Raw genomic sequence first — 72,089 nt, 5'->3', positions numbered from 1 at the left:
CATCTTGCTGACTCATGGTTGCTCTTCCTGTTATCACGGAGTCGGTGGAGACAGCATGTATGGTACCCTTATGTAAGTTATAGCAGTGTTATAACTCCCCAAATTCCATGCCAGACAGCCGGACATCCAGACAGCTGGACAACCGGTTTTCAACAATAAAAACTGTGACTGCCATTTCCAACTCGGGCAAGCTCCATTCACTGTTTGTAGTCATCGCAATAAACTACATAGCACTAACAAGCAATGCACCGAGTTTAGGTAAACTGAAAGAACATGTGTTATGATTGGTTATCGTAGCATGACCGGGTGTACAATCGTATGTAGTTTAACATAATTTTCATAATACCTTAAACACCTGAAACTGACCACACGAGAACCTGTCTGATATTATGAAATATTTACTCTTAGGGGTAAAATATCTACCAGACCGCCGGACAGGCTACTTTTGAGGGTGACCGTCCGAGTTGAAATACCGTTCCGGACGGTCGGGCGGGTGGGAATTTTAAACGCTGGTTATAGAGCCGAAGATTGAATCGTGATGTTGAATCTGGCACCAAATACAAGATATATCAAAGGCATTTTGCATTTTAAGCAATACTTAACGGAAAATTACAACCACCCGAGATGTGTGAATAATACTTATCTTGTCGGTCTTTTCCGATTGTTTTCGACATTCTATATGGAGTGGGAAGTTCCAGATTTGCACGTGCAAAACAAAAAAGAGAAAGAAGGCAGCCTTAAAGACGTCTGATTCTGCTTACACCCGTATTTCAACATTTTATCACTTGATGAACCGATAATGCCATCAGAAAAAGAACATGATCCTGAAATACCGCGTTTATTTATCATATTCATACGTTTACTTAAAAAGTTTATTTTTCTTAATTGAAAGTTTTTTACAGCAAATTGGCTGATGCTATCGTATCCTATCCCCTAGTTGCGAAGATCGATGCTCATGCTGTTGATCACTGGTTTGACTGGTCCAGACTCGATTATTACAGACCACCGTCATATATTTGGAATATTGCTGAGTATGGCGTTAAACTGGAAACAAATAAAACCGGCGTGTCTCTATTTTAAAACATTACAGTGGTTTCACTGGATTGTCTGGTTCAAACTCAATATTATTGTCCTTAGTATAGTATGGGTATATTTTATCTCACCAATCGCATCTACGTTGGTAATGATCGGCATCGTAGAAGGAGGGTGATCGACGTTCATTTTCCGACACTTCAAACCAGGAAACGTCTTGTGTTGTAGCCACCTTGAATCATGTCAAAGTTCTTGCAGGTGTACCCTGCTGTGGTGACACACCTGTGAACACTCTGATTCCGGTGGACGGTTTTATCGATTCAATGTTGTTTGATGAATGAACTTTTTTTTGAACGATATACAGTGAAGTCTGATCCAAAGAAACTCGAACATTCTGGAATAAAAGGAAATATCTTTATTAAAAGAGGCCTTTATTTACCCACAGAAAGGGGTTTCCGATTGTACGAATCATGCCATATATGGCAATACTTGTCCCTTGACACTTTGCATTTGACTTAGGTTGACCATCTACATGTAAACCGATGTTAACCTTGCACCCATCGTGTGACTTTCTTAACAGAATAGGTGCTTAGAATACACTTGCATTTACATCTGCATCGTAAACCAATATTAATGTTATCCTTTGCACCCATCGTGTGACATTCTTAACAGAATAGGTCCAAAGAATACGCTTGCATGTGCATCTGCATATAATTTCGTACTTTGAAGTTTACACAGATTCCCGAACGCTGGTTGGTTGAGAGAGCGGTCATGTGATCTAAATTTCAAAGTTCATTTCCTTGAACCCTTCAAATCGTTCATACGTGTGTAAACATCGTTCATACGTGTGTGAACGTTTTCGAGCCGATCTGGGTCATGTGAACTTTTGCCGGAACTACTTTCCGGGTTTTCCCCAGGATACTCGCTGTCCAGCTTGACGTAAACAAAATAAATCATTTGCATTCACACTCCTTTTAATTTATACATATCACTTACTTGTTTTTGTATGTAACAAAAAGCACCAACTGAGCACAGTTTTGCAAAAATCTGACCGACAACGCGTCCGACAACAAGTCCCAGCCAGTGCGACCTAATTTTCAAATTTCTGCTACGGTTTCAAGGAACCCCAATGATCTTGCTGCATTTGGTGATGACAATTTAGCGAGCGATCCTGTTTCCAGTTACCCCAATTTTGGCAATGTCGCTTCTTCACGACCAAACGGATTTCTAATTGCCGAGCATTGTTCCTTATCACAAGAGTTTAATCTCTCGCGGTTTTCGGGTTCTGCCCCGTGATCTGTTTAAAAACTGCTCATTAAATTTCACAATAAACAATCACAAATAAATAGAATACACCAACGAGATCTGCTTCCTATTCGCCACGCCGCACAACTTCGAAGTCGGTCAGTGTATTATTACGCGGTCAAACGAATCCGTCATAGTTTAATAGGTACAATGACAGTTTGTTAAAATGATATTGTTATTGATATTTGTTTCTGTTTGATAATTTTATTGATGTTATGCTTATTAAAGCAGTTTCATACCTATTGACGAATTTTTTGTAATATTTTAAGGAATACTTTGAGAACTATTTCTTCAAGGGTTGGGATACATGTGTAAAAAATTGCCAAGTATACAAACATCGCTACAATACAGTCTTGAACAGAATGACATTACAACATTTTACAGGTATTAAAACACACATCACTGTAAACAATGATCATGTAGAAGTGGGTAAAAACGTATGTGTAAACATCAAAGTGCGAAATTATAAGTAATGAATGTCACTTATAAGAAATGAATGTCACGTTGTTCAAACTCTCGTGTGAACTCGCTCGTTCACACGAGTTTGAACAACGCTTTGACATCGTTCATTTTTCAGTGCAAACACACAAGGTGACATTCAATTCTTAAGTAAACCAATATTAATGTTATCCTAGCACCCATCGTGTGACTTTCTTAACAGAATAGGTGCAAAGAATACACTTGCATTTACATCTGCATGTAAACCAATGTTACCTTGGACACATTGTGTGACATTCTTAACAGAATAGGTGCAAATAATACACTTGTATTCGCCCTAAGTTGACCATCTATATGTAAACCAATGTTACCCTTGAAGCCATTGCGTGGCTCTCTGAAGACCACAGGTAAAAAAATCCCACGCATGTCAAAAGAGCCGACTGATAAGGAGCGGATGAGTTCTTATAGTGACCTGGTGGCGCTGTACCGACCGTGTTGATCGCGGCTTATATTGTTGACTGCCGTGTTAAGCACCATACTGTTACCACATTACTGCTATGAGACAAACTTCACTGTTGACAAGTGTCTATTAACGTCACCAAGATACCAGCATATGCAACATCAATGTTAAAATTAAACATAACGGTTATATATTATTTTTGCCAGCTGGCACTGTTTTTGTCAGAACATAACACAATGACTGAAACTCACACCCACCTATATTTCAAGGTCAACTATATGTTAGCAAAATGCAAAATCCCAAACATGGTATGTCCATACCTTGTAAGCTCCTGCACACTTTTCTGACGAGGTCAAGGTCGTATCCGATGTTACAGGTACATAGGCCACCAGAGCAGGTCGTATGGGGTACAGGCTACAGTCACTGTCACTGTCACAAGTTGCAGTCACTGGAAAACACCACATGGACAATGAGGACGTCGTGAACTTACACCATTAAAAATAAAAACATATGTTGTTTTGATTGTGCACAGAAGTGCTCTCAAGAACATATTCTGTAAAGATGCCGCCGGTAAATCCTTCCCCATAATCCACAAAATAATGTCATAACAAAATTATATATGGAAATAAGCTTTGATAAGGGGGATGTTTTAACGTAAACTTACCGTTCTGGGATACGCGATTGGATACGCTTGATACACTTAAGGCTTAAGTTTACTATATTTTGCCAGGTGTTAAAGTTCAGGTATTTCATTTCAAGACTACATACATGTTGGAGCTGTTGTTACTATGGTAACTGTTGCCTGATCTGGAGGTAGACGCTAGATCCTCCGTGGTAGCTGTGGCTTGATCTGAGGTAGCCGGTAGATTCTCCGTGGTAGCTGTGGCCTGATCTGAGGTAGCCATGGCCTGATCTGAAGTAGCGTTAGTTCCTCCGTGGTAGCTGAGACTTTACCTGGGGTAGCCGTTAGATCCTCTGTGGTAGCTGTGGCCAAACCTGGGTAGCCGTTAGATCCTCTGTAGTAGCTGTGGCCAAACCTGGAGTAGCCGTTAGATCCTCTGTGGTAGCTGTGGCTTGACCTGGGGTATCGTTAGATCCTCTGTGGCAGCTGTGGCTTGACCTGAGTTAGCCGTTAGATCCTCTGCGGTAACTGTGGCCAAACCTGAAGTAGCCGTTAGATCCTCTGTGGTAGCTGTGGCTTGACCTGGGGTAGCCGTTAGATCCTCTGTGGCATTGTAGACCTGTGTTAGCCGTTAGATCTCTGTGGTAGCTGTGGCTTGACCTGAGAGGTAGCCGTTAGATCCTCTGTGGTAGCTGTGGCTTTTACCTGGGGTAGCCGTTAGATCCTCTGTGGTAGCTGTGGCTTGACCTGAGGTAGCCGTTAGATACTCTTTTGTAGCTGTGAGTAGCTGTTCTGGAGTAACTGTGGTAACTCCTGAAGACTGAGTTGGTCTTTCTGATGTGGATGGTGGATAGATGTAGTGGCTGAGGCTGACACATATGTGTGATGTGGACTTGATGACAGGGACACACATGTGTTCAGTAGTACAAGGGTGGTCGTTACATGGGCTCGTCTACAATGGAACAACAACACTGAGATCACCAGCTAACCCCCAGACATACCTCGCATCAACCTGTGAAGACTTTCATTACCAGTTAAAACATAGTTTGCAAAGTAAAAATCTATCTTGAAACATATCAGAAATTAATTTCAGAAATGGTTAAATATATCATAGATCAATGCCACACAGTAACATAATATAGTGTTGACACCATATGTTCGCCAAAATGTAAACGTACCATGTTCTACCATTTGTACCCTGCATACAAATGTATACGTAAGTGGTCTGTAGCACATGGAAAATACTAATCATATAGTGGTGACCTCGTGATATCATTTCTCGAACATCTGGTATCAACACTATTTGTTTGTGATTCGTAAACAGAAGCTCATGGTATTGACAGAATTTTATAATCGACTTCACTTCAAGCAGGGAGTTTCTTAATCTTTATCTATTTCTTTTTCTGTAGAAGGGATGTGTAGTTACAGACCACTATGCACTCTTTGCAAAGGTAATGCCACACATTCTCCGGATATATGCAAATTGGGATTAAGCAAGTGATGAACAGCATGAGGATACAGAAGCATACATACAAGGCAGGCTTGACGTGTTAACGCCTCTATCTACTTGCTATGTGTTATTATTACTGGCTTCCTAATCCCCTATTGTACAGAACAAACATCTCCTCTAACGTGCTTATATACTTCTGTATCCTCATGCTGTTCATCACTTGCTTGATAACAGTGTTAGAACCTACACCGAAACGTGGCTCTCACTGTAATAAAGTCGTTCATCCATATATTGTTATCCTTCCTTACTGCTCCAACTTATAAATGCCTCTGAAAGAAGTTAAACAAGAATTTGTTCCGTTGTTGCTGTATGTCATACTGGTCGAAAGTTGTGTTTTCGGACATTTATGTTCAGTGTTTCTAAGGCTGTTCTCAGCCTAGTAAGGTTCGAAGATTGTAGTCGAGTTTCGTGTGTACTTTCCTTTGCCTGGTAGTTTATCTAAACGGGAAATGTGGTTCCATGGATACACAACAAATAAAAATCATAAACCAGACAAAATCTACATTATTCGGACCATTTTTATAGACCTATGTGTACTTAGCTTAAGTGCATTTCCCCGGAACATTACACTAAACGATCGTGTTAATGGTTTTAAGTTCAAATCAATTCTACACGTCAATTATGATCGGAAGCATATGTTTACGACTAAGACTCCTACACGGAATATTTAAAGTAGCTTGAATGGCTCAGACAAAAGATGTAAAGGAGACATGAAAACCCTTTTTAAATCGGAAAATAGATTTCTATACATGAGGAAGTGAGTTAATATTTAACGTCACCCATTATCCATGAAGTATACACATGAGCATAAATAAAGCTCCTTCGACTTTCTGGATATATTTCGTACGAAAACAGTACGTGTTGTTGCATTCGATGTATAAGAATGGTACCTGTACCCTTTACTCTTATTAAGATAAAACTGAAATTGAAATTTGGTTACAATTTACTTGCAATCATCAATGCTGGAAAATATGGTCACGCCATGTCCACGCCACCAATCTGATTGTCACACAGCTCTCAAATTATTATTGTTGTGATTGGCAGACCCACCACTGGCGACCTCATCAGTGCAGGGTGTAGGCACCCTTCGCACATATAACATCTGCCCGTCATCTCTTCACGCTGACAGTCAAGCGTTAAATTCTCAGCATCCTCTGCCTTGCGGAGTGCTTGCAGAAGGAGGATCTCTAGATCACACTTGGCCCTGGCGCCCAAGATAGTCCCAAACACATTCGATGGAGTTCGTATTGGTGCTCTGCCCGGGTCATGATAATGTTCCAATGATATTGATCTGCAAATGGGCGAAGACAGCTAAAAAATGTGAAGTCTTGCGTTATCATCCATGAATATCGGACGACTGGCAAGGGGATGTTTGACGGCGGTATCCAGTACTTCTTGTTGATAAGTTGAACGCTGACCATTGAGCGTCCCATGTATTGGAATCAGATCCAACTTGCAATCATACGAAATGCAACCCACCACAACTGTACGTGGTAACGATTCAGCTCCATGGATCATCTCCTGATGATATGCCTCGTCTCCATACACGACAACGGCCGTCGGTAACGTGTAGAAAAATAGCAACTTTCACCAAATCAATGAACCTTACGATATATAATCAAGTTCCGATTTCTCGAAGGCTGCACCACGCCAGACGTTCCTGCCTGTGCCTATCTCTGAGGGAGGGACGTCTGATGGGACAACGTTCTCTCAGACCAGCAGCAGTAAGAATCCGTCTGATGGTTCTGGCGAAGAGGATCCCATTTCCGGCGCACATCTACTGCATGGGTCATGGGATTGCGTCTTGCCAGACGAACGGTCACTGGTCTTCCAGGTCTTGGACGATCCTTCGCTCAATCCGTGGCCAGATGCTTCCTCGCGGATAGGGGGAAGGACGTTCTTTGAAACTTTCTTTTTCTCATTCCCGTAAAAGCGACACGGATGCCCTAGTTGTCTAACTGCTGTGAATTGTGTGGTTTGCGTCCATTTAGGACGCCATAAACCTGTGATCTTGTGCTCGTCCTCATTATGTTTCCAGGTTGCCAGCACAATGCCATTGCTCATGGGTGACACCAAAGTAGTGAGTGTGTGTGACCGTCTTTGCAAATCCGCGGCGGTGTGGTAGCCTAGTGGTTAATGCGTTCGCTCGTCACGCCGAAGACCCAGGTTCGATTCCCAACATGGGTACAATGTGTGAAGCCCATTTCTGGTGTCCCCGCCGTGATATTACTGGAATATTACTAAAAGCGGAGTAAAACCCAATCACTCACTCACTCTTCCAAATCCAGCAAGCTCGATATACTTTTATATGAGTATTGTCCAAAGCGACCCTAAATTCAAGTCACTCACTCCTAAAAAAAATATGTATGTTTTAAAGCACTGTGTGAAACTTAATTGATCTTTTAAAAAATCATTATAGGATTATTTCTCTTTACAAAGACACATGGATAAGTTCGTCTCCGCCGGATAAGACCGGAAAAGGTAAGGCGAGGGACAGTGAATGTAGTTTTACGCCGCTTTTAGCAATATTCCTGCAGTATCACGGCGAGGGACACCAGAAATGGGCTTCATGCAGTATACCCATGTGGGGAATCGAACCCGGGCCTACGGCGTGACGAGCGAACGCTTTAACCACTAGGCTACCCTCCGAACGCTGCCCTAGGCTACCCAAGTCCAGTGAAATCGTACCTGTCGCTGCATCCGTCTAATTGGTAGATAAATATTGAATGGGGAATCTTCCAAACCATCAGCCTCTTCTTCTTGAGAGTGGAGCTGACACTCCCTTGTAGTCGACATCCAGTTGACTGATGCACATGCTGAGGAATAGAGACATAGTCGGGTACACTGCTGGATGGATGAGGTGATAAATGTGAGAATCACAGATCCAGTAATGGCCTTGTCCACTGTTCCTCCTGTAAGTCCCGGCATTGTCATACATGGGCAAAACTGTAAGAAAACCCCGGAAACAATCATAAAAACAAGCTTCATGATGGTGTTATATAGTGAGCAGTAACACTGAAAGATTTTATAAGTACAATGTACTACTGATGGGAACTGCATACCCTAATATATGGTTATTTTAATAAATCATTACAGGATAGACAAAAAAGAGAGCTGGTTTTGCCATATAAATATTTATTCATATATAAAACATAAGCCCTTTTTGTGATAATCGAACAGTGCCTAGTTTGCACAATGGAAGGAGCTGTACCATTTCTAATCGATTAAGTGCCACGGTTTAATTATCCGATATTTTGTTCTCAGAAACTTAATTACACGTCCTCTTGTGAGAATGTTGAGATAATGAATGGATTACTGATTAATATTTTCAGCAAATCGATAGTCCCAAACAAACACGCTATTCACCTATATATCATGAACAATCAAAAGCATGTGAATAATACATTAACCCACTTGAGTTACAAAAACCAATACCGACAAGATCGATGGTAAACAAGCAATACCGATGATATCAGTAAGCACGACACCATCCACGTGACAATTTATTTGGACCCTGCTTGGCCTCCAGTTCTGTAATGTCCATCTGCTCCCGTATATTGATTTAAATCATCTGTGGTCAGCCATGATCTATTCTATACCAAGTTATTTATGAATTAATCTTCAGTACCTATGCGACAGAGGAGGCAATCAACGGGATCGGGTGTTCGGATACAGGGAGAGACTCATCGTATGATTTGTTTGTTGAAACTGGGCGTTATGTTAACAGTATACGCTAATGCCGTAGAAGACGAATACTATTTTCATTTTATCTGCCCCGCCTATGAATACTTTAGAAAGAAATATTTAACATCTTATTATTATACCCATCCAAATGAAATATGACCATACTATTAAGTAATAAAAATACTATTGAATTACAGAACCTGTCAATGTATATCTATTTTGAATTTACACATAGAAAATCTGTAAATATTTGACATATGCTTTTCAGCTGCTCAGTTGTAAATATTATGTATATAAATGTACTATAGGCCTGTGGCCTTTTAAGTACCAAATAACGATTGACCGATTGAGAGACTTGTCAAATAATATGTAATTTTATTACCAAATGTTAGAACAACATCATACCACCGTGAACAAGGTCGATTTTTTCTTGATACCAAAATCCGACCGACAGGTTAAACGTGTCTCGAAAAACACGTGCGTAGTTTTGACACTCTTAAGAAAGTTTAGCTATACCCTGTGGACGTGTATTTGTCAGACTCTTTGCTTATGCATGGACCAAAATTCTTTATTTGTTTTACGGACCACTAAACATGTGTTATTATACTTTGCCATCATTATTTATAAAAAGAAAAAAAGTTTCGTGTAAACTAGCGATCCCATGTAACATCCGCGACCTGACATGTGTTTTACCGAACTATTGTGGGCACGGCTGTGTGATGGAAGGGAGGTTACTCCAATTGTCTTCGGACTGGTAACTTTCCTGACGGAGAAGTATTTCAAACCGGAATCTAATCATGTGAATAACACAATCGGAGGCATAAGGCATTTCATTTGGTAATTTTATCGGTGTCCGTTACAAGAATATTGTTTAAACTCAAGACGTTCAAGTCGGTGGATAGGTCATGTTCAGTTTGTCGTGAATTTGGAAACAAATACTTATTTGAATTCCTTAATTAAAAACTGATGTGAAAATTACACGCACAGAGGTATTTATGTTTGAAAGCTTTCCTCGCACACTAAACCATATCTATATCTGTATATTGGTATGTATGTAAAAACTTAAATAATGGAATATAATAACAATCACCAAAACGGACAGCCATTCACACAGTGATTTTTCTTGAGAAAAATAAGAAAATTCAGTGGAATACCTGTGACCTTTGCGTCCTGGACGATATTTCGAATGGAAGGAAATAGGGCCCGTAAGTAGGTCACGGCACTTCGGGAGACCTGAGTACTTCCGGTGACAAACAAGGTTTCATACCTTTTTGAATGTCCAATGGCTGTCAGTTGGAACAGTAAGGAACCGAAATTCTTTGCAGGAATAACAAATTTCCGATCCAGCCATCCCCAAATCAACTATTACCATTGTCAACAGCTGTGACAGTCAAGAATGGTTGTACACTTGGTCCGGTCTTGTAAAGTCATATTTGGCGGTCGGCAATTTTGAACAGAACTGGTTCTTGAATACACGCTTGTCACAGGAAATTTGGTACCGGAAGTAAGCTGGGCACCATCTCGCATACGGCTATTTGTCGCGCTCAAAGGGAACCGGGAACCAGTTTAGTCCCGGAAGTAGCGAGACCTACATAACCTACACAAATCCTATCCCTGTCGTAAACACCACGAGTCATCAATGACTTCCAAACATTCAGGGCCTAGATTTTCGAAGCTCTCTTAGCGCTACGATTGTCGTAAGTTGATGTTAATGTATGGCACTTACTACTATTTTATCGCTAAGAGAGTTTCGAAAATCTAGGCCCTGAACATGAAGACCAGCGAAACATTTGCCCCACAGCTAAGCATGTGGGGTCATTCACACCGACATTCAATGTGAGTGAGTGGGTTTAGTTTTACGCCACACTCAGCAATAATCCAGCTATATGTAAATAATCGATTCTACACCCGACAATCCCGTGATTAACATCATGATCATCGATCTGCGCAATTGGGATTCGATGAAATGTGTCAACAAAACCAGCGAGCCTCACCTCCCGATCCCGTTAGTCGCCTCTTACGACAAGCATGGGTTACTGCTGAGGACAAATTCTAACCCGGATTTTCATGGGTCGGCATTCAATGTGGATGGATGCTTTTGTCAAATTGACTTCAATTTGGGTGTGACGTTGATCCGAGATGATCGGTGTTGTTTGCAGATCCAAGACTATATCTATTGTACTTCACTCGGGAAACATAAAGCTTACACGAGGGGCGTCTCAAAAGTAGTCGGCCTAACTATATTCTCGATGTCCAATGTTAGACAAGCTTCCATTTTATTTTGGAGGAATTATTAGCAAAGCCATATCCAAACTTTCACATATGAGGGTAATGTGGTTAACGAGATATTAGTCATCACAACACATTGGGGTATAAAATGTCTGTAAAAAATTCAGAAGGGAAAGTCCCAATATCGCACTACCTCTTTCTTCATGTCTTCAAGTATGGTGAATCCCTTTTGGTTAACACTCTCCTTCATCATCCCCCGAATGTTCTCAATGGGATTCAGATCTGGGCTGTAGCTGGGAATGAGTGCAACGTCACATCTTTCTCTTGGAACCACTGTTTAGCGTGCTTTGCCGCGTGCTTTGGGTCATTGTCCTGTTGCAAAATCCAGACATTCCAATTAAGACTCCTGCAGGTGGAGTAAAAAAGTTCTCAAAGATATCTGTGTACCGTTCACTAGTCAAAATTCCCTCAAACACGCACACTCTACCCCACATATGAAACTTGGGACTGTATTTTCGGCCCATGGTACGTGCTGAATCAGACTTTGTCCACATCTTAACATTACTAGGATACACCCAGACTGAACGTTCATCGGTGAAAATTATGTTGCTCCAATCAAGGTTTTCATGGCCCTGACACCACAAAACACGGGTTTCCTTATTCTTGTCTTTCATATCTTGAGTCGGCGTTCCTCTCTTTTTCTCCCATACAAGATCGTCTAATAGTGGATTTAGAAGCTCTAGGTGACCCTCTGTTTAGCATCTCATACCTGATGTTGGATATACTTGCTCTTTTCTTGCATAAGTGGAAGCCCAAATTCAGCAGCCATTTTGGACATTGTTTTGAAGAATGTCGTCTGCTTAAAATGCAGGGGAGGTAACTCTAATCTGACATGTCTATCAAGCAGTCGTCACCACTCGCCCCTAACATCCCCGTCCCGACTCTTCCCCGTCTCGATGCTTGTTATGTGCGAAAATACGACAAACCAATCAGAATGAGCCGTGCTTTGATACAAATAATCACCAGTACTTTAATCGGTTATAGCATTATGTCAGTGTTTAAAAACATCATGAAAAATATATATCGTCATATTGAAAGCACAAAGAACGTAGCTAACAGAACTGTGTTGCCTCATGTAGATTTTGATAAGGAAAGTGCCATGGATGCTGAGAGATTCAAATACTCGCACGTGCGTTTTGTTGACACAACGGCTCTCATGGGTCCAATTGTGTGTATTTTTTGACGATCTTGCGGGTTTGTTATGGAGATTGTACGTGCGCATCCAACATCTTTAGGAAATCCAGTTATAAAAAGCTACGATATAATATACTAGGCACATAAAGAAACTATGCATACAAAAATCTAAAATCTAAATTTATCAAACCTGTATAGACACATAAGGATTTAAACTCAGAGATTAGTGACATGTATCCAACATGCATGCATGTGCCATGATCCGTGACGTCAGTGGGTTCGTCCTTGAGACGTGCAATACGTTGTTGCACGTGCATTCCGAGAAAGAGAAACAGAGCAAATGAATGCCACACAATACTGTCACTTTGGAAAGTTCAACCCCTGCCCTTGCGATCGTTCAAAAAAATTAAACGGCTATTGAAACGCATAGCATGCCAAGGCTCACGGCTGCACAACGTCATGAGGCCAATGGGATGGTCGGTCGGGGAATGTCTCAACGACAAGTGGCTGCACATTTCCACTGCCACCGGAACACCATTCTGCACTGGTGAGACGCTACCAGAACACAAATGACGTCATCGATCGGCCACGTTCTGGACGTCCACGTGTAACAACGCCAAGACAGGACAGATGGATAAGGGTGACCCATCTTCGCCACAGGTTTCAGACTGCAGTGATGACTGCCCGAACCATCCCAGGACTTCGCCGTATCCACCCCAACACAGATCTACGTTTACGTCATCACGGGATCAGACCACGACGTCCCGCCATACGGCCTATCCTGACACAACGTCATCGACAAGCTCGCCGAATGTGGTGCCGAAATCATGTCCGCAGACCCTTGTTTTGGTGGAGAAATGTTGTTTTTACAGATGAGTCCAGGTTTAACATTTCCCATAGTGATGGACGTCAACGTGCCTATAGACGCGTGGGAGAACGTTATGCACAGGCCTGTGTCTTGGAGAGGAATCGCTTTGGTGGTGGTTCCGTGTTGATTTGGGGTGGAATAACAGCACGCCAAAGAACTTCTTTGGTGATTGTTCAGGGCAGCTTAACTGGTGTGGGCTACAGGGATTAGATTCTTCGACCTGTGGCAATTCCTTTTCTGCAAAGTCATGGCCCTGGGTTAACATTCCAACAGGACAATGCCCGCCCTCATACGGCAAGGTTTGCGATGGATTTCTTGCAACACCCCACAACGTTGACTGACTGCCTTGGCCCTTAAAATTCACCGGATCTCTCCCCGATAGAGCATGTTTGGGACGAGTTGGATCGACGTCTACGCCGTACTCCTCCGCCAGATAACGTCCTTGACCTTGCAACAGAACTTGAGAGAATCTGGCGTGACATCCCACAAGCCTTCCTTGCACGTTTGATAGGCTCTATGCGTCGTCGATGCACTGCTGTTCTCAATGCCGATGGTGGACATACCCGTAATTGAGCTTGTGACATGGTCATTTGACCCCTGTCCCGCTTGTGGACTCGTGACGTCATTGTGATTGACTTTTCAATTGAAATTCTCCCGACTTGTTATGGTCTCATGATCCCTCCATTAAAGTTTATATGTACCTTTGACATTGTTATCGTACTTATCAACTGGGATAATATTTTGACAATGCACAGTTTCTTTATGTGGCTAGTATATTATAGCTTTGTGTAACTAATCAACTTTAATCTTTAACAGTGGGCTTATATTTCACATCTCTGGGGATATTTTAGTCTGACTTTGTTTTGGTCATTCACATTTTCTTCAGCGAATTCATTTAAAATTCCAACAGGGGTATGATATCAAGGTTACACGAATGTTCAGTTTGAGAAATATTTTAAAGTCATTTTTGAGTATCTGCTTTGGGATTTAATGTAGCTAAAAAAGGGATTGTTTTATTTGCATATTCATTAAATCAATTCCCATTTGTGATTATTAAATCCCATTTAGAAACATAAGTGGAAATATATGGTGAACAGCTGGTAATAATTACATTAGACTAATAAGTCTTTAACAAATATGTTTTTCTCCTTCTTTTAGTTGTACCAAAGAGGTTCAATTATTTAAAATAAATAAATAATTAAAAGCAATTCAATGTGGGAGTACTTCGGTGATATTAAGTATCATTGGAATCAAACAGGGACAGAGTTATCGTTCTTGTTTAAAGTAGTGCTGATGTTCACGCGGCAGTATGAAATACTTCCAGAGGGGCACGAGTCGCTATTCGGCTTGTCCCGGAATAACACGAGTTGGTCACGAATGGTCTAGTTAGGTAAGAATAGTTGTCTCCCTTGGGCTGACAGCCGAATCTCATCAGCAGTGTAGCTCATGAATAAACCTTAGAGTTCAAAGTGACATGAAATTGTTTCAATAATCATGAATCGAACTATAACTTGATTATGCAATAGAAACTGTTTTGTAATTAATATTGATTCAATCATTTCAGTTTTTATTTAAATAACTACAGACTCCTCTTTAAATGATTATAATAGCCACTGATAGGATCTGACACATGTAAACATATGTTATGAGGCAGTGCTGTACGTTGTGCAATGTTTCAACTGTTATACATTGTATAAGTGGTGTGCTATATTTAGATTTGTGCTATATTTAGGCAGAAAGATCTTGGAAGTGCTACAAAGGGCCTATACCAGAATCATCTGCCTTAGTGTAGAATTTTCTATCATTATGTCTCAGGTATATAAGGGGAGTTTACTCTTGCCTGTCATCTGACATGACATCTCTAGCTACGAACAGACCATCGTTGTATGTGATGATCATTACCTGGAAACTCTTAGTCTAGTTCTTCTTAGCTGGATTATATTTCCTGAGAGTTGAATATCACCATCATTGTCTTTATTGCTGTATTCAGTTGCTGGTGACCTATAGCCCGTTTTCATTGTATTGTTGTCTATAGTGATATATTTTTAATGACAGCGTACTAGTTTTAAATTAAGAGCCGTGATACTATAGTAGTTTTACTGTCCTTTGATGACAGTATTTTTATGTTCTAAATTTATTGATTGTAATATTGATATAAATTAAATTGTTCTCGTCACGATATGGCTGAATACTGCCGATGTGATGTTAAATATTAACTCACTAACTCACTTTATTGCTATAATCACTGCTCTGGTGTTTCGTTAGCTTTGCATTTGTACTGCTAATCTTCTTGTAATATTGATATAAATTAAATTGTTCTCGTCACGATATGGCTGAATATTGCCGATGTGTCGTTAAATATTAACTCACTAACTCACTTTATTGCTATAATCACTGCTCTGGTGTTTCGTTAGCTTTGCATTTGTACTGCCAATCTTCTTGTAATATTGATATAAATTAAATTGTTCTCGTCACGATATGGCTGAATATTGCCGATGTGACGTTAAATATTAACTCACTCACTCACTTTATTGCTATAATCACTGCTCTGGTGTTTCGTTAGCTTTGCATTTGTACTGCCAATCTTCTTGTAATATTGATATAAATTAAATTGTTCTCGTCACGATATGGCTGAATATTGCCGATGTGACGTTAAATATTAACTCACTCACTCACTTTATTGCTATAATCACTGCTCTGGTGTTTCGTTAGCTTTGCATTTGTACTATAATTTTCTTGTAACATTGATATAAATTAAATTGTTCTCGTCACGATATGGCTGAATATTGCCGATGTGACGTTAAATATTAACTCACTCACTCACTTTATTGCTATAATCACTGCTCTGGTGTTTCGTTAGCTTTGCATTTGTGCTGCCAATCTTCTTGTAATATTGATATAAATTAAATTGTTCTCGTCACGATATGGCTGGATATTGCCGATGTGATTTTAAATATTAACTCACTCACTCACTTTATTGCTATAATCACTGCTCTGGTGTTTCGTTAGCTTTGCATTTGTACTGCCAATCTTCTTGTAATATTGATATAAATTAAATTGTTCTCGTCACGATATGGCTGAATATTGCCGATGTGACGTTAAATATTAACTCACTCACTCACTTTATTGCTATAATCACTGCTCTGGTGTTTCGTTAGCTTTGCATTTGTGCTGCCAATCTTCTTGTAATATTGATATAAATTAAATTGTTCTCGTCACGATATGGCTGGATATTGCCGATGTGATTTTAAATATTAACTCACTCACTCACTTTATTGCTATAATCACTGCTCTGGTGTTTCGTTAGCTTTGCATTTGTACTGCCAATCTTCTTGTAATATTGATATAAATTAAATTGTTCTCGTCACGATATGACTGAATATTGCCGATGTGACGTTAAATATTAACTCACTCACTCACTTTATTGCTATAATCACTGCTCTGGTGTTTCGTTAGCTTTGCATTTGTACTGCCAATCTTCTTGTAATATTGATATAAATTAAATTGTTCTCGTCACGATATGGCTGAATATTGCCGATGTGACGTTAAATATTAACTCACTCACTCACTTTATTGCTATAATCACTGCTCTGGTGTTTCGTTAGCTTTGCATTTGTACTGCCAATCTTCTTGTAATATTGATATAAATTAAATTGTTCTCGTCACGATATGGCTGAATATTGCCGATGTGACGTTAAATATTAACTCACTAACTCACTTTATTGCTATAATCACTGCTCTGGTGTTTCGTTAGCTTTGCATTTGTGCTGCCAATCTTCTTGTAATATTGATATAAATTAAATTGTTCTCGTCACGATAAGGCTGGATATTGCCGATGTGACGTTAAATATTAACTCACTCACTCACTTTATTGCTATAATCACTGCTCTGGTGTTTCGTTAGCTTTGCATTTGTACTGCCAATCTTCTTGTAATATTGATATAAATTAAATTGTTCTCGTCACGATATGGCTGAATATTGCCGATGTGACGTTAAATATTAACTCACTCACTCACTTTATTGCTATAATCACTGCTCTGGTGTTTCGTTAGCTTTGCATTTGTGCTGCCAATCTTCTTGTAATATTGATATAAATTAAATTGTTCTCGTCACGATATGGCTGGATATTGCCGATGTGACGTTAAATATTAACTCACTCACTCACTTTATTGCTATAATCACTGCTCTGGTGTTTCGTTAGCTTTGCATTTGTACTGCCAATCTTCTTGTAATATTGATATAAATTAAATTGTTCTCGTCACGATATGGCTGAATATTGCCGATGTGACGTTAAATATTAACTCACTCACTCACTTTATTGCTATAATCACTGCTCTGGTGTTTCGTTAGCTTTGCATTTGTACTGCCAATCTTCTTTTGCACTGTCATAGTGATATTTTTACAGCGATGTGTATTAATCTGTGAACTTAATTTTAGAATACAATTGTTAATTACAGCACATATCGTTGTTGTGTGTTGGTTTGACACCTAGTGTATTACGGACTGATTCCTGGTTAACGTTTTAGCTTCAACATGGTAATCAACACGTAACGCATTTCAAATAGCATCGCCTTAACAGGAGGTGTTTACACAGGTAGCAGCATCGAGAATCTCCAAAGAGATCAGATCAGGATTAGATAATCTTGTTTGGATTACAGGAATCACGTTCTGGACACCGTTATTCATTGGTTCATCATTTCTAGCCAAGAGGGGGCGGTTGGTTAGCCTAATGGTTAAAGCGTCTTCTAGTCACGCCGAAGACTCGAGTTCGATTCCCCACATGGGTACAATTTGTGAAGCCCATTGCTAGTGGCCCCCGCCGTGATATTGCTGAAATATTGCGAAAAGCGGCGTAAAACCACACTCACTCACGAGCCATAACGTCTATATTGCCTGTAAGATGCGGATATTTTTCATTTCCAACATATTCAAAATAACATGTAATTATATAATATTAATGATTAATACTTGATGAATACATGAAACGGCGTAAAACATAGATGGTAGTCTGCTAAGGTGTATGATACCCATTTATAGCAATTGTACGTGCTTTTACAGTGTGAGGTAGGATAGTGGTTAACGAGTTCTCTCGTCATACCGCTACCCCGGGTGTTACTCCCCACATGTTCACATGCTAAAAGCGGCGCAAAAACACATTCACACTTCATATTCAGTTGGGTATTGAATAATTAATTTTATATGCAAATACATCTTGTTTTATATTTTTAAAAAATACGTTCTATAGTTTTCAAGTATATTTTAAAGATTCAAATTGTGGGTTGTCTACTGTAAGATTATGAATAGGGAATTAACAATTCCTTGACTGTCAAAGACGTCAGTACTGATGAAGTGCCTTTTTATTCCACATTTGTGAAGACTGAAGCTCCTTGATTCGAACATGTCACAGAGACTGAGTGACAGCTTTCTTCTATAGGCCATTTCTTACGCCGGCTAATGTAGACAGGTAAGTTGATGTTGTTTAACAAAGCACACAGCATAATATTCCAGCTATAAGGCGGCGGCCTGTAACCAGACAATTCAGTGATCAACAGCATGAGCATCGATCTACGCAACTGGGATACGATGACATGTATCAACCAAGTCAGCGAGCCTGACCACCTGATCCCGTTACTCGCTTCTTACGAAAAGCATGGGTTTTGTGAAAAAACAATTCTGACCTGAATCTCCACGGGTCAGTTGACAGTGAGCATACATATTTTGTGTTTACAAAGACACATAGAAACAAATATAATTGATGTTTGAAGTACACGGTAGTCTGTGGATGTCACATATCAAACACCGCGGTCTCGTGGCAACAAGAAATTGCGACTTTCCTTTCTGGAGTAAAAAGTATCAGAGACAAGATAGAAGAATATTTATTTAACGTCGGTTATAGGGTTAAAAGAGTATATTAGCTTTTAAGCGCGAGTCATCCGACATAATAGGAAACACTAACACTGACAGTGTAGGTACATCAAATACAATGTGAATGCAACATTGTTAAGTAGATAAATATACCAGAAAAGTTAACAGGGAATATCACTGAGCAGTTGCATACAGGGCTCTTCCAGTTCCACTGAAAACATTTGCAGAATTGTATTTAGATTTATCACTCGGCAGACTATTTCTGATCCAAAAAGAGTCATATCACCTAAACTTTGATGAGCTTTCCAGCGGGATCTCCAAAGTTACTTTCAGCATCAGAAACGTTCGTGTGTTGCATAAATGTTTTACGTTGTGAATCTGGATTTACGAAATGTGTTGACAGTTTGCCTACACACCACAACGATATAACCAATGAATCCTGCGCAATGTCCTCAACTTGCTGTTCTCTCAGAGCCAGACGTTCCTGTCTGTGCTTAACGGCGAGGAAGGGACGTCTGATGGGATGACGTACCCTCAGACTAGCTTCCTGCAGCCCTCTGATGGTACTGGTGAAACGTCGGACTCCCACTCCCCATTGCTGGTGTACTTCTTCTGCATGGGTCATGGCATATCCAGACGAATTAGGCTGCGGCAATTACGGTCATTATCGCCCTCTGTCTTCAAGTCTTGCATGACTTCGTACTTTCTCATGAGTGGACTGAAGTGTCTTTTGAAAAACTCAAATGGTATCTGCACCGTTTCAGAGAATTCAATTTCCGCCGTGACTTGGGTCATTTACTGTGTCCAGCAGATTACTCTTTTTTGTTCATGTGCACACTCCCACTTTGCAAATTATGTATGTATGTTTCTAGCTTTGAAGAATGTGCATCGTGTGCTTGGCGCATCAGTGACCAAACTAGAGACCACTACTGCGTTTCTTAAAGATTTTGTGTGAAAAAGAAATATGGGTAAGACTGTATGACAAGAGGTTAACAACTCTCTATGTTCAAGCAGTCAAAATTCCTTTTCATATCAACAGTTCATTAGTTTTGAGGTTGATCCGAATATTGCCTTTCTGTGAAAATCTCAGATGGAGTCATATGAAGTTGTTTGATTTGATTTAAAACAGTGAATGTCTTAGAAACGAAGATATCAAAAAGCGTCATGCAAAGGTGTTTGATAAGGCTATAAACATGCCATGCCTTTGACCAAGAGGTTTATAGTTGACATGTCGAGGACATAGGACACATTAGAAACAAATATTGCTGGGTGCGGCGTAAAACTAAACTCACTCACTCACTCATTAGACATTCCTATTTGTTTTCAGGTCAACAGTCACTTTAGCTTTGCTTGTGTCTCAGACAATCTTTCAAATCGTGGGAATACATTTATACATCCAGTCTACATAATACGTCAGAATACAGGCTAATCAAACAGAAAACAAACATAAAGAAATCTATGGACTCAAAGGAATCAAATGTAATTAATATTGGATAGCATTCTTTTATATCCATTCTAAATTTTGGAATTAATATTCACTTTGAGTTTGTAATATTGGCCCTGTATCACCAGTTACATCTACGCTGGTAATGTTCTTCTCCTTTATTGTCCCTGCGATCCTCATCGTCGTCATCAAACCACGTGACTTTCTGCAGAAAGCATCTATTACCGATTATTTTAAAAGATTTGCACAGTGTGTCTGATTGCAAACACAGCTGGGCACATTCTGCAGATGTCTTGGAGTTACTGTACTTAAAGTCATGCATAAGGATTCCCTTGTCAACGTGGAGAGTGAACTCGGATCCGAATGATGTGCATTCTGAAACAAAGTTTAGAATATCTGCCTGAGCAGTCGTCATGCAATAACACTTTTTGGACGTTAGTTGGATCTTAACCGAAATTATCAAGTGTTATTCTGGGACAAGCCGAGTAGCGACTCGTGCCCCTTTGGAAGGATTTCGTATTACTAAGAACATAATTATAGAAAAAAACGTCAAAACGACTTCACTGAATTATTACCAGCTGTTCACCTTATATTTCCAAATGTATGTTTCTAAACATAAATTAAAAATCACAAATGGAAACTCACTCACTCTTTCGAAACTATGCATAGTGATATCCTAGGAAATAGAGATTGACGTTTATTAATTAGATAAAGCGACAAAACCTTATGTATAACTATGGTAACCCATTTGTTTAATGCAACATGCAAATGTTAATGAATAGTGCTGCCGTACGAGGATCATAAATGTAGGAAGGTCATTGTTATTGCGTTGATTTACCTGTTAGTCTTCTGCACTCAACGCTAGTCTCATCCATGTCGTATCCGATGGAACATATGCAGACACCACCAGAGCAAGTCCGTCCAGGAGGAACAGCACAGTCGATATCCGTTACACATGTACCGTTATCTGCAAAACACAGAAGTAGATTACAGGTAAAGCACTCCTGAAATTGTTTTTAGGTTCTAAGAATAGAAATCTTCCATATATTTTTCACATTTACAGCGTACGTTCCAATTTCTAATACCCTAAGATCCTATTGGCAGCGTCCAAAAACTGTTGTAACGAAACATAATTACCGCGTTGGTGATATATTATTGCTGCTTCCGCCACACTACTGAACACTACTCTGACACATACATACATGGAGCAGTTGTCATTGTGGCAGCTGAAGTTGAGGTTGGAGCTGATGTAGTCGGTTCGGTAGATGTTGAAGCTGACATGTGAGTTGTTGTCGTGGTAGTGGTTACCGCAGTCGCTGTGAATGTTGGAATTGGAGCTGTCGTCGTGGTAGTAGTCACTTCGAGTGTAGTTGGAGGTGCGGTAGATGTGATTGCCGCAGTCGCTGTGAATGTTGAAATCGGAGCTGTTGTCGTGGAAGTAGTCACTTCAAGTGTAGTTGGAGGTGCGGCAGATGTGGTTGCTGCAGTGGTTGTGGTTGTTGCGGTCTTTGGTGTCATTCTCGCGTCAGTAGTTTGAGGTATGAACGCAGCAACACGTACACATATATGTCCTTTAGCTGTGTTGACGGGGATGCACATGTCATTGGTACTGCATGGCTGATTGTCACATGGATGACCCTACAAATATCCAAATACACTGTATATGGATTACTTTAAATTGAAGAATAGTAAATAATATCTCAGCCCAGGGTTCTGGGTCAATAGTGTTCTCATGTGAAACTCATTATGTATGACGCCCCAGTGACCTTAAAGAGAATGGGAAAAATCCTTAACAATTACCAATGTAAATACTTAGGTTTAATCAAATATGACACAATTTTATTTACTTATTGATGTTTCTTAAGCCCTCGTGTTCATCGTCATCTCTATCGTCATTGCGACCTTGCGTGATAGCAGTTTTCTTACCCTTCTTCCTTTAATTGCCCTAAATGTTTTGTGGAACTTCTTAGAAATGGGTATGGTAATTAGTTATAACTGCTGAGATGTAACTTTGCCATCAATTTGTTTTAACTACTTCACAGAACATGGTTTGTTTTGAAACATGAACAAAAGGAATATAATCAATATTCTCGTTGTTTAATCCATAACAAAGACTTTTCCTTTATAATTGGTATCAATTACAGCAATTCAACAATGCAAACATAAAGTTTTTATCACATGTATCAGGAACGCGTTATTGATTTATTGATATGTCCCAATACAGAAAACGAGATCGAAAAGTCGGGTGAGAAGCAACGCAGTTGGACTGAGATCACCTTAACGAAACATTCAAACATCCAAACATTAGCATTTAGATTTTGTATATAATGTATAACAAATGTCATTGTAACCGAAAAGGAGGTATCTGATAAGACCTTACCAGCAAACAAATCTAGCGGACCTGATGGCATTAACATGAGAGTGTTCAAACGAATTTGTACATCTATAGCTGAACCTCTTTGTTTGTTGTATAATATATCACTGAGTGACTGTATTTCCTACATTGTAAAAAACGGGTAATGTTACTCCTATTTTGAAAGAAGGAAATGCATCCCTCCCAACTAATTACAGACCTATTAGTTTAATATTACCTATCCTTTGGAAAATCCTTGAAAGAATAATGGTAAAGCATGTGCACGACCATTTCCATGATCATAACATTTTAAGTAAATTCCAGTCAGGTTTTACTGCTAGTCATTCTACTACATCTCAACATAGACATTTATCATAACATATGCTCAGTCCTAGATAATCACCACCTTTACTGTATGCTGTTTTGTGATATTTCAAAAGCTTTTTACAGGGCATGGCATAAAGGTTTATTGCACAAATTAGAAAATGATGGTGTTCGTGGAAACGCACTTAGTTGGTTAACTAACTATCTATCTGGTCCCGGTTGTTCAATACTCGGTTATCTTAACCGCCGGTTAACTCCTAACGGCCGGTTAAATCCTTAACCGGCCGTTAGGTAACCGAACGTTAAATATGCGTTGTTCAAAACATGGTTAGTCATGCCGTTAGCTAACGTCGCCGTCAAAGTTTAACAGTGTGGTTAACGTCACTGGTTAGCTTCCATATATCCAATAGTTCCGTTTTCTGTTTACTTCCGGTTTACCAAAAATGGAAACGCATACTGTCGCCTGCACCCCAAGGAAAAAGTGAAGTCGAAATTTCTCTGCTGACGAAAAGAATGTAATCCAGTCAATGGTTGAGGCCAACTCTATAGTTTATCATAGGCATGCGAATGTCGTAGCGTTACGAACGTTTTGTATTAGAACACAAGGTTACAGCCGTTTGCATAATTTTTATTTCAAAGACATATGATTCCAGCTCTGTGTGGGACTTACTTCAATTCCAGCAACAGAAAAAAACATTTTAATGAAAAACTATAACACAGCTATAGATAAAATATGGTGAATCCATGAAAATAATATTAATATTAGAAGCATGTTGTCAGTGGATAGAAAATGTATAAATATTACACACAGAGTTACGCTTAGACGGCTACAGTCTTAATGAATCTTTGAATTCCCACAAGACCCATCGCTCACTTTTCACTCCTTAAATTGTCATGACTGTATGGCCAAGTCGTGAAGATGCTATCAATATGATTTATTAATTATTTGCCAAGTCTGTCAAAAAGTGTAATCTATGAACGCACATTGCCAAATCTTGTAACATCAAACAATATACATGTTGTGTAATTAATACCATAGCTTTTATCTGAAATATGCATTCAATACCAATAGAAACTTAATATGTTACTAGCACCACGTGCAATTAATCAAACTGTAATCGTACTATAGGCCCCAGGGCCAACACTGCTGAATAAAATCGATCTATTATCCGACCTTACTTTTGACAAGAATCTCATGAATAATACTGTGCAAAATCGTCATTATCTGAACGCCTTCACAGACGCATATTCCGGAAAGATGTCTTGAAAAACATGAAACTGCGTCTAATTTATAGATGAACATAATTTCCTCGATACTCATTAATCAGATGAACCTTCATTTAGTTCAATTCACAAGTGACTGCAGAAAATGCATAATTCTTGTTAATGACTTCACGGTCGGAAAACATATATTATATTTCATAAGTGTATTATAGAACGCTGCAACGATTCGGCAGAGAAATACCATTGTGCCATAGTATTCCTTATATGAACCTATCAGTGTATAACATTAGCATTCAGATATTGTTATAAAATAAGTTAAAAATTCCAAACATTATCGTGTAATATGACAAGAGATAGTGTTGTGTTCGCTGTGACCAAAAGGTTTCGATATTCAAATATAACATTTAATCAAAGTGACTACGAAGTAGGCCTGCATATCACTCACAACAGAAATAGATACATAATAATGTTATGTTTATTTTCCTACACATCAGTTGCGAGAGCAATGTTTATGCTAACTAAGTTTTCATCAATTAATACAGCATTTTTAAAAGATGATTTGCTTCAATTAAAACATCGAAGAATGAAAAAGAAATTAGGCCCATTGCTGAAATGATTAGTAAAAATATAATTAAAATCCATCTATGGGAAGGGATGCCAGACGGACATATTAAAACAAAATCGGATAATTACTTGGAGTATAGACTTTCAAAAATAGCATATTAATTAACAATGATATCAGTTTTTAATAAAATCACTAATAATTCTGAAATGTTGCCGATAAGCCTGGAATCGTGTTCAGATGTTTTCCTAAATACACTCACACGAACGCCCAAGTGCACTTTGCGCCCTATTGGATAGTGTTTACAAAATCACGTTTCGAGAAGGCCGGTATTGAAACGCCAGTAACATCACTTGTATTTCATATTCACGAATCACTGCATTCTAAGGCTGGGACGGGTACTCGGGTACTCGAATCCGGGTCGGGTACAGCTGGAATCGAGTCCTATTTCTAGGAATCGAGTATCCGGAAAGGCAGAGAGCTCTGTAATGACAAGGACAGACAATAGCTTGTCTTTTCATTTTTGACGTAACACACATTTACATCATTGAGTGAGTGAGTGAGTGAGTTTAGTTTTACGCCACACTCAGCAATATTCCAGCTATATGGCGGCGGTCTGTAAATAATCGAGTCTGGACGAGACAATCCAGTGATCAACAACATGAGCATCGATGTGCGCAATTGGGAACCGATGACATATGTCAACCAAGTCAGCGAGCCTGACCACCCGATCCCTTTAGTCGCCTCATACGACAAGCATGGGTTACTGACGATCCATATTCTAACCCGGAAATTCACGGGTTTGTACATCATTGGTATTGTCCAATTAATGGAGAATAGTTTTAATGACTGTAATATTATCTGTGCATGAGCAGTGAGTAGTTAAGTTACAGTAGCAGTCGGAACAAAACGTTCGTTGTTATAACGAGGAGTGTAAGTAATGGTGTTACTCTCTATATTGGTTAAACAGACGTAAATTAAATAGCTTGGGGTCAGTTTTAATGTCTTATTACCAACTGTTCAAGTTTTCTACTATAATCTCTGTCAAATCGTGATTGAATATTCAGAAAGTTGACTCGAATGTATTTCTTACATTTCCGGGGACTCGATTCCGATTCGGGTACGAACATGCGGGTACTCGATTCCATTGTTTCCTCCTGAGAGGGTATGTAAGTCCCAAAACTTCAAAAGTAGAATTTTCACATACCAAGTTTTTAAACGTAGTATTTTCGTTCATTTAGATTTTGGCTAAATTATCCTACAATCACCAGCGGTTGAAGGGATTAGAATCTAAGGGTCCATGCAGGTAGGTCTTAAGTCCCCATGGACCCTAGTATGGTGTTTCACTTTCAATCTATAGCCCATTTTATATTGTGATGTCCCCTGTGGTTAAAATGTTTTAGAATTACTAGTTTTATCTGTATATGTGATATTCTAGGTTTTACTGCCCTTCGTTGGCAGTTTTTAACATATTTTTCACTTCAATATCAAATGTTCTCGATATGGCTGAAATATTGCCGATGTGACGTTAAATATTAACTCACTCACTCACTCATTGTTTGAAATTCCTCATAATTTTAGAATCAATTACAACTGAACCAATACCAAGTGTCTAGATAAAGTGACTTTAAACACTGTGTGCTCGAAAGACATTTTGAAATGTAAACAAAGAAAATTTCAGACTTTACACTGTGTAGCATTTTCTCAAATTTTTCAGACACCCATTTGCATTGAAAGAGCATAGTAGCAAGAAATAGGAAATTAAAAATAGATACAATACAGGAATGTGATGTGTTTACACGAAACTGTCAAGTTTCTGTGCTGCGTGACGCCATGACTGACGCAAAATCACGCAGAACGACAACGGTAATAATCGGCATTTCTGGCTTCTTCTCTATCTTAAAATGGGGTGTATTTGGCAATTTCTCTGAGGTGAAGGTCGGTAGAATAAGAGTATACACAATCACCATATCCCGCCGATTACACTTTCAGTATCATAATGTAATCGTTCGGATATTTTTTCATGAAACTAATTTAATTATCTACATTTAGCCTTGTTCAATATCATATCATACGTGGGTATAGGGTGTACGTGTTATATTCTTTGAAAGTGTTTGTTTGAATAATATTTACAGAAGAAATTCACACATTTAGTGTAGTAAAGCATATATAAACCTTTCCAAAAGTGTTAAAAGATGAAACGTAGGCATCATGTACTTGTACAACATGTATTTTAGTTCCTATGATGTGCATAGATACAGTTTCGTATGTAACTCTTCGTCAGAATAATTTCCAATATCGAAGTCCAGTCCACGATACACCCTATCCTTTCTTTGCTGAACTGGCATCGTGAAAGCAGTGTTAGCCATGAACGCCATTTGCGAGTTAACCACACTGTTAAAAACTTGGCGGCTGTCCTTAGGTGTGTTAACTTAACGTCACGTTAACATCCTGTTAAAAGTTAACAGAGTTTTGAACAACAAGATAACCCTCTGTTATTAGGTAACAGTCGGTTAAATGTACTTAACGGCTGGTTAAAAGATAACCGAGTTTTGAACAACCGGGCCCTGATAGACGACAGTGTGTCTCTGTTAATGGAACATTATGAAAAACTAAATGTTACTGCAGGGGTTCCTCAAGGATCTGCCCTTGGTTAATTTGTGTTCCTTGTATATATCAATGATTTCCCTGGAAATTTACAAAATATCACAATAATGTTGGCCGATGACACATCAATCGGTGTTGCGGGAAAATATGTAAAATCCATAGAAGCAACTCTAAACTATGATTTAGCCCAATTGAATAAATGGGCAGAAAAGTGGTGTGGTGTGTTCTAACGGTATATCTAGCATACTTTAAGACATAGAGGGGATGGTGGTGGTTCTAACGGTTATATCTCAAATACATGTAGAGGCGGGAGGCCTAACGGGTATGAACAACAATAAAAACTTTCATGCATTTATGACCCACATTTTCGAACCTTTTATCAGTCTCTAAAAGGGAGCTGTCAATAGATTTAAATGAGCTTCTTCCTTCAACCCTGGAAACCTTTTAATATGGTTGATTAATCCTTTGTCATTTATCAAAAAAAGTAGTGAGGTTGTGCTTTATTGTTATAGATTTCTAAAATATATGGACACTATTGGGACGTTGGTAACTGTCATCAGACATTATTTGACGACATTTCTCATGGTTTGAATATAGCCGACTTTATAGAAGATAAATATCAGTTTACAACACAACTTCCTAAATCTTGGTATTTTCGAAATCAGTGAAGGGATATGCCGATATTTAGCTCGTTAACCTAGCATATTATGGTCACGAATATAATTTTCTATTTATTAACGAAGTCTTTAATTGCGGAAATTACGCGATAATCTACTTTCCAACAAAGGCAGGCTCCCCGTCATCGTTGTATTTAGAAGGCGGCTTCTTAGAAGCAACGTGACGTCATAATATTGTTCATGGTGTCATGTCACCATGACAAAGTGATATTTTACCCGGTGCATATCGCATGAAAACATATTATCCCCGATAAATTTGCCCTCGTATGTTATAAGCATTGTTATTATCATTCTTTGAGGTTAATGCCACCCGTTGAATTCTTTGTTGTATTTTGAGCGGTGAAACTAAATAAATGATTTCTTTGGTCTACCCATAACATTAAGGTGTCAGCTTCCACTGTATACCTTACAGAAAAAAGTGTTGACTTTACTTTGATAACGAGCACATCTGATCGATTCCTTGAAGCAAATGATGCAATTCAATATCATTTCTACATTTTATTTTAAATGCATCAATCAAATACAACAAATGAGGAGACAGATTGACTGCTATGTGGCAAGGAATAACCAGGCGCCAGCGATTTATGATATCCTTAGCAAATGTAACTTAAAATTCCCTCTCATAAAAATACAATAATATGTAGTAATATGATGAAGAAATTAATACGAAGCAGGTTAAACTATGACAACGCAATATATGAATGTATGATCGAAACATAAATCATAATAAATCACATATGATTAAAACATTAAATTAACTTCAAATATGTTATTGCGTCAACATTGAAAATAATTCGAAAATGAAGAAAAAGAAACGTACATTTCAAAGTGTAAACAAATAATATCCTGTTATTTTGGGATATGCTATGAAGAACTTCAAAATGTAATAGAAATAAAATAAAATTATTGAAAGCTATTGCTCGTAAAATATGTCCTTGCGTCAACATCGAAAATAACTCCATAATGAAAAACAATTAACTTTAATTTCGAAACATACACAAATAATCTCTGGCTTTTTAAGACGTGTCACGAATAATTTCACAGCTGGTAGAATTAACATGAAATTATAGAAACCATATCCTAACAAAAACTTGAAAATTAGTAATGACAATGAGTTTGTCACAAACATAAAGCTATTACCCCGCTACATGTCGATATCTGAATGTAGCAATTATCCTCTGTCTGACCCTGAAAATTATGTAAACGTTACCGAAACTGTCATCTGATGCCTTGATACAAAATGCGAACAAATTCCATCCATTAGGTTTGGAGATATCCAAGAATACTCGCTGTGACCTTGAAAATAATCCGAAGGTAACTGAATTCGACTGGCGTTAGACGATACTCCCAACGCATCTTGGTACTACCTTTAAGCAAAACATATTAATTATGTCTTGTATTTTCGCACTAAAAAGTTAGACATGTGCAAAACACTTTTCACTGTGAACTTAAAATGAGCACAAGTTTCCCAATCAACTGGTGTTGGGGGAATCCCGCCAATACACCTTGATATAAAATTGGATCAAAATCTATTAATACATTCCTGAGTTCGCGGCTACCAAGCTTGGCATGTGCAAAACAGTTACACCTTCGCTGTGACCTTTAAAATGACCTCAAGGTCACAAAATTCAAGTGGTGTCGGTAAATCTCCAATCTCCAGTCAATAAACCTTGGTACCAAATTTGAACAAAATCCATCATTTCTTTCTCGAGTTCTTTCAGTAAACAGAATGGGGAGTCATTTGAACAAGCGATTGTAGTTTCCAATTGCTTTTTTGTGCAGTTTTATATTTAAGTTTGATTCTAGCCGACTTCTACCAATCTCAAACATAGCATATTTTGTTTCCTGAAGTTTGTGATGCATTTTATTGCAGATTTTACGTTTTTTGGGAGTACCAAGCCAAGATACAAAGTCTCACAAAATGGGGATCGTGAGGCTGCAACACAGCAAAACCAATTTGCTTGAGGCTGACAGATAATATGTAGAAAAATAAAACATAAAAACAGCTGCATTTGTATCATATTCTAGGTGAGACTGACTACTATTTGAACGCCCCTCGTAGTTATACCCGTTAGAACACCCACCCACCTCTCCGACTCTACATGCATGCAAGTGTGTTAGATATACCCGTTAGAAACCCATCCCCACTTTATATGTATACATATCAAAACCTCAAAAGATATTTGCGAAAAGACATGATACAGAGGACAGTTTATATCGATTATATATCAGGACGAATATCATTTTCGTCATTTAGCTAAGATTTGTCAATTCATTCTTGGGTTATCGCGCTAACAATCTTTATATTGGCAAAACCCTCAGATTTTTGCTGTGACCTTGAAACTCATCTCAAGGTCACTCCATTTCACTTGTGTCGGTGAATCTCGCCAATATACCTTGGTACCAAATTTGAACAAAATCCATCATTTCTTTCTTGAGTTATAGCCCTAACAAGCTTATTTGATGTATGACATGCAACGAAAAACAAACACCCGCGTATTTACGAGTGATTAAAACTTTTATTACAATTTACGTAAATATTTATTACATTTTACCGCAACGAAAATTATTACAATTTACGTCAATCTTTATTACAATTTGCGTTTTTATTACAATTTACGTCAAGTTTATTCCAATTTGCTGCAAGTATTACAATTTGCGTTTTTATTACAATTTACGTCGTAACACGGCGTAGGACATCAGAAATGGCCTTCATACATTGTACCCTTGTGGGGAATCGGACCCGGGTCTTCAGCCTAACGAGTGAGTAGTATGGTGACCGCACATTTCCGAGGTGACGTAACGTGACGCAACCTCGAAAATATGCGGCCACACTGACGTCATACACGTATGACGTCACGACGATAAGTCTCGTGACGTCACGACCTACAAACGAAGGTCGTGACGTCACTTGATGGTGACGCAACCTCGAAAACATGCGGCCACACTGACGTCATACACGTATGACGTCACAACGATAGGTCTTGTGACGTCACGACCTATAAACGAAGGTGGTGACGTCACTTGATGGTGACGCAACCTCGAAAATATACTGCCACACTGACGTCACGACCTACAACGACGGTATTGACGTCACGTGGTCATTGAACCGTCACAAATAAGGGAATGGTCATCTAGTACGTGTTCGTGCATGTACGTGTGTGTGTGTGTGTGTGTGTGCGCGTGCGCATGTGTCACCTACTAATGACGTCACACAAACAAAAATGGAGACCATAAGAATCCGTCCGTCAAGCTAAATTCTCAATTGCTCTCAGACGCGTTTTTACCTCATAAATGCACCATTAGCGTGCCAATAATATTTGAGTTTTTTGAAGGAGGCTAGGGAATCTCGTGCTGTCTATGTAAAACTCTCTACAATACTAGACCGCAAGAAACACCTAGACACTCTTAATCACACGACCACCCCGTCTGTGTAAAGCTCTCTACAATACAAGACGGTAAGACGGTGATATTCTACATGAAACAAAATGTGAGGTAGAAAACGGCAAGGCAGCAAGAGTGGTACCGAGTGTTACGTTCTTTACCTCGTATTGTAAACCCAAAGCGGGAACGAATAATAATTTTGAAGGAGGTCTGTAAATGTCGTACTGCCAATGTAAAACTCTCTACAATACTAGGCAGCAAAACAAATGTAACAAGACACTCAAAAATAACACACCCTCCAGTTTATGTAAAGCTCTCTACAATACAACACGGGAAGGCGGTTATATTCTACCAAATACGACAAAGAAGATATTGAGTCGGGCTGTCTATGTAAAGCTCTCTACAATACTAGACCGCGCGAGCACCGTATCCTTCGTTGTTTAAACCACCCCAAAATATACCCACGAGGTAGACAACGTCAACACTTTCATATAAAACACAACAGAGACTAGTAAAAAACAACATTTCACAAATTTTATTCGTAAATATGCACATCTACATTTCTACCCACAAATCAACTCAGTTTACAAAACAGTTTTCATGTCAGTATCAAACCTGACGTGATTTTGAGAAATGCGCACGACGGGCTGAACCTGTTGTGTTCAAAGTCTATATCGTCTTCTGCACACCATTTCCATAGTCTTAATCCACACCATGCACACACGACCTTGTCCGCCACGCCCGTATAAAAGAATCCTCTCCGGGCTAGCTGTCTTCCCTTTTGAACCATTTGTTCTGGCCAGTCCTGGAAAGAAACCATCCTGGCGTAGCCGCTGAGCATTGCTTCGTAACAGTAATTCTGGCTTAAATCCGTCAGTAGCCTCCTAGGTTCCCCCATGTGTCTCCGCGTGTACCCGCAACTGTCTATCACCGTTTCTCCTCCATTCTCCCTGGTGTGTAACGGCAATTTTGAATCCACATTATCATCGCTGAAACGTTGGATACCATATTTCCCGTCCACCGACAAGGTGTCTTCGTTTCCAGGGTCCATTGATGGCGATACTTCTCCCCTTCTTATTAAAGAAAAGTTTACATCTTTCTCCATCGCTCTGGTCATTATACGAATCGGGAACGTAGCAGCAGGACATCGTTATACGGAGCACTCAAAATATACAACCTCGCTCTCGGGCAGACGGCTTCCAACTAGCTACTGCGTGCTGGGGTGTGTGATACTCTCGACACCATCAGCGGTTACGTGCGAAAAGAATAGGGGGGCGTGACCTAAGGGCGCATCGTCCTGCCATTGGACGGTAAGGGGTCAAATACCGGTCCTGGACATAATTATACCTATTACATCAAACACTGTCGTTATCGCTGTGAGTACCTTACAGCGTAAGCGCTAAAAGTCAGGCTTAACACCTCCTTGTATGGTTGCCTAGTAAGACCGGTTTTGCGACGAGATGACGGCGTGGGAAAAAAAATTGACAACATTCCTACAGCTCTATCAATAACCTAATTTTTCCCTCGTCAAAATCCATAGCTCTTAAAGTTCTCGAGTATATCCTTTTTGGCACTATCATACCATCTGAAAACCATGGAATCGTTTGCAAGCGTATTACTTTTACTGAAGTGACTAACTATATCGTCTTTAGAAATACCTCGAGATCGCCGGCAACCGAAATATAAACAATGGTGACCGCAAGCTACTGACGACAGACTTTGCACACGAACTCTGTCGTTTGAATAATGCAAACGACCGTATTTTGTCACAAAATCGTGAAATTCTGGCCATATTCGCGTGTAATCTATACCGTACGAGTCGTGCATGTGTAATCTACCGGGTGCCTCTACGCTTAAAGCGAGCCAGTGACTTCCCGGTTTGCTTTTTCTGTCCGTGTTGCAAATAAACAGTATAGGATATTTCAGTCTCTTCATCCCGACTATTTTATTACCACACACCTCTTCCAAAGTATCTCTGCTACTTATACCGCCATAGTTGTTTTTAAGGAAAGGCTCATTACGACCAAACCATTCCAAATCTCGACCGTACAACATTTTAGAAGGATATGTAACTCGTCCCTCGTCTACGTCAGTGTATAGCGGCATTTCTAAAGTGGTCAAATTCTATTACGCTGTCCAGCTCTCTATAACACACTAACGTCAGAGCTCGGGGGCGTTGGCTGCGAAAATTTCAATTCTATGCCGACCTTACCAGAGCTCTTCGGAAACACGTGTGACATGTCAGCACCTAAATCGTGCGTTAAATCGAACACAAACAATGTAGTGCCGTCTAAAAACTCTTTGAGAGTTACTGTGTGCGTGGAATTTCTCCCCAAACCCCCTGTATTTCTAAACAGCTCTAGGTATGTCTGATACATCCGTGTAGAGTCGGGTTCGAAATTGACGGTATGGCATCTTTTGCCTACCTCCTGACCGTTTACTTTAACGGCTATTTGCGCCAATCCAGAAGGCTGGAAATTAAAAGGATTTTTGTTCGAAACCCCCGCAAAGGATTCGTTGTCAACGAGACCGAGTACTATTCTTTTAGGAATGTGACCCATTATTAAATGTTCGGAATTATATTCTCTCAGGCCTTGGGGAATGTCGTGTGCCGTAGTTTTCACCTGGGCTATGGGATATTTCACGGTACTTCCACGCGTCAAACCTCTAATATGGCTGTCTCTAATAGCTGGTGCTACGTTTACTTGTCTGACATGAAATTCGGCTGAGAGTATATGGCAAGCATAACCGGGTATGCGAGTACCGGCCTCGTCCGTAGTGGAGTGTAACATATAGAAGTTATTTGGGCTACGTATCAATTCGATTTTTAAAGGTACCCCGTCTATGAGGTATCTATGCTGCATGAACAAATCAGAGTGTAATTTTCCAACGAGTTCTAAGGGCCTACTGGGCACACATTTTTGCCGTCGTTTCGCGAATGCGGGGTTGGAATCTTCATTGCCTAGAGAAAAGTTATTAAAACACCCTGCCTTATCTTTACTGAAATTCTGTGCTACCAAATTGTTGTCTATTTGCGATTTATCGCAGCTTAGTAGTGTTTCTATGTACGCTCTGTACGGGTATGTACCCAAACTGTCTGTTAATTCTAGTTGATTAGAGCCCGCTATTACTCTCACCTCCCGCAATAGAGAATGTAGAGTATTTGTCACGGGGGCGCACACGTCTCTACATCTAGTCACCGTCTCCCCATCAGTGCTCATCACATTGTCAGCGACTGTAGCACGACCATCCGTCGTCTTAAATTCGCATACAATTCTCAGGTAACATTCGGCCAAGTCTACGTAGCTGTTTATAGGGTTATTGATATCAAACCTTATGGTGCTGTCCAACTGCCCGAGGCCTGTAACGGGGCTATATTTGGTCCAGTGTGAATCCGTCATCGTGGAAACCATACCTGGTAATGAAAATAAATCCAGTTCGCTTTTACCGCATTGCGCGTGTTCCAGGTCCCTCGACATCGTGATGAATGTTATGATATCTCTACTAAAATACCAAACGCCTCTTAGACTTTCTCCTACGCTTCTTTCTGCTCGGGAGGGATCCAGCAGCCGGAATTCTCTCTTTTAGACGGCGTATTTTTTTACGAGGTGTCTGAGTACCCGTACTAACGAGTCTACGCTTATGGCTCGACGTCCCCGATGGAAATGATCCCAAAACACCCTTCATCGTGCTTTTAAGCGCCCTGCTACTACGTCGTTTTATACTTTCTGACGCTTTTGAACTACCCGTCACCACGTCGCCCACAACACCCGCAGCAGCCTTGGCTCCCTCCCTCAATAGTATTTTACCCGTTGACTTTAGCAGGGGCATCGCTATTCTACCTATAGCGCCTAAAATATTCCCGAGTCCAGCACCACCTTGACCATAATGCCTGCCCACGTACACCTGTATGTGATTCCCGTACATCCCTTACAGACGCCTTACGCGTTTATCCCTCGCTTTTAAAATGGAGTATCACCACCGACCGACCGCTAGCAAATGATACGGGTCGTCCGCGATCGTCTCTTATAAGAATAGTCACAGAACGTATCTCGTCAAATTTTAAAGACAGATATTGAATAGGGTTCTTTTCGCTCACGTATACTACATCTTTTAACGTTTTCCTTTTGACGGGTATCAATGTCAACAGAGGCGCCATTGTGTGACCAACTATCTGGTCGTCTATAATGTCGGCATAGACGTACATATTGTGGAAAAGTTGTTCTTTGGAGAAATTGGAACACGTATCGGCTACGGGAGTTGTTCTTGGGTCGAGTACGCATACACGGGTGTTGCCCCCCGCCTCGGGCACTACGGTTGTGAAACCCAGCATGGAAGCCAAGTAAGGAGACACGTCGAATCTAGGACCATGACCCCCTCGAAATCGCTTTCCACAAAGCCCGAGGCCATGTAGACTAAATCGTCTCGGGAGTACAAATATTTACTAGTCTCTTTAGGCGTTATCAATTCTATATCGATTTCCACACCACCCCCTGCATTACTATGTTTATGATATTCTTCACGCCAGGCTTGCAACCGCACGTTGATGGAGCTATTCATGGTATCTAAGAGTCTCGCGACCGTATAATTCCTTTGCGGCAGCATTATCTGCCCCAGAAATTTGGTTTCTAAGCCGAATTTATCCTTTCTCACCACGCCCTTCTTATACACTCTCTCACGGACGGGGACAGTCATGTACGCGCTGAAAGTGTTATGAGGAACGGGTAAATTGTGCCATGTCACGGGTATCTGCACAGTACTAACGCCAACCCTCCAATTATCCTTTCTGTTTACCTTCAGGGGGTATGGTAAATCTACGGTGTAAGTGTGCTGTACATTATCCGGTCGAGTTTCGGGACTGGCATCGCTTGGTAGGGTAATGTAAAAAATCTGTCACTTTCGTACCGTTATTCATAATGCGCGGTGCTGTTCTCCCATACGCTGACGTTCGGTGACAGACGAGGGTTGTTGCTGTTACGACTTCTTAAAAGGCCGGGAGGGGTATGAACTGAGCGCGTAGACAGCGATACTTTCAGTAATTCAAACAACGGTTCTTCAACCTTCTTTATATCCTCGGCTAGATCGGACGATGTGGTACCTTTCAGCGACAGGTAGCATACGATCAGCACGCATAGCAGGATGGTGTGTAGTGGTAGCTTCCTCATGCACGTCAACCCCTTTTTGAGGAAATCCCTACCATGTGACTTTCTGGTAGCCATTGGTCGAATTCTTTGCTCGGGTATCCCTTCCATCGAACTAGTATTTCTCTTTTACCAGTAGTCTTATTGACCCTTCTCTTTAACACTTTTTCTACTTCGTACGCCTCCGACTCCGACACGACTTGTAATCGCATGTGGTAGTTAGGACGTTATGGCCCGGAACACAGTCAGTCAGGTTACACAGCCTTCACCCATCTTATGAGAAGCATGAGGTAGTCAGGCCAATTTGTGGACGAAACACAATCAGTCAGGTTACACAGCCTTCAAATGGCCCGGACACAGCAATGAGGTAGTCAGGCCAATTTGTGGGCGGGACATAATCAGTCAAGGAACACAGCCTTCCCCCATCTTATGACAAGCATGGCAAGCATGTGGTAGTTAGGACGTTATGGCATCTTATGAATTTGGGGCGGGACATTACACAGCCTTCCCCATCTTATGACAAGCATGAGGTAGTCAGGCCAATTTGTGGGCGGGACATAATCAGTCAAGGAACACAGCCTACATCCATCTTATGACAAGCATGTGGTAGTTAGGACGTTATGGCCCGGAACACAGTCAGTCAGGTTACACAGCCTTCACCCATCTTATGAGAAGCATGAGGTAGTCAGGCCAATTTGTGGACGAAACACAATCAGTCAGGTTACACAGCCTTCCCCCATCTTATGACAAGCATGAGGTAGTCAGGCCAATTTGTGGGCGGGACATAATCAGTCAAGGAACACAGCCTTCACCCATCTTATGACAAGCATGAGGTAGTCAGGCCAATTTGTGGACGGGACATAATCAGTCAGGGCCTCCTTTCACAAAGCACTCAGGTGATCTTAAGTCACTAAGGTAACCTTAGTGCAATGTTAAAGAATGGGAGTTAAGGTTAACCTTAGTAAAGGTTGCTTCGTGAAAGGAGCCCCTGGTTTTCACAGTTTTCAGCCATCTTACGACAAGCATGAGGTAGTCAGGCCAATTTGTGGACGGGACATAATCAGTCAGGGAACACAGCCTTCACCCATCTTATGACAAGCATGAGATAGTCAGGCCAATTTGTGGGCGGGACATAATCAGTCAAGGAACACAGCCTACATCCATCTTATGGCAAGCATGTGGTAGTTAGGACGTTATGGCCCGGAACACAGTCAGTCAGGTTACACAGCCTTCCCCCATCGTATGACAAGCATGAGGTAGTCAGGCCAATTTGTGGACGGGACATAATCAGTCAAGGAACACAGCCTTCCCCCGTCTTATGACAAGCATGAGGTAGTCAGGCCAATTTGTGGACGGGACATAATCAGTCAAGGAAAACAGCCTTCACCCATCTTACGACAAGCATGAGGTAGTCAGGCCAATTTGTGGACGAAACACAATCAGTCAAGGAACACTGGCTTCACCCATCTTACGACAAGCATTTGGTAGTCAGGCCAATTTGTGGGCGGGACATAATCAGTCAAGGAACACAGCCTTCACCCATCTTATGGCAAGCATGAGGTAGTCAGGCCAATTTGTGGGCGGGACATAATCAGTCAAGGAACACAGCCTTCATCCATCTTATGGCAAGCATGAGGTAGTCAGGCCAATTTGTGGGCGGGACATAATCAGTCAAGGAACACAGCCTTCATCCATCTTATGGCAAGCATGAGGTAGTTAGGACGTTATGGCCCGGAACATAGTCAGTCGTGTCCGACATTAGCAGCAGATTAACATTAACCGTAGACAGTTGATGAAAAATAGCACACAGGTTATTGAGAACAAAAGGCCATGCATCAGGTTTATATACCACTCACGTGTACTTGAATATTTACAACAATCCAGTATGCAGTGAGTGAGAGAGTTAAGTTGTACGCCGCGTTTAGCAATATTCCAGCAATATCACGGCGGGGGACACCATAAATGTCCTTTACACGTTGTACCCATGTAGGGGAATCGAACCCGGGTCTTTGGCGTGACGAGCGAACGCTTTAACCACTAGGCTACTCCACCGCCTTACCTAACGTGCAAGTCATATACATGTAATAAATAAAGGTCATAGCTCAAGAGTCAGTTCTCTACCGTGCTGAATCAGAAGAGCATCTGGATGAATTAAATCAGGGGAAGTATGCCACTCGCATAAAGTTTTCAAAAAAACCAAACACTAAGTAGTATTCCTATTTTGTTCATGTGGCACAATTTGCTGTATCATGCCATTAGAGATGACAGAATCGGGAGTTAACCGAAGAGATATGCAAGGATCGGGAGGTGTTTACTTTCTCGTGCGTAGGACAGCTTGCTGTCTCATTTTTTGTGTCATTCCATTGTTGTTTTCATTTTACTTTTAGAGCCACGCATGCGCAAGTCGTCCCTGTACCGGTGGCCAAGTATGTGTACCTGTAATGATGTCAACATCAAACGTTTGTCTTCATCCTATACCTGCATCGGCAACGACAACTGCAACATCAGGACCATCTACAACGGTAACAACTGTGATGTCTTCAGAACAAACTAATTCCCCAAATCCATCAACTACAACCACGCCAGAAGAAACTACCGAAGATCCTACAACAACCACAACAGAAGCCACGACCCAAGATCCAACTACACCAGAAGAAACGACCGAAGATCCTACTACAACCACGCCAGAAGAAACGACCGAAGATCCTACAACAACCACAACAGAAGCCACGACCCAAGATCCAACCACACCGGCAGAAACGACCGAAGATCCTACTACAACCACGCCAGAAGCAACGACCCAAGTTCCAACCACACCGGAAGAAACTACCGAAGATCCTACTACCAGCACACCGGAAGCCACGACCCAAGATCCAACTACAACCACACCAGAGGCAACAACAACTACACCAGAAACAAGCACTACACCAGCACGTATGTTGTCCTCATGTGTAACAATATATACTACAACAAAGGCAGGGCAACATCCGAAAATCATATATTAACTTAAACGTGGTGAGGTCATTTATACCTTAAGGTAAGAAAACGTTTTGTGTCCGTAATGGGCACTTTAAACTACATGTTAGAACATGCAGTGAAGCAACAGATTCAACATTCGTTGAGTTTGAGTTAAATGAAACATTGTCAAAAACAGCGAAAAACAAGGGTTCTGAAACACACCAGCACCATGTTTGATTCACACGCCCAAACACAACAGACTAGTGCATGTGGAAGACAGACGTCCCATGCAGCTTTTGGCAACTAGGCACTGGCAGTTGTGAATCGGTCCCAAAGGGCTTGGGGCACAACATATCGGTCATCTGGCCTTGATGTTTTTCTGGGTCTTCCAGAACGAAGTCTCTCCTGTACTCTACCAGTGGCCTGGAACCTGTCCCTCAGTCTGTTAAGGACAGAGGTCTCGTCACGATATGGCTGAAATATTGCCGATGTGACGATAAATTTTAACTCACTCACTAAGAACAGAGGTAGACACCCGAAGACGGTGAGCAACTCTTCTTATGGATTCACCATCCTGCAACCATGCAATGGCCTTGCTTCTGTCGTGGGCGCGTAACGGTCTGCGCTGTGGCATGGTGAAGATGTTGTGAGGCTTCAATACTGTCTGTAGCTTCTGTTAAAGGAAACGTTGCCACGAGCTGCATGGGAAGTATGTCTTCCACGTGCACTAGGTCGCTGTGTTTGAGCGCTTGAATCAAACATGGTGCTGGTGTGTTTCAGCGCCCTTTTTTTCTTTGGCAATGTTTCATTCCACTCAAACTCAACGAATATTGAATCACTTGCTTCACTGCATGTTCTAACATGTCTTTTAAGGTGCCCATTAAGCCCACAATTTACTTAGAGTATAAATGACCTTACCACGTTTAAGTATGACTATGAAATTTTAAGGTGTTCCCATACTTTTTTGTTCGTAGTATATATCGACACCTGTTATATGTAAAACGTGAGTAAGTGAGTTACGTTTTACACCACTTTTAGCATTGCCAATATTCCACCAATATCACAGCGGGCGACACCCGAAATGGGCTTCACACATTGCACCCATGTGTGGAATCGAACCCGGGGTCTTCGGCTTCAACCACTAGGCTATCATAAAGCCCCATATGTACAACGACCGGAAAAAAACCCAACAACACTGGATGATATGTTCAAAGTCAAAATAAGAGTCCATTCAAGACCTCTTCACCATCAGACTAAAATATCAGTATATAAGACACAGCATATAATATCAGAATCACATATTTTTCCTACACGACTGCCAACATGTCAGATCATTGCAAAAGGTATGTTATGGAAGCCTAAATGGGGTTTAACTTCCCGTTAACAAAAATATCATGCCTGAAGCTCTATTCTATATAGTGAATACACAGAAACCGGAACCGGAAACCGGAATGCATTGTGGGTACCTTGTTAAAGTACTGTGGGTAGGATTGTTTAATACATTAAATGTACAATGTACATGCAGATTATTTTATTACTTATTATTCTAATACTATATCATAAATGGTCTTGCCCGTTTACTGGGGTAAGGTGGCATCAGAGAACATGGTAAAGAGAATATAAACAAACGATAGAGACATGTGTAAACCAAGCATGGTACAAGTACGTTATACAAATGTTTCAGTGAGTTGCCAAGATAAGATAGGAGGATACGTCCTTGTGGCATGAACTCATAAACAAGTTCTGTATAATTCTGTATAATTATGCTACCCACAGTTCTTCGTAATGAAATATCACGTTCCAACTTAGCATATGTATACATTATAATGACTCCAAGACTCCACGACGTGCTTTGTCCCGTTCTGGTGAACCCGTGAAGATCCCAGTTAGAATTGATCTTCAGTAACCCATGCTTGTCGTAAGAGGCGGCTATCGGGATCGGGTGGTCAGGCTCCCTGGCTTGGTTGACACATGTCATCGTATCCCAATTGCGTAGATCGATGCTCATGCTGTTGATCACTGGATTGTCTAGTCCAGCCTCGATATAGACCGCCGCCATATAGCTGGACTATTGCTGAGTGCGGCGTAAAACTAAGCTCACTCACTCACTCTCCCTTCTGGTGAGCGACTGGCAGGGTAACAAAAAGCAACATCCTTTAAGGTCTTTTGGTGCGACGCGTAATGGAACCAAGGACATTCCGCACTCCAGCCAGATGCCCTGACCACACCAACACGGAATTTGTTTGACATTGAAGAATGGGGGATATTGGTTACGGTCAACAATAAACATTCGTTTCGATTACGGCATGTGTGCTTGTGTTTCAGATGGCACTTGTCAGGTCGAGGCAGACTGTGATATATTTCAAGGAACAACGTGTTTTGGCGGTCTGTGCACATGCAGCATCGGATACGATCTCGACTTTGCAGAAAATGCCTGTGTAGATCTAACGGGTATGGTCATATTACATATTTACACATTCGTTCATATACGTGATCCAAGTACAATAAACCCTGACTTGCTAAAACGTTCATATATTTAATACCGTTAATGGATATCATAACTATTGTGTACAGTTATTTGTGACATTATTTACAGAAATATATATTTTGAGTTAAGCAACTTTTACAGATACGGAAACCGACAAATTGGTACTGAAACCTAAATCACTTCAAATTTAAACGCGCAATGTCACACATTTTCGACAATATTTTGGCCTATACATATTGGGACATATGCACTCACCTTAGCGTTCTACTGATGCAATGAATGACTTATTATCCCTTACGAATTGCCTGAAAACGATAATTGAAACTTCGAGGCGAACAGCTTCCAAACAGAAACATTTGTCATATATATATATATGTTACTGGAAATATGTATAATCAGTCAATATGTATATTTACTGAAAATTTCAGTAATTATGTCCAATGTCTGATTTACTCAGAAATTATGTATATTTAGTGAAATTTTCAGTAATTATACATAATTCCTGAAATTTAAGAAACAAAAATATATATATTTACTGAAATCATTGCCTTCGATAACAGCACGTGGAGCCGTAGAACCCATGTGAACAAAGGATCGCTACGCAAATTGAAATAGTGTTACACGTTTTATGATATACTCATGCCAATAATGGTTGTCACGCCCCTCCCCACCCCAACCCCCACACCTCACCCCCAACCCCCTCTCCAATTATTTTTTTTTAAGAGGGTGACAACCATCATTGGCATGAGTATATTTTCTAACAATGATGTTGAATTGGATGTGTAGATTCATCAAAAATAAACTAGTTAAGAAATATGTACATTATATTGAATGGACTGTGTGAGATGTGACGAATCGTAACATCTTTCTGGCTTGTGGCAGAGGTAATATGCTGGCTGGCCGCATGGAACTCTGGGTAGGAGAGTGGTTGTGCGTAGGATATTCGCAAAGAGCGCTCCAAGGGACATAACTCTATGAGGTTCGCTTGAAGTAATGTTCGACCGGTAGAATGCACGAGAGTCGATTTAATGCAACGTTGCATTAATTCATTCGGCCTTTTTCATTAAATATTGTAATCTAAATACGTAATTTTTGTGTGGAATAAAATATATACTGAAGAAGAATTTGTTTAATAAATAGTGAAATTTTTATAAGTAAATTCTTATCTTTGCATGTTAACAACTTATGATATTTGCTTTAAACAGATAGACAATTAAATTCTGGTATGTATTTGCTGCTTAAATTTGCATATGCATTACAAACAAGTACAAAATGTAATTCATCTTCAAAATCATTGCGATTACACATTTTACATATGTTGCTTAAGCCATTGTCATCTTGACATCTTACATTCATTAGGAGAGGCAATTGTTGAATACGTAATAAGCATAAATAACGGCGATCTTCCTTTAGATGTACATTCGAAATATATACTAGGCACATAAAGAAACTGTGCATACAAAAATTTAAAATCTAAATTTATCAAACCTGTGTAGACACATAAGGATTTAAAGTGACATGTATAAGATTAGTGACATGTATCCAACATACATGGACGTGCCACGTTCCGTGACGTCAGTGGGTTCGTCCTTGAGACGTGCAATACGTTGTTGCACGTGCATTCCGGGAAAGAGAAACAGAGCAAATGAATGCCACACAATACTGTCACTTTGGAAAACTCAACCCCTGCCCTTGCGATCGTTAAAAAAATGCAATGGTGAGACGCTACCAGAACACAAATGACGTCATCGATCGGCCACGTTCTGAACGTCCACGTGTAACAACGCCAAGACAGGACAGATGGATAAGGGTGACCCATCTGCGCCACAGGTTTCAGACTGCAGTGATGACTGCCCGAACCATCCCAGGACTTCACCGTATCCATCCCAACACAGTTCAACAACGTTTACGTCATCACGGGATCAGACCACGATGTCCCGCCATACGGCCTATCCTGACACAACGTCATCGACAAGCTCGCCGAATGTGGTACCAAAATCATGTCCGCAGACCCTTGTTTTGGTGGAGAAATGTTGTTTTTACAGATGAGTCCAGGTTTAACATTTCCCATTGTGATGGACGTCAACGTGCCTATAGGCGCGTGGGAGATCGTTATGCACAGGCCTGTGTCTTGGAGAGGAATCGCTTTGGTTGTGGTTCCGTGATGATTTGGGGTGGTAAAACAGCACGCCAAAGAACTGCTTTGGTGATTGTTCAGGGCAACTTAACTGGTGTGGGCTACAGGGATTAGATTCTTCGACCTGTGGCAGTTCCTTTTCTGCAACGTCATGGCCCTGGGTTAACCTTCCAACAGGAGAATGCCCGCCCTCATACGGCAAGGGTTGCTATGGATTTCTTGCAACACCACAACGTTGACTTACTGCCTTGGCCTGCAAATTCACCGGATCTCTCCCCGATAGAGCATGTTTGGGACGAGATGGATCGACGTCTACGCAGTCTTCCTCATCCGCCAGATAACGTCCTTGACCTTGCAACAGAACTTGAGAGAATCTGGCGTGACATCCCACAAGCCTTCCTTGCACGTTTGATAAGCTCTATGCGTCGTCGATGCACTGCTGTTCTCAATGCCGATGGTGGACATACCCGTTATTGAGCTTGTGACATGGTCGTTTGACCCCTGTCCCGCTTATGGACTCGTGACGTCATTGTGATTGACTTTTCAATTGAAATTCTCCCGACTTGTTATGGTCTCATGATCCCTCCATTAAAGTTTATATGTACCTTTGACTTTGTTATCGTACTTATCTACTGGGATAGTATTTTGACAATGCACAGTTTCTTTATGTGGCTAGTATAGTATTCAACATCCAGTAATGATCATGACTTTAATGATTTGTAATAAGATAAATGTGCTGATTCATTATTTTGCTAAGCATATTTTGCTTTGCAGAATCTACGAGTCTTTGTTTAAATAAAGATGCAAATTCATTTACACTACCAACTTCTTGGCTTCTTGGCTTACCCACACAAAACCAAATCCATACGTGTTTAACAATATTCTTATATAAGATTCCCAAGTAATTCTGCTACAATCATCAAGCTTTTTCAAAAGAAATCGTAACATCTTTCTGGCCTTTGGCAGAGGTAATATGCTGGCTGACCGCATGGAACTCTGGGTAGGAGAGTGGTTGTGCGTAGGATATTCGTAAGAGCGCTCCAAGGGACATAACTCTATGAGGTTCGCTTGAAGTAATGTTCGACCGGTAGAATGCACGAGAGTCGATTTAATGCAACGTTGCATTAATTCATTCGGCCTTTTTCATTAAATATTGTAATCTAAATACGTAAATATTTGTGGAATAAATTATATGGCAGCTTCCCTGGGGGTTGATAGTTAGTATTATTGAAAGAAATGAATTATCTATATACTACCCATCAAAAGTTTAGGCTCAATAGTGTAAATGTAGCCACTTACGTCAGTCAACTGTTCTAAACTAGATATTGCCAAATATGTCATACTGTTTAAAGGTAGTACTTGCACATGAAGTGATGTATTGTAAAACAAATTTGTAACGTTGAAAATATTATTATCCTAAGTTCAATAATAAACTCAGTCAAAATTGGCGAATTCTTGACAAAGCTTTACACCAAAACGCAGCTGTTCACATCCACGATATTTGCACATGCTATTCAGGAATTTGATGCATGATCCTCGTGCAATTCATCTGCATACGGTTTGCAGTTGGTTCCCCCAATTTAGTGGAGAAATTCATCTTCGATGTAACCATATATATACATAACATACAATAAGTGCTTTAAGTGAGTCTAAACTTTTGATGGGTAGTATGTTTTTAGAGAAGTGTAGTGTGATATAGTGCCTTTAAGTGTAGTTTATGTGTTACCCTTTTGAGCACATGAAATGACACCTAATTTAGTAATTGTGCATTTTATAGTCGCTTTGAACGATAATTAAGCTATATCACTGTGGATTGGGAGTTTAAAAGAATGCAGATATAGGTCCATTATGTTTAAACCAACGAACATGGGTATGATGCTGACTGATCACAGTCAGGGTGAACCCGTGAAGATCCGTGTTGGAATTGATCTTCAGTAACCCATGCTTGTCGTAAGGGGCGACTAACGGGATCGAGTAGTCAGACTCGCTGACTTGGTTGACACATGTCATCCTTTCCCTTTTGTGTAGATCGATGTTCATGATGTTGATCACTGGATTGTCTGGTCCAGACTCGATTATTTACAGACCGCCGCCATATGGCTGGAATATTGCTGAGTGCGGCGTAAAACAACAAACCAACAAAATCAGGTCCTCTCTTGGATTTGAATTTATATTTGTGGTGTTCCTGTACGCTTGATAGACGAATCGCGAACTGAGTCGCCCTATATTCAGTGGGCCGCGATGCCGCTGAAACTACGTGTTAGCGAATGATAGTCCATGCATGTGTCCCTTCCAACTTATTACTTATAAAACACTCACACCATATGTCTCTACTGTTTCAACTATAAGCTGTTTCCTATCATTGCAGAATGTCTGTCATTCGGAGACAACTTCACTCTATACGCACGCCACGCAATTTTCCTATATGATGAGCAGCATCGAACTCCTTACACGGTGCCAGAATGTTTGGAGTTGTGTCTGCAGAGTACTACCTACACGTGTAAATCCTTTGAGATGTATAACGGCGGCTGCTACACACAAAAGGTGACCTGGTTCGATGTCCCTGGCCAGGTCCGAATTTCCGATACTTCCGCAGACCATTACCAACGCAGATGTTACTGGTGAGGGCACACTAACCAGTGACAGCAATATGTCAGAAACTCACGATCGCATAATACTACCCACTACCACACTGGTAGTCTAAATTTGCTGTCTGAAACTGCAGGTTCTTGTTATTTCCATAATGTGTTTTTAATTCCGATTTTTTCTCGTTATGTCAATTATATGTTCGTAATGTTGATCATTTTCTGGTTATTTCAAATAAATTTCATTAAGTTTAAATTTCGTTCAATCGAATCAATGAGAACAAATTCAAAATTCAAGAATGTTTCTTGAATGAACTTGAATTAACAATGAAAAATAATAAATAAATAAATAAATAAATAAATAAATAAATATATAACAAGGAAAGCTTGAAATGTCGAAACAAAATTAACATAACAAAAAGATTCGGTTTAAAAATGGAATTTATGTTGTCAAAGAGGCACGATTAGGCTTTCGTACTAACGGTCATATATTACAGTGAAATCGTCTTCAATGTAGATATCAGTTACCGTAGAAAGAATTTGTGAGTTAATCTGAAGTATCTTTGTGATAACCTGGCTTGAATAAATAATACATACAAAATGTTAAAACATGTCTCAACGATGGGTAGAGTAACATGGGAACTAACGGTATTTCTGTTACATGATGTCTACCATGTCTCCAGCTACTGGCGACTATTGTTCAACGCCGCACTCAGCAATATTCCAGCTATATGACGGCGGTCAGTAAATAATCGAGTCTGGACCAGACAATCCAGTGATCAACAGCATGAGCATCGATCTATGCAGTTGGGATACGATGACATGTGCGATTAAAACTGTGTTAGGAATAAAGAATACTTTAAATGTTTGACCATATTTAACCTCTCCACAGGACAGTTTTTTCAATGTCAATAGAACTGAACATTGCCTATTACCTTTGGCTCAATACTCCGTAAATTCTGAAGTGTTAACAAGCTTATAAAATCCTAAGAAAGCACATTCAAACACCGAATTTTGATATGTTGAACGCAGGATGAACCTGTGTAAGTTAGTCATTATTTTGCTGTCTTGTCAAACCTTGGTTGACTCGAAGTACTTACGCACTTCCCTCACCTTCAATGCAGCAGTGTATGATGGACTAGGAATAGCTCTTATATAAATATTGGAGGAATAGTTCTTGATAATAATTGACTGTTTCTTGATGGATGCAAGTCTTGTACAACCACTGCCAATAAAAATGTGTTTCAGTATATACATGTAAGCTTTTTTAAGTGATTTAAAGCTTTTGTAAACATGTCAAGTTGTGATGTATTCAAGTCAACATTATATCTTCTTTGAGTGGCATTGTTTAGAAGTTGGAGAGTAATATACAGACAAACTTTATGGATAAACAACTTCTTTCTCGGTTGATTGTTTATCTATAAAGTTTGTCTGTTTAAATTCGACTTTTACGATTATATTTTTGGGCTTTCAATTATTTTTGTTGTATTTCAAGATTATTAAAACACGAAATTTCAAATGTTTCTTGTTGCTTTGATAATTTTCTCGTTTTAATTTCCTTGAAATCTCGATTATCAAGAAGCTTGAACTTACGAATGATAATTAGAAACTGTTATTGTCTTGCATCGACGTTCTGTATTTACAGCCATCTGCTAAAATCCGATAACTTAACTCAGTAAATGGTCGTAATGTAAAAAAGCGCTCATAAAATAAGCCCTTTAGACCTTACCTTAAGTATCATTATCCGTGAACCACGACGCAGGCCTGAGTATACCACTGAAATAGAAGTATTAACACAGGATTAACAAAACCGTACAATTCGATAGAATGTATGTTTACTTTGCAATTGTACCCTACAGGCTGACGGATTTCAGCTATAGAAAGAAGATATTGTAAAGACTTAACCACTTCATTCTTCCAATACGATAAGACGTTTCGGTACAGTTTCACTCCTGCTTGACAACGGTATAACAATCTCTACCCAAATGCAGCATCACAACAGGAAGCAGTCAGCCTTAGAAGTGTCTTGCCTTTATTGCATACGTTTTACTGCTAATTGACAGACACGAAACAGAAGAGGACGTGTTTGTTTTGAATGCTGAGTTGAAGAATACTCCAATAGTACACAATGGTACATGTTAACGTATTATACGTATGGTTGATTGGCAGTGGTGTACAGGAAGTGTGAGTGGCTTTGGGTAGAAACGCATGTGCAGTCACTAGGGGAGTAGCCATGTGTCGGCCAGGCATGGTTGCTGTGTCTACTCGGGTAACTTCGCCTTGGTGATATATTGCCATGAGGGCTCAATTAACACCACCTTGCCCACCCAACTCCACCTTCCGTACCTAACACCACCTTCCCTACCTAACACCACCTTCCCTACCTAACACCACCTTCCCTACCTTCCCTAACACCACCTTCCCTACCACCACCTTCCCTACCTAACACCACCTTCCCTACCTAACACCACCTTCCCTACCTAGCACCACCTTCCCTACCTACCACCACCACCACCTTCCCTACCACCACCTTCCCTACCCCCTACCCACCACCTTCCTAGCTACCTACCACCTTCCCTACCACCACCACCTTCCCCTACCTAGCACCACCTTCCTTACCTAGCACCACCTTCCCTACCTACCACCCACCTTCCCTACCTAACACCACCTTCCCTTCCTAACACCACCTTCCCACCTTCCCTACCCTAGCACCACCTTCCTACCCAACACCACCTTCCTTCCCTACCTAACACAACCTTCCCTAACATCAATACCTTCCTTTTCCTAACACCACCTTCCTTCCTACCTAGCACCACCTTCCTCCTCCCAGCACCACCTTCCCTCTATCCAACACCACCTACCTAACCCACCTAACACCACCTTCCCTACCTAACACCACCACCTTCCCTACCTAACACCACCTTCCCTACCTAGCACCACCTTCCCTACCTAGCACCACCTTCCCTACCTAACACCACCTTCCCTACCTAGCACCACCTTCCCTTCCTAACACCACCTTCCCTAACACCACCTTCCTAAAAACACCACCTTCCCTTTACCTAGCACCACCTCCTACCTAGCACTACCTCCCTACTTTACCACCTCCCTACCTAACACCACCCTCCCTACCTAACACCACCTTCCCTAACACCACCTTCCCTACCTAACACCACCCTCCCTGCCTAACACCACCTTCCCTACCTAACACCACCTTCCCTACCTAACACCATGACCGCTATATATTTTAATGATGTCAATTAGAGATGCGACATATGCTACACAATGTATACTAGCGGAATAAAGTAACTGTGCATTATTTGATGTTATGCCATATTTTAATGCAAAAAGATAATAACATGATTTGTGGTGTTTTCCTTAATCACTGTTTGACTGTTGACAGGATAAGATCAAAAGGTTAGAGGATAATCAATCGTTCTTCAATTTTCAATATTAGGTTTGTGCACTTCAGGTGTCAAATAGCATACAAACAGTAAGTTCATTGTGCACAAAGTATACGCGATACGTGACATCAAATTCCGTGCAAAGTGCTTTGCTACATGTTTATTTAGGGTTACTTTTATAACTTTTCAAATAACTTTTATTTTATGCAAGTTTATGTTATGCACACTTTCTTCCGTTGGTATAAAAAACATGACATATTTTATTCATCGACACTACGGCATACCGCCTGTCTCAAACTGCATATTACTCTTAATGTTCGAGTTAAAGGAGTTTAACCGTGTCTTCTTCGATCCCATTAGATGGTGACTGACTGTGGTGGGTACAGTATGGGGGCTGGGGGCTGTGGTGGGTACATCATGGGGACTGTGGTGGGTACAGCATGGGGGCTGTCATGGGTACAGTATGGGGACTGTGGTGGGTACAGGCATAGGGGACTGTGGTGGGTACAGCATGGGGGCTGTCATGGGTATGGGAGACAGTATGGGAGACTGTGGTGGGTACAGCATGGGGACTGTGGTGGGTACAGCATGGGGACTGTGGTGGGTACAGCATGGGGACTGTGGTGGGTACAGCATGGGGGACTGTGGTGGGTACAGCATGGGGGACTGTGGTGGGTACAGCATGGGGACTGTGGTGGGTACAGCATGGGGACTGTGGTGGAGTACAGCATGGGGACTGTGGTGGGTACAGTATGGGGACTGTGGTGGGTACAGCATGGGGACTGTGTTGGGTACAGCATGGGGACTCTGGTGGGTACAGCATGGGGACTGTGGTGGGTACAGCATGGGGACTCTGGTGGGTACAGCATGGGGTACTGTGGTGGGTACAACATGGGGACTGTGGTGGGCTACAGCATGGGGGTACCGTGGTGGGTGCAGCATGGGGACTGTGGTGGGTACAACATGGGGACTCTGGTGGGTACATTATGGGGAACTGTGGTGGGTACAGCATGGGGGACTGTGGTGGGTACAGCATGGGGGACTGTGGTGGGTACAGCATGGGGGACTGTGGTTGGTACAGCATGGGGACTGTGGTAGATACAGCATTTGGGACCGTGGTGGGTACAGCATGGGGACTGTGGTGGGTACAGCATGGGGACTGTGGTGGATACAACATGGGGCACATTGTCTAACAGTTATTCTGTTTCTGAAGACAACAATCAACAGAAGCTGCAACCGGTCCAGTCAGTATGACGGGCTTGTGAGGAAAGCCACACTGATTCGGGTTTGCAACGTTTGGAACATAAAGGGCTTCTCGTTTAATGAATAGGACGAGGATAGGACACAGAAATGACACATGGAAAGATGGGAGACGTAACGATCACAATTATTGGGAAGGAGGAGTTGCGTTTTCCAATGAAACCATGGCACAGGCCAGTTTGAAATGGTTTATTTTTTATAAATTATAATCTTACATATACCTGTAAGTTCGCCTAAGTTTTTCTCTTACACAGTGTCATTGACATGACAACATGACAACATATCAAAACAGCCATTTTGCCAGGTAATATACACGTCATAACTCGTACTTTTTAGCGTTGGTAAATACTATCAGTTTAACGCATGGAGCAGGTTCAATCTGATGTCATACACAACAACAAACTAACGTGAGTGTACTCAAGTGGGAACCACCCCACTTACCACAAACAGCGATGCCCACGTTCACTCTTGAAGCCAAATTGTTGTTTTCCCGTCCCACCATCCACCCGCATTGGCCATTAGCTCGTAAGGGCAGTTATATGGTTTTAGTTTCACGGTCACTGATTCATACAGGCTATAGATTTGGAGGAGCTGTAAACGATCAATGGACATTGTGTCGGACTATTAACGCCACACTCAGCAATACGATGGGCGAAATATGGAAAACGCATCTGGGGAATCGAACCCGAGTCTTCGACGTGACGAGCGAACGCTTTAACCACTAGGCTACCCCACCGCCCTTTTACTGGAAAAGCTACCTGTGTTCCGTATTATTTATTACATGTAATTACATATGTGTTACATATTACATATTTGTTCTAAATATTATAGCTATGTTGTTGTCCAGTCTCTTATAGTATGAGCAAGTGTTACAGTCCTATGCTAATGATGTTCATCACTGGATTGTCTGGTGCAGACTCGATTATTTACAGACAGCCGCTGGATAGATGTAATATTGCTCTAAGAGTGCGGCGTAAAACAACAAAGCAACCATATTCTGGTCTGCCAAAATGCTTCTATTTATAGACTGGCTGGCTGAACCTCGCACACAGCTTCACCTCACAGTCGGCTGGTAGTGTCATGGTCTCAAGGCTTCAAATACGCACGTGCAAATCATGCTTGTCTATTTGAGAGACATCAATTGTCACAAACACCAGCGATCAGCTGCAGTCATGGTCAAGTCGTTGTGTTAGTGTGTACACAGGACCAGGCGGGCGAGATGCTGAACACGTTCTATACCAAAATCTTTATATTAAGAATACCAAATAAGCAGAAAATACTGTAAATTACGTTATACCCACCATCTTTATCTATATACTTTTATCGGAGCCGGTGATTATTACCGTGATGTATGACGTTCCTCCCAGACGCTTTATGGCCTTTCTATAGCTCACTTACCTGTGGGGGCTGTAGCCTGGTGGTTAAAGCGTTCGCTCGTCAAGCTGAAGACATAGGTTCGAATCCCTACATGGGAAGAATGTGAAGCTCATTTATGATTTTTCCCCGCCGTGATATTGCTGGAATATTGCAAAAGCAGCGTAAAACTAGACTCACTCAATCACAAACCTGTGTATGATTACAGCGATTATGTAGACATGGTTTATGATAATGATCAGATGTATGTATATTAAAACAGGACCCTTTCTCGTGTTTCACTGGTTTATCTGAGACACAACATGCTCTAGATAAAGCCTTTTGTAAACTGTACAGCTTAATGTATTCATAGCTTTGCAGTGATCATGCCGTGTCAGGAAAGTAGCAACGCCTTATTTCAAAACCATTATTATTACTCAATTTAAAATTCAAGTAACATAAACAAAAGCTGGCAGATATGTATTTTGAAAATAACTCAAAGTAAATTGAAAAAATGGTAAAAAATCGACTCACTGTTTGTCCGGGCTTCTGAGCATCTCGATAACTACAAAAAAGACAGAGTTTTACTTGGGTTCCGATAGAAAAGAAGTTGCTTGTCAAGCGTGAATGTCCCTTCTCGCGAGTTTACCCGGCTGCCCGACTGTCATGTTTACAGATGTGGGCGTGTACAGTGTCACCTCAGTTGTGCGGTCACCTGCTGTATATACACAAAGATCAATGCGTGTTAAACAGGACATATGATAATCCGGACGATTGCACTGCATTGAATCAATCCGGATTAACGGGTTTTAACCTATAAATGCTGGCTAACAACAGGTGCTTGAATAATATTTCTGGAGGTGTCAAAACAGCTTGTGATAGGGGGTACATGGTATCTTGCGTGGGGTTTCAATCTGTTGATTGCGGCCTCAGCATAGCGAAAACTCATGGATATACATCTGGTGTGTTTTATGTACATCTTTTATATTACATGAAAATAAGCGAATTTTAAAATACCACTACATATGACCCGTCAATCAAAGGTGTTCATCACCATGGAAACGATACCTTTGTCATTACCCAGACCAGGTAAAATACATGTTTCTACTGGAGGGGAGAGGATATTTACATCTGTGTACACAGTCACCTCCATTGGTCAGGCTCAGTAAGGATGGCAGAGCTCGGAGGAAGAACATTCACATATATGCTCATCTATTTAGTGAATAAATTCTGTGATATTGGTTTCCTTTCTGTTTAGTGCATTTACAGTCGGTGGGGGTCGGTTTTTGTTAGCACACAAACAATTGTCTATTGTTTTTAAACCCTGAAGACATTTTCTTCCAGTTCCTTACTACATTTACTTAATACTAACTTAAGTGGGGGGTCTTCACTTCATAAACTGTGCAACCTTTACAGTAAGGAGGAATTTCATGGTCATGTAAATCACATTTGATTTGAGAAGCTATTTATTATTTTATATATCCCAGCATGTTTGCACTTGTTTTAAATTCAGAGTAGGTTTTCAAGTCATGTTCAAAAGTTTTCTTTTGATATGTGGATAGCCCTAAAGAGGGCCATGGCTCTGAAAAGGGCCGCTGTGGGAACTTGTCAGGAGTCTCTGATGAAAGCTTCGAGTCCGCGCCGGTAGTCACTATAATTCCATGTCAGCTCGGCACCAGCACTGACGTCCGTGATTGTGTACATCATGAACTTCCAGCACTGTGTTCCCGTACCCCCACCTTATCCCACCTAATCTTACAATTTGGAGATTCCCACCTATGGTTCATGCTACCCCCAAATTTTGATCAGGGTGAATAACATCACCCTGAGAATTTCGATGGCCGTCCAAAACCAAATCCTCCTCACCATGAGCCCCAACCATATAAATAAACCGAAAAGTCAAATTTTGTCTGTCATACTCCCGCAACCTGTCTTCTACCTCCCCTGGGTATGAGCTGGCCAATGTACTCACACACATCCTCCTCCCTTTCTATAATCCCGAGTCGCAAAACCCCCTTTCCCAATTTGTGAGTCGACAGGTGCGATAACAGGGCCAGAATCTGTAACCCTCCTGCACTGACCTACGAGTATTATAACCCTCAACGAATACCCCAAAGGTTCCGCCAAAACATTCCGTTCCCTTCCCCCCGAATTTCGACCTAACCTTACCCGAGAGATACGGTACCCACGGCGTGGTCCTCCGACGTAGGCGAAGCCGGCGTTGATGGCAACCACCTTGAACTGGCTGGTGAAGGCTTGGAATCTGGCGGCGAGCTTCTGCAGGCTCTTGTCGGTCGTCCAGGCGTTGACCTTAGCCACGTACTCTTGGTAGAGATCCTTTGAAGTAACGAGGTTGCCTTGGTCGATGGCGTACAGTCCGGCAAACCTGGACAGGAATGGGCAGAAGCAGACGGTTTCTTTGGGCTTGACCGAGAGACCCCGACGAAGTTCCCTTGAGTTTGGCATTTTCACAGATTTCGATGTTCACACAATGAAGTGAAAGAGCAGAACGACTCTCAGTCCCGCCGTCTGAGTCTTATATAGTCGCGCCAAAGGTAGAATGACTGACAGCAATATCTACCACCTAAACATGATGTGGAGTTTTCTGATTGGCTGAAACAGTGATGACAATCTGAGGCGATTCAGCGCCGTGTTCGTGATTCCAGAAACAATGGTTCTAGAAATGCAAGAAAATTCTTGTTTTCTTCTGATAGTGAACTAACTAAGATTTAATCTCACTCACTATGAATTAAACTGAATGAAGAGCATGGCCTGCAGTAAGATTATCCCCATCTATAAACCTACATATTCCATATCAAAAGACACAAAAGTTATCAATAACTGACACATAATAATAATCATAGGGGGTTATACCGATTTGCAGATTAACCAGCCTTCTAACTGCTGTTTTAAGAGTTCGGTAAATGGAAACAATATGTTCTCCCCAATTCCAAATGTTGTGCAGCTCTAATAGCGAACGAGAAACGACCAAATATTTCACCATAACCTGAGATGAAGAAAACAGAGATTACTGAATAGAATTCAAGTTGTCATGGTAATTTTGATGAAATTTGTTACCAGTGGAAGGCTAAGGAGGTCTTTCAATTCTACGACCCAGTTAAACATCATTACAGAGACTCCACAATATGGTCAAAACGTTTATCACAGGTCTTCCCTTCCTGAATGATGCATAGCTTGTTAGAGAGTGCCGTCTTACACTACAATACAGGCTATATATTTAAACATACAGGTAGATATAGGTATGAAGGAAAAACAAGTTCTATGAATAGTCAACTTCATTGTAATCAGTGCGACGTTTCGGTGTAGGTACTTACACCGTTATCAAGCAAGTGATACAAAGAGTTGTAACATGGAGAATATATACATCGCTGCATAGTGTGTATATACAATTGACAAGTTTGATATACATTGGATTACTAATTAGTGATTTGAGCAGAGTAGGTTGATGTACAGAGTGATAGTGATTAAAACAATATGCAGAATGAGTTTATACAATAGATGAGTGGATGTTGTCCCAAAGGATGGCATGGTGAGGGTTGGCTTGGGTGTGGTCGGCGAAGACCCGGGTTCGATTCCAAACATGGGTACAATGTGTGAAGCCCCTTACGGGTGTCCCCCGTCGTGGAATATTGATAAACTCACTCACTCACTCACTCACTCACTCACTCACTCATCAAACGCATAGCTTGCTAAGGGACAATAATCTCACCAGGAAGCCACAAGGGTACAGCACACTTGAGTGAGTGAGTGAGTTTAGTTTTACTTGGCACTCAGCAATATTCCAGCTGTATGGCGGCGGCCAGCACACTTGAAGTTTAGGACCACCATCACAAAACACACCAGTAAAAGTATTAAATTTTCGAAGTTTTACACGCGTGCAATGTTGTTGTGTTTGTATTTCAGATCGTGTATATAAACGAAGGCGAGTCTGTTCACATTACATATACAGGACAGACTTGTTATTTACTGATTACAAACAAAACATACAAAAGTTGAATTTGACTGCTGTAAATCTAGCAGATTTGAAATCACCTCCCCACATTGCATAACATCCAGTCTCTCAAATGAACATATCTTACAGAACAGTTCATATTTAATCCTCATAAAATCTAATAATTATAAGAGTCCATGCAGAGACTTCTTTCCTGAATTCTAGATGATGACTTGCGTGAAAACGGTGCTAGAACCTACATAGAAACGTTGCTCTCATTGTAATAAAGAAGTTGTTCACTCATATAGTGTTACCGTTCCTTGCTGTTCCATCTTAAAGAAGTTAAAAGCAGTGGTCGATAGTGTGAGTGAGTGGAATGCGAGTGGTGCAATCTTTACTGTAGGCAAGCGGTATCAGAAAATGACACAGCAAATAACAGTGTGGAGTGAGTGAGTGTGTGAAAATAACAGTGGTGTGAGTGTGAAAGAATGGATGAGTTATTGAAAGACTCCAGTGAATGTTATTTTCACCGAAGTCATATGTTGCTCAGCAATTTTATCGGGTACAGGCAAACACGTATTTAAGTGAGTGAGTGGGGTAGTCATCCCACCGTAATCGGCAATGTACATTAAACCAGTGGTCGATAGTGTGAGTGAGCCAGTCTTCTTGGAACTGCAATTTTCAAAACTTACCACCACATATTCTAGACTTGCCTGGTCTGTATTGGGCATAGTTGTTTCTGATTTTTGTATACTTGAAACTGTGGTATTGTATACTGACTACACTAGACTTGCATAGGCTGCAATGGGTATTTTCGTTCCAAGGTCTGTATACATGCCTAAATCTGTGTTATTGTATTCTCACACAAAATATTGCAGACATGCTGAATTGGGTATATTTGTTTCAAGGTCTGTATGCCTGAAACTGTGATAACGTACATGTCATAAAGTCTAGACTTGCATGGGCTCCAAAGGGTATATTTGTTTCAAGGTCTGTATGCCTGAACCTGTCGCAAATGTACTCGCCACATAGTCTAGATTTGCATGGGCTCTAAAAGGGATATCTGTTTCAAGGTCTGTATGCCTGAACCTGTGGTAAATGTAATTCGCCATATAATCTAGACTTGCATGGGCTCCAAAGGGTATATTTGTTTCAAGGTCTGTATGCCTGAACCTGTGGTAATGTACTCGCCATATAGTCTAGTCTTGCATGGGCTCTAAAGGGTATATTTGTTTCAAGGTCTGTATGCCTGAACCTGTGGTAATGTACTCGCCATATAATCTAGACTTGCATGGGCTCTAAAGGGTATATTTGTTTCAAGGTCTGTATGCCTGAACCTGTGGTAATGTACTCGCCATATAATCTAGACTTGCATGGGCTCTAAAGGGTATATTTGTTTCAAGGTCTGTATGCCCGAAACTGTGGTAATGTACTCGCCATATAATCTAGACTTGCATGGGCTCCAAAAGGTATATTTGTTTCAAGGTCTGTATGCCTGAACCTGTGGTAATGTTCTCGCCATATAGTCTAGACTTGCATGGGCTCTAAAGGGTATATTTGTTTCAAGATATGTATGCCTGAACCTGTGGTAATGTACCCGCCATATAGTCTAGACTTGCATGGGCTTTAAAGGGTATATTTGTTTCAAGGTCTGTATGCCTGAACCTGTGGTATTGTTTACTCATCACATATTGTAGACTTGCATGGGCTTTATTGGGTATACATGTATTTGTTTAAGAGACTGTTTCACAGTCTACTCCCACCTTCGTCTTCAAATTACCCTCCCCGTCACCTTCAATGTCGGCACAGTTTTCTTTGATCGCAGAAAATGAAGGAATGCGGGCGACACAAGGGAAAGGTGAAACACGGGCTTTTCATTCTTTGTGTGGTGTCATCCGACCAGATACTCGGCCCGTTTGGGCGATGTAGTCATACGGACGTGAACCAACCACGTGGCGTCATGATTTTGAGTGAGTGAGTGAGTGAGTGTTGTATCTACTGGAGGTGCTGTGTAACACAATCTGGTGCACACCAACCAGTGATTGATATTGTGAGTGAGTGAGTGTTGCATCTACTGGCGGTGCTGTGTAATACAATTTTATGCACACCAACCAGTGGTTGATATTGTGAGTGAGTGAGTGAATGAGTGAGTGTTGTATCTACAGGAGGTGCTGTGTAACACAATCTGGTGCACATCAACAAGTGGTTGATATTGTGAGTGAGTGAGTGTTGCATCTACTGGCGGTGCTGTGTAATACAATTTTATGCACACCAACCAGTTGTTGATAGTCTGATTGAGTGAGTGAGTGAGTGTTGTAACTACTGGCGGTGCTGTGTAATCCAATCTCGTGCACACCAACCAGTGGTTGATATTGTGAGTGATTGAGTGTTGTATCTACTGGAGGTGCTGTGTAATACAATCTCGTACACACCAACCAGTGGTTGATATTGTGAGTGAGTGAGTGTTGCATCTACTGGAGGTGCTGTGTAACACAATCTGGTGAGACGTACACCAGGTAGTGGTTGATATTGTGAGGAGTGAGTGTTGCATCTACGCGCGGTGCTGTGTAATGCAATTTTATGTACACCAACCAGTGGTTGATAGTCTGAGTGAGTGAGTGAGTGAGTGTTGTAACTACTGGCGGTGCTGTGTAATTCAATCTCGTGCACACCAACCAGTGGTTGATATGTGAGTGAGTGAGTGAATGAGTGAGTGTTGTATCTACTGGAGGTGCTGTGTAATGCAATCTGTTCTACACCAGGTAGTGGTTGATATTGTGAGTGAGTGAGTGTTGCATCTACTGGCGGTGCTGTGTAGCACTATCTGGTGCACTCCAAGCAGTGGTTGATATAATGAGTGAGTGAGTGATGGAGTTGTACATCTACTTGTGGAGCTGTGTCAAACAATCTGGTGCACTCCAACCAGTGGTTGATAGTGTGAGTGAGTGAGTGTTGTATCTACTGCTGGTGCTGTGTAACACAATCTTGTGCACACCAACCAGTGGTTGATAGTGTGAGTGAGTGAGGGTTGTATCTACTGGAGGTGCTGTGTTACACAATCTGGTGCACTCCAACCAGTGGTTGATATTGTGAGTAAGTGTTGTATCTACTGGCGATGCTGTGTAATACAATTCTATCCACACAAACCAGTGGTTGATAGTCTGATTGAGTGAATGAGTGTTATAACTACTGGCGGTGCAGTGTAATACAATCTCGTGCACACCAACCAGTGGTTGATATTGTGAGTGATTGAGGGAATGAGTGAGTGTTGTATATCTACTGGTGGTTCCGTGTAGCACTATCTGGTGCACTCCAACCAGTGGTTGATAGTGTGAATGAGTGTTGTTTCTACTGGAGGTGCCGTGTAACACAATCTGGTGCACTCAAACCAGTGGTTGATAGTGTGAGTTAGTGAGTGTTGTATCTACTGCTGGTGCTGTGTAACACAATCTGGTGCACCAACCAGTGGTTGATAGTGTGAGTGAGTGAGTGTTGTATCCACTGGCGGTGCTGTGTAATACAAACTCGTGCGCACCAACCTGTGGTTGATAGTGTGAGTGATTGAGTGAGTAAGTGGGTGTAGGTACTGGAGATGCTGTTAAATACAATTTCGTCCACACCATCCAGTGGTTGATATTGTGAGTGAGTGAGTGTTGTATCTACTGGAGGTGCTGCAAAATGCAATCTGGTGTACACCAGGTAGTGGTTGATATTGTGAGTGAGTAAGTGTTGCATCTACTGGCGGTGCTGTGTAATACAATTTTATGTTCACCAACCAGTGGTTGATAGTCTGAGTGAGTGAGCGAGTGAGTGTTGTATCTGCTGGCGGTGCTGTGTAATACAATCTCGTGCACACTAACCAGTGGTTGATATTGTGAGTGAGTGAATGAGTGAGTGTTGTATCTGCTGGAGGTGCTGTGTAATGCAATCTGGTATACACCAGGTAGTGGTTGATATTGTGAGTGAGTGAGTGTTGCATCTACTGGCGGTGCTGTGTAGCACTATCTGGTGCACTCCAAGCAATGGTTGATATTATGAGTGAGTGAGTGAGAGAGTTGTATATCTACTGGTTGTTCTGTGTAGCACAATCTGGTGCACTCCAATCAGTGGTTAATAGTGTGAGTTAGTGAGTGTTGTATCTACTGCTGGTGCTGTGTAACACAATCTGGTGCACACCAACCAGTGGTTGATAGTGTGAGTGAGTGAGTGTTGTATCCACTGGCGGTGCTGTGTAATACAAACTCGTGCGCACCAACCTGTGGTTGATAGTGTGAGTGATTGAGTGAGTAAGTGGTGTAGGTACTGGAGATGCTGTTTAATACAATTTCGTCCACACCATCCAGTGGTTGATATTGTGAGTGAGTGAGTGTTGCATCTACTGGAGGTGCTGCAAAATGCAATCTTGTGTACACCAGGTAGTGGTTGATATTGTGAGTGAGTGAGTGTTGCATCTACTGGCTGTGCTGTGTAATACAATTTTATGTTCACCAACCAGTGGTTGATAGTCTGAGTGAGTGAGTGAGTGTTGTAACTACGCGCGGTGCTGTGTAATACAATCTCGTGCACACCAACCAGTGGTTGATATTGTGAGTGAGTGAATGAGTGAGTGTTGTATCTGCTGGAGGTGCTGTGTAATGCAATCTGGTGTACACCAGGTAGTGGTTGATATTGTGAGTGAGTGAGTGTTGCATCTACTGGCGGTGCTGTGTAGCACAATCTGGTGCACTCCAACCAGTGGTTGATATTGTGAGTGAGTGGGTGTTGTATCTACTGGAGGTGCTGTGTAACACAATCTGGTGCACACCAACCAGTGATTGATATTGTGAGTGAGTGAGTGTTGCATCTACTGGCGGTGCTGTGTAATACAATTTTATGCACACCAACCAGTGGTTGATATTGTGAGTGAGTGAGTGAATGAGTGAGTGTTGTATCTACAGGAGGTGCTGTGTAACACAATCTGGTGCACATCAACAAGTGGTTGATATTGTGAGTGAGTGAGTGTTGCATCTACTGGCGGTGCTGTGTAATACAATTTTATGCACACCAACTAGTTGTTGATAGTCTGATTGAGTGAGTGAGTGAGTGTTGTAACTACTGGCGGTGCTGTGTAATCCAATCTCGTGCACACCAACCAGTGGTTGATATTGTGAGTGATTGAGTGTTGTATCTACTGGAGGTGCTGTGTAATACAATCTCGTACACACCAACCAGTGGTTGATATTGTGAGTGAGTGAGTGTTGCATCTACTGGAGGTGCTGTGTAACACAATCTGGTGTACACCAGGTAGTGGTTGATATTGTGAGTGAGTGAGTGTTGCATCTACGCGCGGTGCTGTGTAATACAATTTTATGTACACCAACCAGTGGTTGATAGTCTGAGTGAGTGAGTGAGTGAGTGTTGTAACTACTGGCGGTGCTGTGTAATTCAATCTCGTGCACACCAACCAGTGGTTGATATGTGAGTGAGTGAGTGAATGAGTGAGTGTTGTATCTACTGGAGGTGCTGTGTAATGCAATCTGTTCTAGACCAGGTAGTGGTTGATATTGTGAGTGAGTGAGTGTTGCATCTACTGGCGGTGCTGTGTAGCACCATCTGCGCACCCAAGCAGTGGTTGATATAATGAGTGAGTGAGTGATGGAGTTGTACATCTACTCTGTGGAGCTGTGTCAAACAATCTGGTGCACTCCAACCAGTGGTTGATAGTGTGAGTGAGTGAGTGTTGTATCTACTGCTGGTGCTGTGTAACACAATCTTGTGCACACCAACCAGTGGTTGATAGTGTGAGGAGAGTGAGGGTTGTATCTACTGGAGGTGCTGTGTTACAATAATCTGGTGCACTCCAACCAGTGGTTGATATTGTGAGTAAGTGTTGTATCTACTGGCGATGCTGTGTAATACAATTCTATCCACACAAACCAGTGGTTGATAGTCTGATTGAGTGAATGAGTGTTATAACTACTGGCGGTGCAGTGTAATACAATCTCGTGCACACCAACCAGTGGTTGATATTGTGAGTGAGTGAGTGAATGAGTGAGTGTTGTATATCTACTGGTGGTTCTGTGTAGCACTATCTGGTGCACTCCAACCAGTGGTTGATAGTGTGAGTGAGTGTTGTTTCTACTGGAGGTGCCGTGTAACACAATCTGGTGCACTCCAACCAGTGGTTGATAGTGTGAGTTAGTGAGTGTTGTATCTACTGCTGGTGCTGTGTAACACAATCTGGTGCACACCAACCAGTGGTTGATAGTGTGAGTGAGTGAGTGTTGTATCCACTGGCGGTGCTGTGTAATACAAACTCGTGCGCACCAACCTGTGGTTGATAGTGTGAGTGATTGAGTGAGTAAGTGGTGTAGGTACTGGAGATGCTGTTAAATACAATTTCGTCCACACCATCCAGTGGTTGATATTGTGAGTGAGTGAGTGTTGTATCTACTGGAGGTGCTGCAAAATGCAATCTGGTGTACACCAGGTAGTGGTTGATATTGTGAGTGAGTAAGTGTTGCATCTACTGGCGGTGCTGTGTAATACAATTTTATGTTCACCAACCAGTGGTTGATAGTCTGAGTGAGTGAGCGAGTGAGTGTTGTATCTGCTGGCGGTGCTGTGTAATACAATCTCGTGCACACTAACCAGTGGTTGATATTGTGAGTGAGTGAATGAGTGAGTGTTGTATCTGCTGGAGGTGCTGTGTAATGCAATCTGGTATACACCAGGTAGTGGTTGATATTGTGAGTGAGTGAGTGTTGCATCTACTGGCGGTGCTGTGTAGCACTATCTGGTGCACTCCAAGCAATGGTTGATATTATGAGTGAGTGAGTGAGTGAGAGTTGTATATCTACTGGTTGTTCTGTAGCACAATCTGGTGCACTCAATCAGTGGTTAATAGTGTGAGTTAGTGAGTGTTGTATCTACTGCTGGTGCTGTGTAACACAATCTGGTGCACACCAACCAGTGGTTGATAGTGTGAGTGAGTGAGTGTTGCATCCACTGGCGGTGCTGTGTAATACAAACTGGTGCGCACCAACCTGTGGTTGATAGTGTGAGTGATTGAGTGAGTAAGTGGTGTAGGTACTGGAGATGCTGTTTAATACAATTTCGTCCACACCATCCAGTGGTTGATATTGTGAGTGAGTGAGTGTTGCATCTACTGGAGGTGCTGCAAAATGCAATCTTGTGTACACCAGGTAGTGGTTGATATTGTGAGTGAGTGAGTGTTGCATCTACTGGCTGTGCTGTGTAATACAATTTTATGTTCACCAACCAGTGGTTGATAGTCTGAGTGAGTGAGTGAGTGTTGTAACTACGCGCGGTGCTGTGTAATACAATCTCGTGCACACCAACCAGTGGTTGATATTGTGAGTGAGTGAATGAGTGAGTGTTGTATCTGCTGGAGGTGCTGTGTAATGCAATCTGGTGTACACCAGGTAGTGGTTGATATTGTGAGTGAGTGAGTGTTGCATCTACTGGCGGTGCTGTGTAGCACTATCTGGTGCACTCCAAGCAATGGTTGATATTATGAGTGAGTGAGTGAGTGAGAGAGTTGTATATCTACTGGTTGTTCTGTGTAGCACAATCTGGTGCACTCCAATCAGTGGTTAATAGTGTCAGTGAGTGTGTGTTGTATCTACTGCTGGTGCTGTGTAACAAAATCTGGTGCACACCAACCAGTGGTTGATAGTGTGAGTGAGTGTGTGTTGTATCTACTGGCGGTGCTGTGTAGAACAATCTGGTGCACTCCAACCAGTGGTTGATAGTGTGAGTAAGTGGTGTAGGTACTGGAGATGCTGTGTCATACAATCTCGTGCACACCAACCAGTGGTTGATATTGTGAGTGAGTGAGTGAATGAGTGAGTGTTGTTTCTACTGGAGGTGCTGTGTAATACAATTTCGTACACACCAATCAATGGTTGATATTGTGAGTGAGTGAGTGAGTGTTGTATCTACTGGCGGTGCTGTGTAATGCAATCTCGTGCACACTAACCAGTGGTTGAAAGTGTGAGTGATTGTGTCAGTGAGTGGTGTATCTACTGGCGATGCTGTGTAATACAATTTTATGCACACAAACCAGTGGTTCATAGTCTGAGTGAGTGAGTGTTGTATGTACTGGGGTGCTGCTGTGTAATACAATCTCGTGCACACCAACCAGTGGTTGATATTGTGAGTGAGTGAGTGAATGAGTGAGTGTTGCATCTACTGGTGGTGCTGTGTAGTACTATCTGGTGCACTCCAAACAGTGGTTGATATTATGAGTGAGTGAGTTAGAGAGTTGTATATCTACTTGTGGAGCTGTGTAACACAATCTGGTGCACTCCAACCAGTGGTTGATAGTGTGAGTGAGCGAGAGTTGGATCTCCTGGTGGTTCTGTGTAGCACAATCTGGTGCACACCAGCCAGTGATTGATATTGTTAGTGAGTGAGTGTTGTATCTACTGGTGGTGCTTTGTAGCACAATCTGGTGCACTCCAGCGAGTGGTTGATATTGTGAGTGAGTGGGTGTTGTATCTACTGGTGGTGCTGTGTAGCACTATCTTGTGCACTCCAACCAGTGGTTGATAGTATGAGTGAGTGAGTGTTGTATCTACTGGTGGTGCTGTGTAACACAATCTGGTGCACTCCAACTTGTGGTTGATATTGTCAGTTGTATCTACTGGCGGTGTTGTGTAGCACAATCTGGTGCACCAGCCAGTGGTTGATAGTATGAGTGAGTGAGTGTTGTATCTACTGGCGGTGCTGTGTAGCACTATCTGGTGCACACCAGCCAGTGGTTGATATTGTGACTGAGTGAGTGTTGTATCTACTGGCGGTGCTGTGTAAGACAATCTGGTGCACTCCAACTTGTGGTTGATATTGTCAGTTGTATCTACTGGCGGTGCTGTGTAATACAATCTGGTGTACACCAGCCAGTGGTTGATATTGTGACTGAGTGAGTGTTGTATCTACTGGAGGTGCTGTGTAATACAATCTGGTTTCCTAGCCAGTGGTTGATATTGTCAGTTGCATCTACTGGAGGTGCTGTGTAATACAATAATCTGGTGTACACCAGCCAGTGGTTGATATTGTGACTGAGTGAGTGTTGTAACTACTGGCGGTGCTGTGTAATACAATCTGGTGTACACCAGCCAGTGGTTGATATTGTGACTGAGTGAGTGTTGTATCTACTGGAGGTGTTGTGTAATACAATCTGGTGTACACCAGCCAGTGGTTGATATTGTGAGTGAGTGAGTGTTGTATCTACTGGCGGTGTTGTGTAATACAATCTGGTGTACACCAGCCAGTGGTTGATATTGTGAGTGAGTGAGTGTTGTATCTACTGGAGGTGCTGTGTAATACAATCTGGTGTACACCAGCCAGTGGTTGATATTGTGAGTGAGTGAGTGTTGTATCTACTGGCGGTGTTGTGTAATACAATCTGGTGTACACCAGCCAGTGGTTGATATTGTGACTGAGGTGAGTGTTTTATCTACTGGCGGTGCTGTGTAATACAATCTGGTGTACACCAGCCAGTGGTTGATATTGTGACTGAGTGAGTGTTGTATCTACTGGCGGTGCTGTGTAACACACTTTATTGAACTCAAACCAATGGTTGATAATGTGAGTTTATGACACAATTCATATTTCTGCATACTGTCTTATCATTGCTGAATTTAGCAATATTTATAAATTGTATCTATTTTTATGGACTATTTAGGGATTATTCCGCCTCTCAAAGGCTATTTGAATCATCTTACTTTGCATACACAGAACATTGAGTGTGTGATGGCAGTTCTCCAGCTGGAAAATATAATTTTTAGTTTAAATGTCTATAAGTATGTACTTAATTCATCCAGTTAGGCCTCCAACGTCTTCTGAAGAGGCAGAAACAGTTTCTTACAAGAGGCTGGCTGGACTCCAGTATTCTCCAAAACGTTTTCTAGTGCACAGGATGCTAAGTTAGGATGATTTAAAATAGCAGCATTCATTCAAACTAATTTAAAATGAAACTTACAATTGTGATCTTTGTAAGTTTACTGTCTAATTAAAAATGAAACACTTCCTTGTTTTTAGAGTATGAATTGTTTTGCTTAATACAAAAACAACATGATAATAATGATGGACATTTATAAATGTATCCACACACTTGTGTATGCCCAAAGAACTAAGAAGGCATTATTACCCTGGTTACCCAAGCTGCCTGTAAGGCGCTAGAAGGTTTGCAGTCACATGACTTAGTCTTAGCCCACCGGGTACCCATTCACTGCTGGGTGAACGGAGGTAATGTTGACCAGCCTGTGCTCAAGGCCACATGCCACCACTTCAGTCTGGCATAATAAACGTGTCAGGTAGGATATCAGTTTGAAACCAGCGTACCAAAGTTGTGGTATTGAATATTCAGCACATAGTTTGTATGCACCAACTTGTATTCAGTTGTTGGTGACAGTGTAAGTGTTTTGGGTTTCTTAATACCTTAATACCTCCAGCTCTTCCAGATGTAAATAATAAAGTCTTATCCAGACAAGAACGCCACATGGCAAACTATGGATCAAGTAAGCGTGCTGGTAGATTCTATTTTGCTCCACACGGGGAAGACCCGGTTCGATCCCCTGCATGGGTACAATTTGTGACACCCATTTCTGGTGTGATTTTAAACATAAATATTAAAAAATTTTAAAAACCAATTGTATAACTTATTAAGTGATATTATTTACTTTACTTCAAATCACTTTGGTGAAACAATTTTTAAATATAAATAATGAAATATCCAGTTATCTTGGATTTTAATGAATGTGCAAGAGTAGAGTGTTTTGTATTACACCAGGGTATACATTCCCGGGACTGCAGAGATTGGAAACATTTTGTTATTTCACGTTGGAATGAAAATTCATGACAGCGGTGGAATGGGAAACAGAAAATAATACGTACAGCTTAAGATACCGATGTAAGGTTTCTGACTCTCAGTTATGTTTTATTAGTTTATTGAACGATTTGTTGTATTGAAAATACTATTCATCATAGTAGCAATTCCATGAACAGTGAGTGAGTGCTTGAGTTTAGTTTTACGGGGAACACCAGAAATGGGCTTCACATTGTGTCCATGTTGGGAATCGAACCCAGGTCCTCGGCGTCACGAACGAACGCGGTAACCACTATAGGATACTACCCTTCCATGAATAAGTTTAATACCAAGTAGAAGATGTTTCACTCTCTGTTTGATGAGAATAAGATTCTTAATGTTGGTTTCAAATGTTTAAATTATTAACTGTTTATCTGTCTCCGTCTTCAGTGCTTTAAATATCTTGTCATAATATATGTGTGAATGGTGAATATGAGTTTGTTTTGTGGCATAGAAATCTGTATTTCCTGTTACTAAATCGTTTTGTTCAGAAGTCTGCAAGTTTGTTCCTTGTTTTCAGCTTTTATTTTATCTGTCATCTAAAGTATTCGATTTAAAAGCAGTTCCTGACTCTGTGGTACCTGGAGTGTTTCACCAACAGGGAAGGCAGAAATAAAAATACTAAGTAAAATATATAGATGTTACAGCTATATATACAACACGATGCTGTGCTATACACACAACACCATGCTGTGCTATATATATAGTATGACCAGAAATTATTAAGAATTTTAGGAATATGTTTAATTGGATTTCTAGTATAAACAACCCATTCGTGACCAACTCGTGTTATTCAAGGACAAGCCGAATAGCGACTCGTGCCCTCTGGAAGGATTTCATATTGGCGCATGAACATCAGAACTACTTTAAAAGAATGATAACCCTATCACTGTTTGATTCCAAGTTTCTTAATATCACCGAAGCACATGTACATTGTATTGCTAGGTTGTTGTTGTTTTGGTGGGTTTTACTTATTTATTTTAAATAATTAAATCTCTTTGATACAGCCGTTCATTTCCAATTTTGTTAATTTTCTTAATAGGGTTTAATTATCACAAATGGGAATTGTTTTATTGAATATACAAAATACAAATAAAATCAGCTACATTAAATCCCAAAGCAGATACTCAAAAAAATGACTTTAAATATTTCTCAAACTGAATATTCGTGTAACCTTGCTGTCATACCCTGGTGGAATTTCAAATGAATTCGCTGAAAAAATATGAATGACCAAAAACACTCAGACTAAAATATCCCCAGAGCTATGAAATATAAACCCAATGTTAAAGATTAAAGTTGATTAGTTACATACAAATACGATATTATTGTTTTGAAACTCATAGCGATTATAATTACATTATTGGTCGAAGCGCACGTACAATCTCCATAACAAGCCCGCAAGATCGTCAGAAATACACTCAGTTGGACCCATAAGAGCAGTGATGTCAACAAATGCACGTGCGTGTATTTGAATCTCTCATCGTCAATGGCATGATTCTTATTAAAACTTCATAATAGGCAGCAAAATCCTTTTTAAGCTATGTTCTTTGTACTTTCAATATGGCGATATATATTTTTTCATGATTCTTTAAACAATGCCATAATGCCATAAACGATTTAAGTACTCGGGATTATTTTACCAAAGCTCATTTACGCGCGTTCTTATTGGTTTGTCGTATTTTCGCACATAACAAGTATCGAGTGGGGACGAGTCTTCTTGGAGGTTACGGAAAGGGGCGAGTGGTGACGAATGTAAACAACCTTGACCAGCTATCAAGTGCTTGGTTTCATTCAAGGGAGACAAATCCATTAATCCTTTTTCATTAGTTTGTGAAGAGTTATGCCCCTTTGTTTACTTGTTAGCAGACGACATTTTCAGTGATCCTCAGTATGGATAATTTAGAGAAGAGGAAGTTGATTTTAGTGTATTATAACAAGGACATCAGATCAGCGCCTCTTCCGGTAAAGAGCCAAGCATACTCCACACAATGTCCTACATCTGGTATTCATGCTTCTTATCGAACTACCAGAGGTCGATAGTGTGAGTGCCTCTTCCGGTAAAGAGCCAAGCATACTCCACACAATGTCCTACATCTGGCATTCATGCTTCTTATCTTACTACCAGAGGTCGATAGTGTGAGCGCCTCTTCCGGTAAAGAGCCAAGCATACACCACAGGTGTCCTGCATCTGGCATTCATGCTTCTCATCTTACTACCAGAGGTCGAAAGTGTGAGCGCCTCTTCCGGTAAAGAGCCAAGCATATTCCACAGGTGTCCTACATCTGGTATTCATGCTTCTAATCTTACTACCAGAGGTCGATAGTGTGAGCGCCTCTTCCGGTAAAGAGCCAAGCATATTCCACAGGTGTCCTACATCTGGTATTCATGCTTCTAATCTTACTACCAGAGGTCGATAGTGTGAGCGCCTCTTCCGGTAAAGAGCCAAGCATATTCCACAGGTGTCCTACATCTGCTATTGATGCTTCTAATCTTACTACCAGAGGTCGATAGTGTGAGCGCCTCTTCCGGTAAAGAGCCAAGCATATTCCACAGGTGTCCTACATCTGGTATTCATGCTTCTAATCTTACTACCAGAGGTCGAAAGTGTGAGCGCCTCTTCCGGTGAAGAGCCAAGCATATTCCACAGGTGTCCTACATCTGCTATTGATGCTTCTAATCTTACTACCAGAGGTCGATAGTGTGAGCGCCTCTTCCGGTAAAGAGCCAAGCATATTCCACAGGTGTCCTACATCTGGTATTCATGCTTCTTATATAGTCAATAGTGTGAGCACCAGTCCATGGAAACAGCCGAGCATACTTCACACAACCGCATTAGGAGGAATCGCAATATAGAGACAAATAGCCAAACTATGGCCTTCAAGTACATCCCGGACATGTCGCGAAAATATTATCGCATAGCTTTCCAACTCGGCAGGTACGTGCTTATACCATACTTCAACATATGCTAACAATTGTAAATCAATACACATAGTATGTTGAACGCTACGACGCCCACAACATGGGCACGGTTTAAGGCTCCAATTAGACTTAACTACATGGCGACAAGTAGGCCAAAATGGCCTCAAAGTAGACCCAGCGCATGTTGAGAAAATATTCATGCATAGCCTTCAAACTTGGCAGGTATGTACCAATGCCATTGTTCAGCATATGGTGAAAGGTCTAGATATATACACATAGTATGTTGAACGCTACGACGCCCACAACACAGGTACCGTTTGGGGCTGCAAGGAGGGATCGCAATATAGCGACAAATAGCCAAACTATGGCCTTCAAGTACATCCCGCGCATGTCGCGATAATATTATCTCATAGCTTTCCAACTTGGCAGGTACGTGCATATACCATACTTCAACATATGGTAACATTTGTTAATCAATTGTAAATCAATACAACATAGTATGTTGAACGCTACGACGCCCACCAGTACAAAAGGAAATGGTAAAGTACCATTTGGGGCTGCAAGGAGGAATCGCAATATAGGGACAAATAGCCAAACTATGACCTTCAAGTACATCCCGCGCATGTCGCGAAAATATTATCGCATAGCTTTCCAACTCGGCAGGTACGTGCTTATACCATACTTCAACATATGCTAACAATTGTAAAATCAATACACATAGTATGTTGAACGCTACGACGCCCACAACATGGGCACGGTTTAAGGCTCAAATTAGACTTAACTACATGGCGACAAGTAGGCCAAAATGGCCTCAAAGTAGACCCAGCGCATGTTGAGAAAATATTAATGCATAGCCTTCAAACTTGGCAGGTATGTACCAATGCCATTGTTAAGCATATGGTGAAAGGTCTAGATATATACACATAGTATGTTGAATGCTACGACGCCCACAACACAGGTACCGTTTGGGGCTGCAAGGAGGAATCGCAATATAGCGACAAATAGCCAAACTATGGCCTTCAAGTACATCCCGCGCATGTCGCGAAAATATTTTGATACAGCCTTCAAACTTGGCAGCTACGTCCTTATACCATACTTCAACATATGGTAACAATTGTAAATCAATACACATAGTATGTTGAACGCTACGACGCCCACAACACAGGTACCGTTTGGGGCTGCAAGGGAGGAATCGCAATATAGCAACAAATAGCCAAACTATGGCCTTCAAGTACATCCCGCG

The 72,089-nt window shown here is 41.1% G+C and overlaps 1 protein-coding gene and 1 long non-coding RNA gene across 2 annotated transcripts; one reads left to right on the top strand and one right to left on the bottom strand.

Annotated features, from left to right (window-relative positions):
• Positions 1-20,997: 20,997 nt before the first annotated feature.
• LOC124273976 lies at positions 20,998-21,911 on the bottom strand. The gene is made up of 3 exons (XR_006897802.1): positions 21,854-21,911; positions 21,490-21,618; positions 20,998-21,026 (listed from the first exon to the last, which is right to left on the bottom strand). It is a non-coding gene; the product is annotated as an uncharacterized LOC124273976 (long non-coding RNA).
• Positions 21,912-38,118: 16,207 nt separating this feature from the next.
• LOC124273977 (hydroxysteroid dehydrogenase-like protein 2) lies at positions 38,119-42,326 on the top strand. The gene is made up of 3 exons (XM_046709313.1): positions 38,119-38,133; positions 39,468-39,857; positions 42,207-42,326. Exons 1-3 carry the CDS (start codon positions 38,119-38,121, stop codon positions 42,321-42,323), a joined length of 522 nt encoding a protein of 173 aa, XP_046565269.1. The 3' UTR covers positions 42,324-42,326.
• The last annotated feature ends 29,763 nt before the right edge of the window (positions 42,327-72,089 follow it).

The sequence above is a fragment of the Haliotis rubra genome, unplaced genomic scaffold (genome assembly GCF_003918875.1).
Source record: "Haliotis rubra isolate DU_JTF1 unplaced genomic scaffold, ASM391887v1 Scf1863, whole genome shotgun sequence".
NCBI classification, from domain to species: Eukaryota; Metazoa; Mollusca; class Gastropoda; order Lepetellida; family Haliotidae; genus Haliotis; species Haliotis rubra.
The sequence above is the reverse complement of the archived record's forward strand: the minus strand, read 5'-3'. Positions and strand labels throughout refer to the sequence as shown.

Coding starts and splice junctions, on each gene's coding strand:
- LOC124273977 (XM_046709313.1), top strand. Junction 39,858..42,206: donor AACAAGCACTACACCAGCAC/GTATGTTGTCCT, acceptor CTTGTGTTTCAG/ATGGCACTTGTCAGGTCGAG.